A 72,089-nucleotide genomic window follows, 5' to 3' on the forward strand; every position below is an offset into this window, starting at 1 on the left:
ATCATCCTCCAATAGGATCTTGTGCATGCATCTGGCTGGGGTAATGCCCTTAAGATCACTGATGGACCACCCAAGAGCTGTCTTGTGTGTCCTTAGCACTTGAATTAGTGCTTCCTTTTCCTGTGGCTCTAAGGTAGAGCTAATGATTACAAGAAAAGTGTCACTTTCTCCCAGAAATGCGTATTTCAGGGATGATGGTAATGGTTTGAGCTCGGGTTTAGGGGGTTTCTCCTCTTCCTGAGGGATTTTCAGAGGTTCTATTATTCTCTCTGGTTCCTCCAGATCAGGCTGAGTATCTTTAAAGATATCCTCTAGCTCTGATTTGAGACTCTCAGTCATATTGACCTCTTTTACCAGAGAGTCAATAATATCAATGCTCATGCAGTCATTTTGGGTGTCTGGATGCTGGATAGCTTTGACAACATTTAACTTAAACTCGTCCTCATTCACTCTCAGTGTTACTTCCCCTTTTTGGACGTCAATGAGGGTTCGTCCAGTAGCTAGGAAAGGTCTTCCTAGAATGAGAGTTGCACTCTTGTTCTCCTCTATTTCCAGCACCACAAAGTCAGTGGAAAAGGAAAATGGCCCAACCTTGACAATCATGCCTTCAATCACGCCTAATGGGTGTTTAATGGAACCATCAGCAAGTTGGAGACATATCCGGGTTGGTTTAACTTCATCAGTCAATCCAAGCTTTTTGATAGTAGATGCAGGTATTAGGTTGATACTTGCCCCAAGATCACATAGAGCTTGCTTGGTACAAATACCTTCTAATGTGCATGGTATCATAAAGCTTCCAGGATCTTTAAGCTTCTCAGGTAAGCTTTTCAGAATGACTGCACTGCATTCTTCAGTGAGGTAAACATTTTCAGTTTCCTTCCAATCCTTCTTATGACTTAAGATCTCTTTCATGAACTTAGCATAAGAGGGTATTTGCTCAAGTGCTTCTGCAAACGGAATCTTTATTTCAAGAGTCAAGAGATAGTCTGCAAAGTGAGCAAATTGCTTATCCTATTCCACTTGACGGAGTTTTTGAGGATAAGATATTTTGGCTTTGTATTCATCAACCTTAGTTGCTGCAGGTTTATTGCCTACAGCCATGGGTTGAGAAGCCTTTTTAGAAGGGTTGTTATCAGCACTTGTATGTGTCTGATCTCCCACTGGCATTTGAATGCCAGGAGTGGAAGCTGGAGTGGCGTTAGATGCCAACTCCTTATCTGTTTCTGGCGTCTGAACGCCAAAACTGTGCTTCCTTTGGGCGTTCAACGCCAATTCTTTGCTTGTTTCTGCGTTGAACGCCAGGACTGAGCATGGTTTGGGCGTTCAACGCCAGCTTTCCACCCATTCTCTGGCGTTTGAGCGCCAGAATTATTCCTCTTTGGGCTCTTACTGTCCTCAGAGGAATTTTGGTTAGTTTGCTCATTTCTTGGCTTCCTGTTATCTTGAAGTGAGGTATTTAATGTTTTCCCACTTCTTAATTGAATTGCTTGGCACTCTTCTGTTATTTGTTTTGATAATTGTTGTTCTGTTTGCTTCAACTGTACTTCCATGTTCATATTAGCCATTCCTGTTTCTTGTAGTATCTCTTTGAATTCAGCTAGCTGTTTTGTTAGAAAATCCAGTTGCTGATTGAATTCAGTAACTTGTTCTGTAGGACTGAGTTCAGCAGTTACTGTTTTAGCCTCTTCGTTGATGGAAGGTTTACTGCTTAGGTACAGATGTTGATTTCTGGCAACTGTATCAATGAGCTCTTGAGCATCTTCAATTGTCTTTCTCATGTGTATAGATCCACCAGCTGAGTGGTCTAGAGAAATTTGAGATTTCTCTGTAAGCCCATAATAAAAGATGTCTAACTACACCCACTCTGAGAACATTTCAGAGGGGCATTTTCTTAGAATCTCTTTGTATCTCTCCCAAGCATCATAAAGGGATTCATTATCTCCTTGTTTGATGCCTTGGATGCTCAGTCTTAGCTGTGTCATCTATTTTGGAGGAAAATAGCGATTCAGGAATTTTTCTGATAGTTGTTTCCATGTCTTTATGCTGTCCTTAGGTTGGTTATTTAACCACCTCTTAGCTTGGTCCTTTACAGCAAATGGAAATAGTAATAATCTGTAGATATCTTGATCTACTTCCTTATCACGTAGTGTGTCAGCAATTTGTAAAAATTATGCCGAAAACTCTGTAGGCTCTTCCTGTGGAAGACCGGAATACTGGCAACTTTGCTGCACCATGATAATGAGCTGAGGATTCAACTCAAAACTACTAACTCCAATGGAGGGTATACATATACTACTCCCATATGAAGTAGTAGTGGGGTTAGCATATGACCCCAGAGTCCTTTTAGACTATTCATTTCCACTTAGGTCCATGATGGAGAAAGAGAGATGATGTGAATTTATTTTATTTATTTTATTATATAAAAATTTCGAAATAATAATAATAAAATAAGATAAGATAAAGACGACAATAAAAATAAAAATAAATAAAAATAAAAATAAAAATAAAAATAAAAAATTTAAAAATATTTTATGAAGATTTTCGAAAAAGTGAGGAGAGAGAAAGTGGTTAGGATATTTTCGAAAAAGATATAATTTTTTTAAAAAAAAATTTAAAAGGATGAGATTTGAAAAATTTTGAAATTGAAATCTGAATTTTTATAAAAAAAAAAATTCGAAAATATGGCTTAAAACTAGTTAGAAAAGATATTCTTTTGAATTTTGAATTTTATGATGAAAGAGAAAAACACATAAAAGACACAAGACTTAAAAAATTTTAGATCTAATACTCCTTGTTTTCAAAAATTTTGGAGAAAAAATACCAAGGAACACCAAACTTAAAAATTTTAAGATCAAGACACAAGAAAGACTCAAGAACACTTTGAAGAATCACAAGAACAACAAGAACAAAAGAAAGAACACCAAACTTAAAATTTTTAGAAAACCAAAATAAATCTTCGAAAATTAAAGAAAATTAACAAGAAAACACCAAACTTAAAGTTTGGCACAAGATTCAATCAAAGAAAAATTATTTTTGAAAAAGATTTTAAAAAGAAGATACCCAATTACCAAGAACATAAACCAACGCTCTAGCCAATTGAGCTATAAATGTAACGTGTTTTAAAGAGGTATTTTTAATAAATAAAAATAAATTTTTTTTAAAACTAATATTTTGATCTTGCAGAAGAAAAACACGAAAAATACACAAAATAGGAAAAACCAAAGATCAAACAAGAAAATTTGACACGAACGATTTGAAGATCAAGGAAAAATAAAGAACATGCAATTGACACCAAACTTAAAACATGACACTAAATTCACAGAAAAACTAAAAATTAATAAAGAAAGCTAATATTTTTGAAAAAAAAATTTAGACGAGATAATAAAAGATGCAATTCTAGTAAAAAGGATAAATTTTTCTTAATCTAAGCAACAAGATTCACCGTCAGTTGTTCAAACTCAAACAATCCCCGGCAACGGTGCCAAAAACTTGGTGCATGAAAATTGCAATCACAGTTTTACAATCTGCACAATTAACCAGCAAGTGCACTGGGTCGTCCAAGTAATACATTACGTGAGTAAGGGTCGAATCCCACGGAGATTGTTGGTTTGAAGCAAGCTATGGTTATCTTATTATTCTTAGTCAGGATACCAACAACAGTGTTTTTTTTAGTTCAATTGTAAAAAGTGAAAGGGCATAAAATAAATAATTGTTACTCAATAATGGAGAATATGTTGGAGTTTTGGAGATGCTTTGTCTTCTGAATTTCTGTAACATAATGCTTCCTCACTTTCATAAATGCAAGGCTCCTTCCATGGCAAGCTGTATGTAGGGTGTCACCGTTGTCAATGGCTACTTCCCATCCTCTCAGTGAAAATGGTCCAAATGCTCTGTCACAGCACATCTAATCATCTGTTAGTTCTCGATCATGTCGGAATAAGATCCATTGATCCTTTTGCCTCTGTCACTACACCCAACACTCGCGAGTTTGAAGTTCGTCACAGTCATCCAATCCCAGAATCCTACTCAGAATACCACAGACAAGGTTTAGACTTTCCGGATCCTGATGAATGCTGCCAACAATTCTAGCTTATACCACGAAGATTCTGATTAAGGAATCTAAGAGATACTCATTCAATCTAATGTAGAACGGAGGTGGTTGTCAGGCACACGTTCATGGATTGAGGAAGGTGATGAGTGTCACGGATCATCATCTTCTTCATAGTGAAGTGCGAATGAACATCTTAGATAGGAACAAGCATGTTTGAATGGAAAGCAGAAATAATTACATTAATTCATTGAGACGCTGCAGAGCTCCTCACCCCCAACAATGGAGTTTAGAGACTCATGCAGTCAAAGAGTATAAAATTCAGATTGAAAAATGTCATGAGATACAAAATAAGTCTCTAAAAGTTGTTTAAATACTAAACTAGTAACCTAGGTTTACAGAAAATGAGTAAACTAGGATTGATAGTGCAGAAATCCACTTCTGGGGCCTACTTGGTGTGTGCTGGGGCTGAGACTTAAGCTTCTCACGTGCCTGGGCTGTTTCTGGAGTTGAACGCCAGGTTGTAACCTGTTTCTGGCGTTGAACTCCAACTTGCAACCTATTTCTGGCGTTGAACGCCAAACTGCAACATGGAACTGGCGTTGAATGCCAGTTTACGTCATCTATCTTCGCGCAAAGTATGGACTATTAAATATTGTTGGAAAGCCCTGGATGTCTACTTTCCAACCCAATTGAGATTGCGCCAATTGAACTTCTGCAGCTTCAAAAAATCCTTTCCGAGTGCAGGAAGGTCAGAATCCAACAGTATCAGCAGTCCTTTTTCAGCCTAAATAAGATTTTTGCTCAGCTCCCTCAATTTCAGCCAGAAAATACCTGAAATTTCAGAAAAACACACAAACTCATAGTAAAGTCCAGAAATATGAATTTTGCCTAAAAACTAATAAAATTATACTAAAAACTAACTAAAACATACTAAAATCTACATGAAATTACTCCAAAAAGCGTATAAAATATCCGCTCATCACTAGGTCTTTAGTTCTCTTCGGATGGTCATTTGATTTTTTGAGAGGGAGTCGGTGTGTTGGCCCTAGTCTTGATGGTCGTGTCAAAGATTTTGTCTGGCCGTTTTGGTCATGACGTGTCTCTTCCGTGCCCAATGCGCCTGTTGCATTTTTCGAGGCGTGCTTTATTGGTTTCTTTTTTCCAAGGGGCATTTATTGTGAGGGGACGTTTTAGGTGTCTTTTCCCTTATTGCCCCTATACGCCTTTTTATTATTTAGGGCTATTTGTGTCTTTTCCTGCCCCTTTGAAACCGTTTTGGCTTTCCACCTCACTTCCCTCGTTCATTTCATTTTTCTTTCGTTCTCTCTTCTGAAAAAAATTCTCCTACTCTTTGAGCCAACGTTAGTGACACTTAACATTGTCACTAACGTTGGCCTAAGGTGCAAAGAGCCACGTTAACTACCACGTTAACTTGGTTAATGTGGGAGCTAACGTAAGAGATGGAGAGTTGTCGACAACGTTAGTGACACTCAACATTGTCACTAACGTTGGAGCAACCACACAACCCCCAAGAGCCACGTTAACCTCCACGTTAACTTGGTTAATGTGGAAGCTAACGATGAGGAATGAAGAATGAGCCAACGTTAGTGACACTCAACATTGTCACTAACGTTGGGATGGCTAAGAATGGCCACGTTAGAAGCCACGTTAACCTAGTTAACGTGGACTCTAACGTGAGACCTAGGGGCACACTTGAACGTTAGTGAAAATGTTGAGTGTCACTAACGTTCTCGAAGGTTGGAAAAAGCCACGTTAGAAGCCACGTTAACCTAGTTAACGTGAGCTTTAACGTGAAGCAAGAAGGGGCACACATGAACGTCAGTGACAATGTTGAGTGTCACTAACGTTCTCGAAGGCTAACAAGGCAACGTTAAAAGCCACGTTAACCCAGTTAACGTGGGCTTTAACGTGAGGCAAAGGGGTGCATGGCGACGTTAGTGACAATGTTAAGTGTCACTAACGTTCTCGAACTTGTATTTTCACTAAATGTTAAAAACCCCTAACGTCTTGAGCTAAAGTCTATGCCCACTTCACACTATCTCTCTGCAAGTAAGCCAAGCCCAATTGAAGAAAGGAACTGCTTCAAGCTCAAAGATCCAGAGGCCCAACACTTGAAGAGCTAACTAGAAGCTGAGAAGAGTAGTATATATAGGAGTAGTTTTGAAAGAGAGAGGAGCTTTTTTGGAAGGAGCTAGGACAGAGAACTACTCTTTGTATTTACTTTCTACTTCTAGCTTTATCATGTATTCTCCATCTTTGATTTTGATTTCTAGAGCTATGAACAACTAAACCCCTTTCATTGGGTTAGGGAGCTCTGTTGTAATTTGATGGATCAATACTAATTTTCTTATTCTTCTTCTATCTTTCCTTTTGATTTTACTTGAAAGCTTTCGATCTTCATCCAATTGGATAGTGATCTTGGAAAAGAAGCTATTCAAACATGGATCTCTTCGAATCCTTGAAAGAGGAATGAAGAGATTAGCTAGAAATGCTTTCTCATGCTGGACCAAATTGAGTGTGGATGGGTATGTGGCTATAACCCTCCAAGCATTTGATTTGGGAAGTGCATGTGGCATAATCAGTGACCACACTTCATCTCTTCTCATGAGCAATTGACCAAGGAATTGGCTATTGATCAAGATTTGAGAGATTGAATTGCAAGAAATTGTGATTCAATCACTTAAGATTGCCAAGGAGATCAATGAGTGCATTGATTGAGGAAGAGATGAAAATGAAATTGATCCGGAGAATGCAACATCTCCTAAGCCCAATGAACTCCCCATTTCTGATCTTACCCATTCTCTTTATTTTCTGCAATTTACTTTTATGAGCAATTCCCCCATTCCCATTTACAATGCTGCTATTTACTTTCAGTCATTTACTTTCTCGCCATTTTAATTTCTGTAATTATCAACTCTATTCATGGATTCGCTCAACTAGATCATTCCTCTAATTAAAGTTGCTTGATCAATCAATCCCTGTGGGATTCGACCTCACTCTATTGTGAGTTTTTACTTGACGATAAATTCGGTACACTTGCCGAATGGGAATTTGTTGAGAGACAAGTTTTACCCCGATCAAGTTTATGGCGCCGTTGCCGGGGATTGATTGTGCATCGACAATGATTACATTAGAGGATCACTAGATTGAGCACTTGTATTTTGTTTGATTTAATTTTCTATTTGGTTAATTTGCTTTCCGTCTTAGTTTAATTCTTCCCCTCCCCTGTTTCTGAGTTTTTCTTTGCTATTTACAATTCAGTTCACTAACCCACTAACTGTTTGATATATTGCATCACTGACACTAACAAGTAATTCTAACAAGATACTATCTGCATTGCTTTTCTTTGCTTGTACTCTGTTAGTTGTATGACAGGGAGAAGAAGCGGAGCCTCAACTTTCTTTGATTCTGAACCTGAGAGAACCTTCTTAAGATTAAGAAGGGAGGCAAAAGAAAAACGTGTAGTAGGTGCTGAAGAAGAAGAGGAACACTTTGAAGAATACTTTGAAACAACCATGGAGGACTGGTGCACGAAATTGCAATAACACTTTTGCAATCCCGCACAACTAACCAGCAAGTGCACTGGGTCGTCCAAGTAATACCTTGCGTGAGCAAGGGTCGATCCCACGGAGATTGTCGGCTTGAAGCAAGCTATGGTTATTTTGTAATTCTTAGTCAGGATATCAGAAATTATCAGGATTGATTGTAAAAAGCAAAAGAACATGTAATGGTTACTTGTACTGCAGTAATGGAGAATGGGTTGAGGTTTGGAGATGCTCCATCTTCCGAATCTCTGCTTTCCTACTGTCCTCTTCATCAAACACGCATGTCTCCTTCCATGGCAAGCTCGTGTAGGGTCTCACTGTTGTCAGCAGCTACCTCCCATCCGCGCAGTGAAAGCTAATGCAAAGCACTCTGTCACAGTGCCGCCAATCACCGGTTTGGTTCCCTCCCCTACCGGAATAGAATCACTCTTTTGCGTCTGTCACTAACGCCCAGTAGGTTACAGGTTTGAAGCACATCACAGTCATTCAATCATTGAATCCTACTCAGAATACCACAGACAAGGTTTAGACCTTCCGGATTCTCTTGAATGCTGCCATCAGGTCCTGCCTATACCACGAAGATTCCGATTAAAGAACCCAAGAGATAACTACTCAATCTAAGATAGAACAGAGGTGCTTGTCAGGCACGTGTTCATGGTTGAGAATGATGATGATTGTCACGGATCATCACATTCATCCGGATTAAGAACAAGTGTTATCTTAGAACGGAAGCAAGCATGATTGAATAAGAAACAGTAGTAATTGCATTAATCCATCAAGACACAGCAGAGCTCCTCACCCCCAACCATGGGGTTTAGAGGCTCATACTGTGGAAAGAACGTGTATGAAATGTTATGAGGTCATAAGGTTTTGATTACAATGTCAAAAGGTCCTATAAGTAGTAAACTAGTATCCTAAGGTTTACAGAAATGAGTAAATGACAGAAAAATCCACTTCCGGGCCCACTTGGTGTGTGCTTGGGCTGAGCATTGAAGCTTTTATGTGTAGAGACGTTTTCTGGAGTTAAACGCCAGTTCTCATGCCAGTTTGGGCGTTTAACTCCAACTTTTAATCCAGTTCCGGCGTTTAACGCTGGAATTTCTGAGGCCGGATTGCTACGCGGGTTTGGGCCATCAAATCTTGGACAAAGTATGGACTATTATATATTGCTGGAAAGCCCAGGATGTCTACTTTCCAATGCCGTTGAGAGCGCGCCAATTAGGCTTCTGTAGCTCCAGAAAATCCACTTCGAGTGCAGGGAGGTCAGAATCCAACAGCATCTGCAGTCCTTTTCAGTCTCTGGATCAGATTTTTGCTCAGGACCCTCATTTCAGTCAGAAAATACCTGAAATCACAGAAAAACACACAAACTCATAGTAAAGTCCAGAAAAGTGAATTTTAATTAAAAACTAATAAAAATATACTAAAAACTAACTAAAAGATACTAAAAACATACTAAAAACAATGCCAAAAAGCATACAAATTATCCGCTCATCACAACACCAAACTTAAATTGTTGCTTGTCCCCAAGCAACTGAGAATCAAAATAGGATAAAAAGAAGAGAATATACTATAGACTCCAAAATATCAAAGAAACATAGCTCCAATTAGATGAGCGGAACTAGTTGCTTTTTGCCTCCGAACAGTTTTGGCATCTCACTCTATCCTTTGAAGTTCAGAATGATTGGCATCTATAAGAACTCAGAACTCAGATAGTGTTATTGATTCTCCTAGTTAAGTATATTGATTCTTGAACATAGCTAATGTATGAGTCTTGGCTGTGGCCCAAAGCACTCTGTCTTCCAGTATTACCACCGGATACATACATGCCACAGACACATAATTGGGTGAACCTTCTTAGATTGTGACTCAGCTTTGCTAAAGTCCCCAATTAGAGGTGTCCAGGGTTCTTAAGCACACTCTTGTTGCCTTGGATCACAACTTTATTTCCTTCTTTTTTGTTTTTTTTTTTTTTTTTTTTTTTTTTTTCTTTCTCTTTTTTTTTCGAAATATATTTTTTTTTTTTTCACTGCTTTTCTTGCTTCAAGAATCAATTTGATGATTTTTCAGATCCTCAATAACAGTTCTCTTTCTCCTCATTCTTTCAAGAGCCAACAATTTTAACATTCTTAAAACAACAAATTCAAAAGACATATGCACTGTTCAAGCATTCATTCAGAAAACAAAAAGTATTGCCACCACATCAAACTAATTCAACTAGTTTCAGAGATAAATTTCGGAATCCTGTACTTCTTGTTCTTTTGTGATTAAAGCATTTTTCTTTTAAGAGAGGTGATGGATTCATAGGACATTCATAGCTTTAAGGCATAAACTTTATTAATTTTATTAATTAAGAACAAGACTCAATTATAGATATAAGATGAGACTAAAAATAAAGGAAAGAGATAAAAAAAACGAAAAACAGAGGCCTCTAATGATAGAGGTTTCACAGAGTTAGGACTCAACAACCTTGATTTTGAGAAGTGGATGCTCCCCCAGCTTGAGAGGAGAGCTTTTGGCGTTTCAGTTCCTTGATATCACGCCCCTGCTTCTCTTGTTCCTTCAGCAATTTGCAGATCATGCAGTTCTGATTCTGCTGTTCTTCCTTCAGTTGCTCCATAGTCTCTTGCAGCTTGTTGATGGATGCTTCTAGGCTGGCCCAGTAGCCAATTTCAGGGAATTCAGGGAGGAACTCACGCGCCCTCCTTTTGATGGAGTTGTCTTGCACTTGTCCTTCCATTGACTTCTTGGTGATTGGGTGTTCAATGGGTATGAACTCATCTACTCCCATCTTTACCCCAGCCTCTTTACAGAGCAAGGAGATTAAGCTTGGGTAGGCCAATTTGGCTTCAGTGGAATTCTTATTTGCAATTGTGTAGATCTCACAAGCAATCACATGATGCACCTCCACTGCTTTTCCAAGCATAATACAGTGAATCATTACTGCTCTCTTGATGGTGACCTCAGAACGGTTGCTAGTGGGCAATATGGAACGCCCAATAAAGTCTAGCCAACCTCTTGCAATTGGCTTGAGGTCTCCCCTCTTGAGTTGGTTTGGGACACCCTTAGAATTGGTCATCCACTTAGTTCCAGGGAGGCATATGTCCTCTAGAACTTGATCCAACCCCTTATCTACTCTCACCATCCTCCTATTGAAGGAATCAGGATCATCTTGTAGTTGAGGTAACTTGAAGATTTCTCTTATTTTGTCCAGATGGAAGTACATAACTTTCCCTCTGACCATGGTTCTGTGGGTAGGAAAAGCGGTTCCAGTCATTCTTTGCTTATCTGTGAGCCACAGATTTGAGTAGAATTCCTGAACCATGTTCCTTCCAACCTTTGTCTCAGGATTGGTCAGAACTTCCCAACCTCTGTTTCGAATTTGCTCTTGGATCTCCGGATATTCATCTTCTTTCAGATCAAATTTAACTTCCGGGATCACTGATCTCAGTCCCATTATTTTGTGATAATGGTCCTCATGTTCTTTGGTTAAGAACTTCTCTTCATTCCAAAGATTCTTTGGATTGGTCTCTTTCCTTCCTCTTGAGTTGGTTTGTTTTCCCTTGGGAGCCATGATATTGATGAATCTTGGCTTAGTGATCACGGAAAAGCACACCAAACTTAGAGGTTTTGCTTGTCCTCAAGCAAAAAGAAAAGAAATAAGAGAAGAGAGAGAGAGAGGGAGAGAAAATTCGAATGGTGTGAGGAAGGAGGGGTGAGGAACGTTCATTTATAGAGTGGGGGGAGGAGAATTTCGAAAACAAAGAGAGATTTGAAAGGAAATTTGAAAAGATATGAAAGATTTTTGAGAAAAGGGTGAGTTTTTGAAGAAGATTTGGGATTATTTTGAAATAGATTTGAAAAATTGTTTTGATTTTTGAAGATTTGAAAGTGAATAATGAATGATTGAAGTGTGATTTTGTAGAAAAGTATGGGTGAGAAAAGGAAAGTTTGAAAAAATCTGAGTTGAAAACAAAAATGTGGTCCCCCCACCAAGCTGGCGTTAAACGCCCAGAATGGCACCCATTCTGGCGTTTAACGCCCATTTGTTGCCCCTTTTGGGCGTTTAACGCCCAGCCAGGTACCCTGGCTGGCGTTAAACGCCAGAAAACCTTCCTCACTGGGCGTTTTTCTGAACGCCCAGTGATGCTGCACACCTGGCGTTAAACGCCCAGAATGGTGCCCATTCTGGCGTTTAACGCCCAAAATGCCCCTTACTGGCGTTTTTTCGCCAGTAAGCTCATTTTCTCTGCTTTTTGAGCTGAATCCTTCTGTAACTCTGTGAATTCCTTCATTTTTGATACTTGCCTCTGTAAGAACTAATCGTACAACTTCCTAATGACTGGGTTGCCTCCCAGCAAGCGCTTCTTTACTGTCTTTAGCTGGACTTTCACTGAGAATCACTCAAGTCTCAGTTTTGAGCATTCCTGCTCAAAATTTCCTTCAAGATAGTGTTTGATCCTCTGTCCATTAACAATGAACTTACTGTCAGAATCAATATCCTGAAGCTCAACATACCCATATGGTGACACTTTTGTAATCACATATGGACCCCTCCACCGGGATTTGAGTTTTCCTGGAAACAGTCTGAGCCTAGAGTTGAAGAGCAGAACTTTTTGTCCTGGTTCAAAGACTCTGGTTGACAATCTCTTGTCATGCCACTTCTTTGCCTTTTCCTTATAGATCTTAGCATTTTCAAAGGCATTGAGTCTGAACTCCTCTAGCTCATTTAGCTGGAGCAGTCTTTTCTCACCAGCTAACTGTGCATCCATGTTTAGGAATCTGGTTGCCCAGTAGGCTTTATGTTCCAGTTCCACAGGCAAATGACAGGCCTTTCCATACACCAATTGGTATGGGGAGGTCCCTATAGGAGTCTTGAATGCTGTTCTGTATGCCCACAGAGCATCATCCAAGCTCTTTGCCCAATCCTTTCTTCGGGACATCACAGTCCGTTCCAGGATTCTTTTTAGCTCTCTGTTAGAGACTTCAGCTTGCCCATTTGTCTGTGGATGATACGGAGTTGCCACTTTATGGCTGATTCCATATCTAACCATAGCAGAGTATAGCTGTTTATTGCAGAAATGAGTACCCCCATCACTGATTAGTACTCTAGGGACGCCAAACCTGCTGAAAATGTTTTTCTGGAGGAATTTCAGCACGGTTTTGGTATCATTAGTGGGTGTAGCAATTGCTTCTACCCACTTAGATACATAGTCCACTGCCACCAGAATGTAAGTGTTTGAGTATGATGGTGGGAATGGCCCCATGAAGTCAATTCCCCATACATCAAACAGCTCTATCTCTAATATCCCTTGTTGAGGCATGGCATATCCGTGAGGCAGGTTACCAGCTCTTTGGCAACTGTCACAGTTACGCACAAACTCTCGGGAATCTTTATAGAGAGTAGGCCAGTAGAAGCCGCACTGGAGAACTTTAGTGGCTGTTCGCTCACTTCCAAAGTGTCCTCCATACTGTGATCCATGGCAGTGCCATAGGATCCTTCGTGCTTCCTCTCTGGGTATACACCTGCGGATCACTCCGTCAGCACATCTCTTAAAGAGATATGGTTCATCCCAAAGGTAGTACTTGGCATCTGAAATTAGTTTCTTTCTTTGCACATGACTGTACTCCTTGGGTATGAACCTCACAGCTTTATAATTTGCAATGTCTGCAAACCATGGAGCTTCCTGGATGGCAAAGAGTTGCTCATCTGGGAAAGTCTCAGAGATCTCAGTAGAAGGGAGGGACGCCCCAGCTACTGGCTCTATTCTGGACAGATGATCTGCCACTTGGTTCTCTGTCCCTTTTCTGTCTCTTATTTCTATATCAAACTCTTGCAGAAGCAACACCCATCTGATAAGCCTGGGTTTTGAATCCTGCTTTGTGAGTAAGTATTTAAGAGCAGCATGGTCAGTGTACACAATCACCTTTGATCCCACTAAGTAGGATCTAAACTTGTCAATGGCATAGACCACTGCAAGTAATTCTTTTTCTGTGGTTGTGTAATTCTTCTGTGCATCATTTAGAACACGGCTGGCATAATAAATGACATGCAGAAGTTTGTTATGCCTCTGTCCCAACACTGCACCAATGGCATGATCACTGGCATCACACATTAATTCAAATGGTAATGCCCAATCTGGTGCAGAGATGACTGGTGCTGTGACCAGCTTAGCTTTCAGGGTCTCAAATGCCTGCAGACACTGTGTGTCAAACACAAATGGTGTGTCAGCAGCTAACAGGTTACTCAGGGGTTTAGCAATTTTCGAAAAATCCTTGATAAACCTTCTGTAGAATCCTGCATGCCCCAGAAAGCTTCTGATTGCCTTAACATTGGCAGGTGGTGGTAATTTTTCAATTACTTCCACCTTTGCCTTATCCACCTCTATTCCCCTGCTTGAAATTTTGTGCCCAAGGACAATTCCTTCAGTCACCATAAAGTGACATTTCTCCCAGTTTAAAACCAGGTTGGTCTCTTGGCATCTTTTCAGGACAAGTGATAGGTGGTTAAGACAGGAGCTAAATGAGTCTCCATATACTGAAAAGTCATCCATGAAGACTTCCAGAAATTTCTCTACCATATCTGAGAAGATAGAGAGCATGCACCTCTGAAAGGTTGCAGGTGCATTGCACAGACCAAAAGGCATTCTCCTATAGGCAAACACGCCTGAAGGGCAGGTGAATGCTGTCTTCTCTTGGTCCTGAGGGTCTACTGCAATTTGGTTGTAGCCTGAATAGCCATCCAAAAAGCAGTAATAATCATGGCCAGCTAGTCTTTCTAGCATTTGGTCTATGAATGGTAAAGGAAAATGATCCTTTCTGGTGGCTGTATTGAGCCTTCTGTAGTCAATACACATGCGCCACCCTGTGACTGTCCTTGTAGGAACCAGTTCATTTTTTTCATTATGAACCACTGTCATGCCTCCCTTTTTGGGAACAACTTGGACAGGGCTCACCCAGGGGCTATCAGAAATAGGATAAATAATCCCAGCCTCCAGTAATTTAGTGACCTCTTTCTGCACCACCTCCTTCATGGCAGGATTTAGCCTCCTCTGTGGTTGAACCACTGGTTTGGCATTATCCTCCAACAGGATCTTGTGCATGCATCTAGCTGGGCTAATGCCCTTAAGATCACTTATGGACCACCCAAGAGCTGTCTTGTGTGTCCTTAGCACTTTAATCAGTGCTTCCTCTTCCTGTGAATTTAAGGCAGAGCTTATAATCACTGGAAAAGTGTCACTCTCTCCCAGAAATGCATATTTCAGGGATGATGGTAGTGGTTTGAGTTCAGGCTTAGGAGGCTTATCTTCCTCCTGAGGAATTTTCGAAAATTCCTTTGCCTCTTCTGGCTCTTCCTGATCAGTTGGAGCATCTTTGAAGATGTCCTCAAGCTCTGATTCTAGGCTTTCAGCCATATTGATCTCTTCTACCAGAGAGTCAATAATGTCAGCGCCCATGCAGTCCTCTGGTGTGTCTGGATGCTGCATAGCTTTTACAGCATTCAACTTGAACTCATCCTCATTGACTCTCAAGGTTACTTCCCCCTTTTGTACATCAATGAGAGTTCGTCCAGTTGCTAGGAAAGGTCTTCCTAGAATGAGAGTTGCACTTTTGTGCTCCTCCATTTCCAGCACCACAAAGTCAGTTGGAAAGGCAAATGGCCCAACCTTGACAATCATGTCCTCTATTATGCCTGATGGGTGTTTAATGGAGCCATCAGCAAGTTGGAGGCATATCCTGGTTGGTTTGACTTCTCCAATCAACCCAAGCTTTCTGATAGTGGATGCAGGTATTAAGTTAATACTTGCTCCAAGATCACATAAGGCTACCTTGGTGTAAGTGCCTTCCAATGTGCATGGTATCAGAAAGCTTCCAGGATCTTGAAGCTTTTCTGGTAAGCTTTTTAGAATGACTGCACTGCATTCTTCAGTGAGAAATACTTTTTCAGTTTCTCTCCAATCCTTCTTATGACTTAAGATCTCTTTCATGAACTTAGCATAAGAGGGTATTTGCTCAAGTGCCTCTGCAAAAGGAATCTTTATTTCAAGAGTCCTTAAATAGTCTGCAAAGCGGGCAAATTGCTTATCCTGTTCCGCTTTGCGGAGTTTCTGAGGATAAGGCATCTTGGCTTGATATTCTTCAACCTTAGATGCTGCAGGTTTATTCCTTACAGAAGTGGTTGAAGAAGCCTTGTTAGAGGGATTACTGTCAGCACTCTCAGGTGTCTGATTCTCCTGGGGCGTTTGAATGCCAGGAGTGGATGAAGTTTGGGCGTTAAACGCCAACTTCTCCCCCTTTTCTGGCGTTTGAACGCCAGAACTGGGCAGGGAATGGGCGTTTAACGCCAGCTTTCCTCCCTGTTCTGGCGTTTGAACGCCAATATTGGGCAAGGAATGGGCGTTTAACGCCAATTTTCCTCCCCTTTCTGGCGTTTGAACGCCAATAATATTCCTCTCTGGGCTCTTACTGTCCTCAGAGGGATTTTGAACAGTGGCTTGGTTATCTTCTGTCAACTGTTCCTTAATTGACTTCTTGCTCTTTTGAGCAGTGGCATTCAGTGTTTTCCCACTCCTCAGTTGAACTGCTTGACATTCTTCTGTTATTTGTTTAGATATTTGCTGTTTTGCTTGATTCAACTGCAGTTCTATGCTCTTGTTAGCAACCTTAGTATCATGGAGCATTTCTTTAAATTCTGCTAACTGTTCAGTCATCAGGAGTAGTTGTTGATTAAGCTCATTCATCTGTTCTTGAGGATCAGGATCAGTGACTACTGCCATGACCTCTTCTTGTGGAACGAATTCCTTGCTAGAATATAAGTATTGGTTTCTAGCAACAATGTCTATAAGCTCTTGAGCTTCTTCAATTGTCTTCCTCATGTGTATAGATCCACCAGCTGAGTGGTCTAAAGACATCTGAGCTTTTTCTGTGAGCCCATAGTAGAAAATGTCTAACTGTACCCACTCTGAAAACATTTCAGAGGGACATTTTCTTAGCATACCTCTATACCTCTCCCAGGCATCATAAAGGGATTCATTATCCTCTTGTTTAAAGCCTTGGATGTCCAGCCTTAGCTGTGTCATCCTTTTTGGAGGGTAAAAATGATTCAGGAATTTTCTGATAACTGTTTCCATGTCTTTATGCTTGCTGTAGGTTGGTTATTTAACCACCTTTTTGCTTGATCTTTTACAGCAAATGGAAACAGTAACAGTCTGTAGACATCCTGATCTACCTCTTTATCATGTATTGTGTCAGCAATTTGTAAGAACTGTGCCAGAAACTCAGTAGGTTCTTCCTCTGGAAGACCGGAATACTGGCAATTTTGCTGCACTATGATAATGAGTTGAGGGTTTAGCTCAAAGCTGCTTGCTTTGATGGGAGGTACACTGATGCTACTCCCATATGCAGCTGTACTGGGGTTGGCATAGGACCCCAGAGTCCTTCTGGACTGATTAATTCCACTTAAGTCCATAATAGACAAAAGGGAAATGAGAATAATTGCAAAGAGATGAATTTTGTTTATTTTTTTATTATTTTTTTTTTTTGAAATAACCGAAAAATTAAAATAAAATAAAACAAAAGGAAAATAAAATAAAATTCGAAAATTAAGAATAGAATAAGATCAAAGCAAATTGGGAACTGAATCAATTAGTAAAGAAAAAGGTTTTGAAAACAGCAATTAAGAAGATATGATTGAAAAATTTTTTTGAAAAAGATTTGATTCTTAAAAAGAGGAAAGAGAAAAACACAAAAAGACACCAAACTTAAAATTTTAGAAAATCAAACACTAATTTTTTTCGAAAATTTTAAAGGAAAAACACAAAGAGGACACCAAACTTAGAACTTTTATGAATCAAAAAGGGCTAAGAACATGCAAGAACGAAAATTTTAAAAGAAAAACAAACGCATGCAATTGACACCAAACTTAGAATATGAAACTAGACTCAACTAAAAAGACTCTAAACCAACAAAAATAAAAAAAAATCCTAATCTAAGCAACAAAATAAACCGTCAGTTGTCCAAACTCGAACAATCCCCGGCAACGGCGCCAAAACTTGGTGCACGAAATTGCAATAACACTTTTGCAATCCCGCACAACTAACCAGCAAGTGCACTGGGTCGTCCAAGTAATACCTTGCGTGAGCAAGGGTCGATCCCACGGAGATTGTCGGCTTGAAGCAAGCTATGGTTATTTTGTAATTCTTAGTCAGGATATCAGAAATTATCAGGATTGATTGTAAAAAGCAAAAGAACATGTAATGGTTACTTGTACTGCAGTAATGGAGAATGGGTTGAGGTTTGGAGATGCTCCATCTTCCGAATCTCTGCTTTCCTACTGTCCTCTTCATCAAACACGCATGTCTCCTTCCATGGCAAGCTCGTGTAGGGTCTCACTGTTGTCAGCAGCTACCTCCCATCCGCGCAGTGAAAGCTAATGCAAAGCACTCTGTCACAGTGCCGCCAATCACCGGTTTGGTTCCCTCCCCTACCGGAATAGAATCACTCTTTTGCGTCTGTCACTAACGCCCAGTAGGTTACAGGTTTGAAGCACATCACAGTCATTCAATCATTGAATCCTACTCAGAATACCACAGACAAGGTTTAGACCTTCCGGATTCTCTTGAATGCTGCCATCAGGTCCTGCCTATACCACGAAGATTCCGATTAAAGAACCCAAGAGATAACTACTCAATCTAAGATAGAACAGAGGTGCTTGTCAGGCACGTGTTCATGGTTGAGAATGATGATGATTGTCACGGATCATCACATTCATCCGGATTAAGAACAAGTGTTATCTTAGAACGGAAGCAAGCATGATTGAATAAGAAACAGTAGTAATTGCATTAATCCATCAAGACACAGCAGAGCTCCTCACCCCCAACCATGGGGTTTAGAGGCTCATACTGTGGAAAGAACGTGTATGAAATGTTATGAGGTCATAAGGTTTTGATTACAATGTCAAAAGGTCCTATAAGTAGTAAACTAGTATCCTAAGGTTTACAGAAATGAGTAAATGACAGAAAAATCCACTTCCGGGCCCACTTGGTGTGTGCTTGGGCTGAGCATTGAAGCTTTTATGTGTAGAGACGTTTTCTGGAGTTAAACGCCAGTTCTCATGCCAGTTTGGGCGTTTAACTCCAACTTTTAATCCAGTTCCGGCGTTTAACGCTGGAATTTCTGAGGCCGGATTGCTACGCGGGTTTGGGCCATCAAATCTTGGACAAAGTATGGACTATTATATATTGCTGGAAAGCCCAGGATGTCTACTTTCCAATGCCGTTGAGAGCGCGCCAATTAGGCTTCTGTAGCTCCAGAAAATCCACTTCGAGTGCAGGGAGGTCAGAATCCAACAGCATCTGCAGTCCTTTTCAGTCTCTGGATCAGATTTTTGCTCAGGACCCTCAATTTCAGTCAGAAAATACCTGAAATCACAGAAAAACACACAAACTCATAGTAAAGTCCAGAAAAGTGAATTTTAATTAAAAACTAATAAAAATATACTAAAAACTAACTAAAAGATACTAAAAACATACTAAAAACAATGCCAAAAAGCATACAAATTATCCGCTCATCAAGGACCATCGTGAGGAAGAGGTGCACAACCATGGTGGAGAAGGTAGAGCAAATCCTGGTGGGGAAGATAGAAGAGTCTTGGGCTCTTACATCAACCCAAACCCAGGGAATTGCGGAAGTAGCATCCAAAAACCAACCATCCATGCCAACAACTTTGAACTAAAGCCACAGCTCATCACCCTCGTTCAGAACAATTGCTCGTTCGGAGGAGGTGTTCAAGAAGACCCCAACCAACACTTAAACACATTCCTGAGAATATGTGACACAGTGAAGTCCAATGGCGTTCAACCTGACGCCTATAGACTGTTGTTGTTCCCATTCTCTCTCAGAGACAAGGCAACCAAGTGGTTGGAGTCTTTTCCAAAGGAGAGCTTGACAACTTGGGATGATGTTATGAACAAATTCTTAGCAAGATTTTACCCCCCTCAACGAGTCAATCGGCTGAGAGCTGAGGTCCAAACTTTCAGGCAACAAGATGGTGAGACTCTATATGAAGCATAGGAGAGGTTTAAAGACCTAACAAGGAGATGTCCATCTGATATGTTCAATGAATGGGTGCAGCTACACATCTTCTATGAAGGACTGTCATATGAATCTAAGAAGGCCGTAGACCATTCATCCGGAGGTTCTTTAAACAAGAAGAAGACCATTGAGGAAGCCATAGATGTCATTGAAACTGTGGCTGAGAATGACTACTTCTATGCTTCCGAAAGAGGGAACACTAGAGGGATAATGGAGCTGAACAATGTAGATGCTCTGCTTGCTCAAAACAAGCTCATCACCAAGCAGCTAGCTGACCTTACCAAGAAGATGGAGAGAAGTCAAGTGGCAGCAATTACCACTTCAACTCAAGAGGAAGCAAATGAAGAGGAAGAAGGCACTCAGGAGCAAGCCAACTACATTGGGAATTCACCTAGATACAACCATGATCCATACTCCAAGACCTACAACCCTGGATGGAGGAATCACCCAAACTTTGGGTGGGGGAATCAACAAGACCAAGGCCAAGATCAGAGACGTCACAACCCCAACAACACAGCTCCCCAACAATTCACACAAAGGACATACCAACAAAACCACAGCAATACATCTCACTCTTCTACCTCTACCCCCAATATACCATCATTTGATGACAGAATCTCTAAGATTGAAACCTTACTTGAAAGCATATGCAAAGACATTCAAGACAATAAGGTGTTCAAAGAGGAGGTGAGAGCCAGTATGAAGAATCGGGGGGAAGCAATCAAGATGCTGGAATTTCAAGTGGGATATTTGTCTGAGAAGATACCCAGACCGACTGATAGCTTCCCAAGTGACACGGAGAAGAATCCGAGAGGTGAAGCTAAGAAAGTAAGACGGGAAGACTGCAATATGGTCACTACAAATGACAAGGAGACTGAAGACAAGCCAAGCAAGCTGTCAGAACAACCTGAAAATACCTTAGTAGAGAAGGAGAAGAAAGACCAACAAGAACCAAAAATCTTACAACAGGAGCTGCTGAGACTATATGCACCATTTCCTCAACTGCTAAAGGGTGCTGTGGGAAAGAGAATGTACTCAAGGTTCTTAGACTCGTTTGCATCTTTGAATGTGAACATACCATTCATCAAGGTCATTCAGCAAATGCCAGCATTCATCAAGTATATGAAGGAACTACTTCCCAGGAAGAGCTCACTCAAGGGGGGCCGACTATAGTGATGAACAAGGATTGCAGCACCCTCATTCAAACACAATTGTCTGCGAAAAGAAAAGACCCAGGGAGTTTTCATGTCCCTTGTGCTATAGGGGAAACAAATTTTGATAGAGCACTTTGCGATTTGGGAGCAAGCATCAACTTAATACCCCTATCCCTGGTAAAAAGGCTGCAGATCAATGAGATACTACCTACAGATGTAGTCATAAGGCTGGCTGACAAGACTCAAAAGCAAGCAGTAGGAGTGGTGGAAAATGTGTTGCTCAAAGTTGGAAAATACTTTCTCCCAACAGACTTTGTCATCCTGGACATGGAAGAGAGTCACCTGCACCCAATCATATTGGGGAGACCATTTCTAGCTACTGCTAGAGCACTCATAGATGTGGAGAAAGGGGAGCTAATATTAAGGATCCATGATGAACAACTGAGCTTCAGTGTTTTCGAACTCTCATTGGAAAAAGATGAAGAGGACAAAGAACCGAGCAAAGTGCATCATGAGATACTAAAGGAAGAAGCAAGCACTGAAGCACAACCAGCTCATCCTGAGATTCACTGGGTTGATGGACAAGGCCAGCAGCAAGTGCCACAGGTCAAGGAAAAATTGGAGGAACCTAAGCCACCAGAAGTTTGTGAGGACATTAACAAAAGCTCATCAAAGAAGGTGGCCACCAGGAGTAAGAAAACAGCACCAGGGGCAAAGAAGAAGGTACCAAGGGGGTGGCGGAACAAGAAGATTCCTACGGAAGATTTCTCTCCAGGGGATAAAGTAATCTCAGCCTACTTCACAGATATCCCCCCTAATCTCCCCACTGTACCATCTCAGCTACCTAAGGTCTTCACCATCAACAGAGTTCTCTCCTTGGAGCATGTAGAGATCATTGATACAACCAATGGATACAAGTCCACTGCCAGAGAAGAAGACTTCAAGCATTACCAACCACCATAATAAGGGGGTAACGTCAAGCTAGTGACGCTAAAGAAGCGCTTCATGGGAGGCAACCCATATTTTACATGCTTTCAGAAGTAGTGAATAAATTAATATTCATGAATTCCAACCAAAAATTGACAAACACGTGTGAAATTTTTATATGCAGAATATAGTAAAGAACAAGTTTGGTGTTCAAAGCATTATTCTTAAAGCTTTGAAAACAACTTTTCATCACAGTGCTCCAAACTAAGTTTGGTGTCACCCTATGGTGCCACCAATTTGCATATGAAGATACGCAGTTAGTCAGTTAGTGGAATTCAGGAATAAACAAATTCTTTTATTATTCAAGCTGTAGATGTTAAAGCATTTTTGTTTCTTTTATAAAAGTAGTTCTTACTCTTCTTATTTCATCTTTATAGGGAAAAGAAAGGAGCATTGATGAGGATTGATTAGACAATTTAATGGGGGAGGCTCGGCCACTTCGCGAAGAGAACTTTACACTTGTCCCAACAAGGAAGGCATGGGAAATGTTGCCATGCAACATTGAAAGAAGAAGAATCTTGAAGACCGAACCAACATTCCCCATCAAGTGATGATCCTTATCCTTTCTTCGTATACAACCCCATCCATCCATCAAGGAAACATTCGTGCAATCCACACCCTTCATGCACTCATGATTTCTCCTATATAAGTGAACCTTAGTGCACGCTCACTCCTTACATTCAAACCCCCACTCTCTACACTTCTGTTGGCACACTAAACCCTTCATCACGCATTGTTTTAACCAACCCACTCTTTATCTATCCGAAGCCTCAACCCACCTCAAAACAACAACTCAAGTCATGGCATCATCAAGCTCAAAGAGGCAAAAGAGAAAGGAACCCATGGAGAGTGTTCCCTTTGACGAGAAGAGATTCAAAACTGCCTTTCATGAACGAGAATTCGAGCGGATAAGGGCCAGAAAGATATTGCCAGAGTTAATCTTCCAAATCAATGCCAATGAATCACCACGGATTTTGAGGAAAATCGAACAGAGAGGATGGCAATTGCTCACCAGTCCAAAGGGTAAGATCAATGGCAACCTCATCAAAGAGTTTTATGCAAATGTAGTTAGAGAGGAGAAGACCAAAGCCCCAACTTACAAAAGCTATGTGAGAGGAAGGGAGGTCGACTTCAGCCCAAGTGCCATAATAAGAGCTCTTCAATTGAAATTCCCTCATTTTGACGAGGAGAGTTATCAGTCAAGGATAAGTAGAAGCCCTGATAAGGATGAGCTCTCAGAGATAGCGTCAGATATCTGTGTGATAGCAGCTGATTGGGAGAGGTACTCAGATGGGAGACCAAAATTTATAAAAAGGGGAGACCTTCATCCTGAGGCCAAGGGGTGGTTCGAGCTTGTAAGAAGGTCCATCCTACCGGCTGCTAATAATTCAGAAGTTAACATCAACTGAGCCACTATGGTGCAATGCTTAGTACTAGGTGGGGAAATCAATGTGCATGAGCTTATTGCCGAAGAGATTCAAGAATCGGCTGAGAAAGTTGATTCGAGTGCCAGGCTTTGGTACCCCAGCATAATTCTCCGCTTGTGCAACAAGGCTAAGGTAGTATTTGAGGACAGCAGTCCAGACTGGGTGAACCCAGGGAAGCCGGTCACACGTGAGCGCATGGTCCACACCTCACTTGCTCAACAACTAAGAAGGCCACATATAGGAAGGCACAGAGCCCAGGAAGAAATTCATCAAGAGGAGTATCATCAGGAAGATTACCAACAAGAAGAGCAACACAACCCAGCCAACCTCAATATGAGTCATATCTTACATGCCATTGAGGATTTGGAGATGAAACATATGGAGGGACAAGAGCAAATACTTGCCATGCAGTCCAAATGGATGAAGCAACAAGAAGAGTGGCAGAAACAACACATGGAGCAGCAACAGGAGCAATATTCACAACTCACTCAAGCCCTACACCAAGTAACAGAGAGGCAAGAGCGTCAAGACAAACGCCTTCAAGAGCTCAACCAGCGGCAATTAACTCAGATGAAATTATTTAATGAGTTTAGCATGCTGAATGAAGGAAGGCAGTTGCATAGAGAGGAATTTTGTGTAAACACTCAAGCCAGATTGAGCTATATGTCTGATAATATGCGCCACCTACATTATGCCATTCTCACATATGAGGAGGTCCAAAAAGAGTTTGTTGAACGAGAAGAAGGGAAGGTGAAACAGCAGAAGGAAACTCTGAAGAAAAAAATGGAAGATGCTGGCTTCTGGAAGAAACTACTTGGAAAAAGCAAAGGGAGTGGGAGCACAAGCACTCAAGAAAAGTACCAAGAGGACAAGCATGGAGGGGAGCATGAGCAACCACATGAGTAAAAGGTGGTGGAGCTCCTTTCTTGTTTTTTTTAGTTTATATTATCAATAAGGAGGATCTTGTATGAAATAGGACATGCCTCCATATTAGCTAGACAACTTTCAATTATGCATTCTGAATTTTATGATTAAGAAGTCAATGCTTGCTAGCCTTTATGTTACTGCATTCGTATCTTTACTTATTGTATGTTTGTCCTTAGAATCAAATGAAGAGAGAATGTTTATGTTTTGAAAGATAAGAGTAAAGTTCATAATGTGAATGCACATTCATGAATCTTTGGGGGTAGTCATAAGTTAGCTAAGTTGGTTCAACCACAAGGTTAGGATGACAACTATCTATCCTGAATGCTTTACTTTTGATATACCCATGAGACTAAGATAACAATAAGATCCTAATAAGAGAAAAGGGAAAGAACAATAGAAGTGAAAAACAAAAGAAAAAGAGTAAGCAATAAGGCTAGGCACCAATGGTTTACCTTAAGACATGTGTCTGTGGTGCTCCTGTGTGGGGGATCTACTTGGATGAATAAGCTCATTGGGGTGCTTTATCACCTGGTAACTTGGGTTAACTAACTCGGGATTATCAGCTGAAAATCCACTATCAAGAGTAACCCTCACCACAGAGCATTTAGTAACCCAAAGAGGTGCTGGACACCAAGGTCTGAAGGAAAGAAAATAAATAAACTATATGCCTGTGGTGTGTATGTATGGGGGAGAGACTTGAGCAAGTAAGTCCTTAGGGGTGCTTCAACACCTAGCACCTTGAACCAACTGGTTCGGGAGTGTTAGCTGAAAGCTTATCCTAAAGAGTTGCCCCCTTACAAAACACTTAGCCTAAATAACACAAACAGCCCTTGAAATAACAATAAAAGGATCAATAAATACAGGTCTCATGGGACATAACAAAGTGAGTATTTTAGGAGATGATAAAGGTCTGAAAGCCAGCAGTGGGATGAACCTAAGTTGCTATGCATGAAACCACCATAAAATCAGTAATATGACTTCCACAAGAATGACTCATTTCTCTGGAGATTCCATTTATCATTCTCTTGTTCCAGTACTTGCTTAGGGACAAGCAAGCTTTAAGTTTGGTGTTGTGATGCCAGGACATTTTGGCCAGTCTCACTGACCTTTTCTTTACTGTTTTTAGGTAATTTCATGCATTTTCTTAGGAAATAAGTTAGTTTTGGGCAGATATTCACTCAGACCTTGATTCAAGCATACATTGTGCATTTTACATTGTTTCATGAGGATTTTGCTTGATTTTAATGATAAAATTGTATATTGCATTACCCATGACTTGGACTAGAACTTTGATGCACTCTATTGCTTGATTTCAGGACCAAAGGAAGCAAGGAATGGGAGGTAACTTGCAAAGTTAAGGAGAAAAGTAATTGCCAAAAATACTCTCAAAAGCCATCAATGCCCACGTTAAAGAGTCACGTTAACTAAGTTAACGTAAACTCTAACGTGGAGAAGAGAAGTTGAGCCAACATTAGTGACACTTAACATTGTCACTAACGTTGGCCTAAGGTGCAAAGAGCCACGTTAACTCCCACGTTAACTTGGTTAACGTGGGAGCTAACTTAAGAGATGGAGAGTTGTCGACAACGTTAGTGACACTCAACATTGTCACTAACGTTGGAGCAACCACACAACCCCCAAGAGCCACGTTAACCTCCACATTAACTTGGTTAACGTGGAAGCTAACGATGAGGAATGAAGAATGAGCCAACGTTAGTGACACTCAACATTGTCACTAACGTTGGGATGGCTAAGAATGGCCACGTTAGAAGCCACGTTAACCTAGTTAACGTGGACTCTAACGTGAGACCTAGGGGCACACTTGAACGTTAGTGACAATGTTGAGTGTCACTAACGTTCTCGAAGGTTGGCAAAAGCCACGTTAGAAGCCACGTTAACCTAGTTAACGTGAGCTTTAACGTGAAGCAAGAAGGGGCACACTTGAACGTCAGTGACAATGTTGAGTGTCACTAACGTTCTCGAAGGCTAACAAGGCAATGTTAAAAGCCACGTTAACCCAGTTAACGTGGGCTTTAACGTGAGGCAAAGGGGTGCATGGCGACGTTAGTGACAATGTTAAGTGTCACTAACGTTCTCGAACTTGTATTTTCACTAAATGTTAAAAACCCCTAACGTCTTGAGCTAAAGTCTATGCCCACTTCACACTATCTCTCTGCAAGTAAGCCAAGCCCAATTGAAGAAAGGAACTGCTTCAAGCTCAAAGATCCAGAGGCCCAACACTTGAAGAGCTAACTAGAAGCTGAGAAGAGTAGTATATATAGGAGTAGTTTTGAAAGAGAGAGGAGCTTTTTTGGAAGGAGCTAGGACAGAGAACTTCTCTTTGTATTTACTTTCTACTTCTAGCTTTATCATGTATTCTCCATCTTTGATTTTGATTTCTAGAGCTATGAACAACTAAACCCCTTTCATTGGGTTAGGGAGCTCTGTTGTAATTTGATGGATCAATACTAATTTTCTTATTCTTCTTCTATCTTTCCTTTTGATTTTACTTGAAAGCTTTCGATCTTCATCCAATTGGATAGTGATCTTGGAAAAGAAGCTATTCAAACATGGATCTCTTCGAATCCTTGAAAGAGGAATGAAGAGATTAGCTAGAAATGCTTTCTCATGCTGGACCAAATTGAGTGTGGATGGGTATGTGGCTATAACCCTCCAAGCATTTGATTTGGGAAGTGCATGTGGCATAATCAGTGACCACACTTCATCTCTTCTCATGAGCAATTGACCAAGGAATTGGCTATTGATCAAGATTTGAGAGATTGAATTGCAAGAAATTGTGATTCAATCACTTAAGATTGCCAAGGAGATCAATGAGTGCATTGATTGAGGAAGAGATGAAAATGAAATTGATCCGGAGAATGCAACATCTCCTAAGCCCAATGAACTCCCCATTTCTGATCTTACCCATTCTCTTTATTTTCTGCAATTTACTTTTATGAGCAATTCCCCCATTCCCATTTACAATTCTGCTATTTACTTTCAGTCATTTACTTTCTAGCCATTTTAATTTCTGCAATTATCAACTCTATTCATGGATTCGCTCAACTAGATCATTCCTCTAATTAAAGTTGCTTGATCAATCAATCCCTGTGGGATTCGACCTCACTCTATTGTGAGTTTTTACTTGACGACAAATTCGGTACACTTGCCGAATGGGAATTTGTTGAGAGACAAGTTTTACCCCGATCAAGTTTATGGCGCCGTTGCCGGGAATTGATTGTGCATCGACAATGATTACATTAGAGGATCACTAGATTGAGCACTTGTATTTTGTTTGATTTAATTTTCTGTTTGGTTAATTTGCTTTCCGTCTTAGTTTAATTCTTCCCCTCCCCTGTTTCTGAGTTTTTCTTTGCTATTTACAATTCAGTTCACTAACCCACTAACTGTTTGATATATTGCATCACTGACACTAACAAGTAATTCTAACAAGATACTATCTGCATTGCTTTTCTTTGCTTGTACTCTGTTGGTTGTATGACAGGGAGAAGAAGCGGAGCCTCAACTTTCTTTGATTCTGAACCTGAGAGAACCTTCTTAAGATTAAGAAGGGAGGCAAAAGAAAAACGTGTAGTGGGTGCTGAAGAAGAAGAGGAACACTTTAAAGAATACTTTGAAAGAACCATGGAGGACCATCGTGAGGAAGAGGTGCACAACCATGGTGGAGAAGGTAGAGCAAATCCTGGTAGGGAAGATAGAAGAGTCTTGGGCTCTTACATCAACCCAAACCCAGGGAATTGTGGAAGTAGCATCCAAAAACCAACCATCCATGCCAACAACTTTGAACTAAAGCCACAGCTCATCACCCTCGTTCAGAACAATTGCTCGTTCGGAGGAGGTGTTCAAGAAGACCCCAACCAACACTTAAACACATTCCTGAGAATATGTGACACAGTGAAGTCCAATGGCGTTCAACCTGACGCCTATAGACTGTTGTTGTTCCCATTCTCTCTCAGAGACAAGGCAACCAAGTGGTTGGAGTCTTTTCCAAAGGAGAGCTTGACAACTTGGGATGATGTTATGAACAAATTCTTAGCAAGATTTTACCCCCCTCAACGAGTCAATCGGCTGAGAGCTGAGGTCCAAACTTTCAGGCAACAAGATGGTGAGACTCTATATGAAGCATGGGAGAGGTTTAAAGACCTAACAAGGAGATGTCCATCTGATATGTTCAATGAATGGGTGCAGCTGCACATCTTCTATGAAGGACAGTCATATGAATCTAAGAAGGCCGTAGACCATTCATCCGGAGGTTCTTTAAACAAGAAGAAGACCATTGAGGAAGCCATAGATGTCATTGAAACTGTGGCTGAGAATGACTACTTCTATGCTTCCGAAAGAGGGAACACTAGAGGGGTAATGGAGCTGAACAATGTAGATGCTCTGCTTGCTCAAAACAAGCTCATCACCAAGCAGCTAGCTGACCTCACCAAGAAGATGGAGAGAAGTCAAGTGGCAGCAATCACCACTTCAACTCAAGAGGAAGCAAGTGAAGAGGAAGAAGGCACTCAGGAGCAAGCCAACTACATTGGGAATTCACCTAGATACAACCATGATCCATACTCCAAGACCTACAACCCTGGATGGAGGAATCACCCAAACTTTGGGTGGGGGAATCAACAAGACCAAGGCCAAGATCAGAGACGTCACAACCCCAACAATACAACTCCCCAACAATTCACACAGAGGACATACCAACAAAACCACAGCAATACATCTCACTCTTCTACCTCTACCCCCAACATACCATCATTTGATGACAGAATCTCTAAGATTGAAACCTTACTTGAAAGCATATGCAAAGACATTCAAGACAATAAGGTGTTCAAAGAGGAGGTGAGAGCCAGTATGAAGAATCGGGGGGAAGCAATCAAGAAGCTGAAATTTCAAGTGGGATATTAGTCTGAGAAGACACCCAGACCCACTGATAGCTTCCCAAGTGACACGGAGAAGAATCCGAGAGGTGAAGGTAAGAAAGTAAGACGGGAAGACTGCAATATGGTCACTACAAATGACAAGGAGACTGAAGACAAGCCAAGCAAGCTGTCAGAACAACCTGAAAATACCTTAGTAGAGAAGGAGAAGAAAGACCAACAAGAACCAAAAATCTTACAACAGGAGCTGCTGAGACTATATGCACCATTTCCTCAACTGCTAAAGGGTGCTGTGGGAAAGAGAATGTACTCAAGGTTCTTAGACTCGTTTGCATCTTTGAATGTGAACATACCATTCATCAAGGTCATTCAGCAAATGCCAGCATTCATCAAGTATATGAAGGAACTACTTCCCAGGAAGAGCTCACTCAAGGGGGGCCGACTATAGTGATGAACAAGGATTGCAGCACCCTCATTCAAACACAATTTCCTGCGAAAAGAAAAGACCCAGGGAGTTTTCATGTCCCTTGTGCTATAGGGGAAACAAATTTTGATAGAGCACTTTGCGATTTGGGAGCAAGCATCAACTTAATACCCCTATCCCTGGTAAAAAGGCTGCAGATCAATGAGATACTACCTACAGATGTAGTCATAAGGCTGGCTGACACGATTCAAAAGCAAGCAGTAGGAGTGGTAGAAAATGTGTTGCTCAAAGTTGGAAAATACTTTCTCCCAACAGACTTTGTCATCCTGGACATGGAAGAGAGTCACCTGCACCCAATCATATTGGGGAGACCATTTCTAGCTACTGCTAGAGCACTCATAGATGTGGAGAAAGGGGAGCTAATATTAAGGATCCATGATGAACAACTGAGCTTCAGTGTTTTCGAACTCTCATTGGAAAAAGATGAAGAGGACAAAGAACCGAGCAAAGTGCATCATGAGATACTAAAGGAAGAAGCAAGCACTGAAGCACAACCAGCTCATCCTGAGATTCACTGGGTTGATGGACAAGGCCAGCAGCAAGTGCCACAGGTCAAGGAAAAATTGGAGGAACCTAAGCCACCAGAAGTTTGTGAGGACATTAACAAAAGCTCATCAAAGAAGGTGGCCACCAGGAGTAAGAAAACAGCACCAGGGGCAAAGAAGAAGGTACCAAGGGGGTGGCGGAACAAGAAGATTCCTACGGAAGATTTCTCTCCAGGGGATAAAGTAATCTCAGCCTACTTCACAGATACCCCCCCTAATCTCCCCACTGTACCATCTCAGCTACCTAAGGTCTTCACCATCAACAGAGTTCTCTCCATGGAGCTTGTAGAGATCATTGATACAACCAATGGATACAAGTCCACTGCCAGAGGAGAAGACTTCAAGCATTACCAACCACCATAATAAGGGGGTAACGTCAAGCTAGTGACGCTAAAGAAGCGCTTCATGGGAGGCAACCCATATTTTACATGCTTTCAGAAGTAGTGAATAAATCAATATTCATGAATTCCAACCAAAAATTGACAAACACGTGTGAAATTTTTATATGCAGAATATAGTAAAGAACAAGTTTGGTGTTCAAAGCATTATTCTTAAAGCTTTGAACACAACTTTTCATCACAGTGCTCCAAACTAAGTTTGGTGTCACCCTATGGTGCCACCAATTTGCATATGAAGATACACAGTTAGTCAGTTAGTGGAATTCAGGAATAAACAAATTCTCTTATTATTCAAGCTGTAGATGTTAAAGCATTTTTGTTTCTTTTATAAAAGTAGTTCTTACTCTTCTTATTTCATCTTTATAGGGAAAAGAAAGGAGCATTGATGAGGATTGATTAGACAATTTAATGGGGGAGGCTCGGCCACTTCGCGAAGAGAACTTTACACATGTCCCAACAAGGAAGGCATGGGAAATGTTGCCATGCAACATTGAAAGAAGAAGAATCTTGAAGACCGAACCAACATTCCCCATCAAGTGATGATCCTTGTCCTTTCTTCGTATACAACCCCATCCGTCCATCAAGGAAACATTCGTGCAATCCACACCCTTCATGCACTTATGATTTCTCCTATATAAGTGAACCTTAGTGCACACTCACTCCTTACATTCAAACCCCCACTCTCTACACTTCTGTTGGCACACTAAACCCTTCATCACGCATTGTTTTAACCAACCCACTCTTTATCTATCCGAAGCCTCAACCCACCTCAAAACAACAACTCAAGTCATGGCATCATCAAGCTCAAAGAGGCAAAAGAGAAAGGAACCCATTGAGTGTGTTCCCTTTGACGAGAAGAGATTCAAAACTGCCTTTCATGAACGAGAATTCGAGCGGATAAGGGCCAGAAAGATATTGCCAGAGTTAATCTTCCAAATCAATGCCAATGAATCACCACAGATTTTGAGGAAAATCGAACAGAGAGGGTGGCAATTGCTCACCAGTCCAAAGGGTAAGATCAATGGCAACCTCATCAAAGAGTTTTATGCAAATGTAGTTAGAGAGGAGAAGACCAAAGCCCCAACTTACAAAAGCTATGTGAGAGGAAGGGAGGTCGACTTTAGCCCAAGTGCCATAATAAGAGCTCTTCAATTGAAATTCCCTCATTTTGACGAGGACAGTTATTAGTCAAGGATAAGTAGAAGCCCTGATAAGGATGAGCTCTCAGAGATAGCGTCAGATATCTGTGTGATAGCAGCTGATTGGGAGAGGTACTCAGATGGGAGACCAAAATTCATAAAAAGGGGAGACCTTCATCCTGAGGCCAAGGGGTGGTTCGAGCTTGTAAAAAGGTCCATCCTACCGGCTGCTAATAATTCAGAAGTTAACATCAACCGAGCCACTATGGTGCAATGCTTAGTACTAGGTGGGGAAATCAATGTGCATGAGCTTATCGCCGAAGGGATTCAAGAATCGGCTGAGAAAGTTGATTTGGGTGCCAGGCTTTGGTACCCCAGCACAATTCTCCGCTTGTGCAACAAGGCTAAGGTAGTATTTGAGGACAGCAGTCCAGACTGGGTGAACCCAGGGAAGCCGGTCACACGTGAGCGCATGGTCCACACCTCACTTGCTCAACAACTAAGAAGGCCACATATAGGAAGACACAGAGCCCAGGAAGAAATTCATCAAGAGGAGTATCATCAGGAAGATTACCAACAAGAAGAGCAACACAACCCAGCCAACCTCAATATGAGTCATATCTTACATGCCATTGAGGATTTGGAGATGAAACATATGGAGGGACAAGAGCAAATACTTGCCATGCAGTCCAAATGGATGAAGCAACAAGAAAGTGACAGAAACAACACATGGAGCAGCAACAGGAGCAATATTCACAACTCACCCAAGCCCTACACCAAGTAACAGAGAGGCAAGAGCGTCAAGACAAACGCTTTCAAGAGCTCAACCAGTGGCAATTAGCTCAGATGAAATCATTTAATGAGTTTAGCATGCTGAATGAAGGAAGGCAGTTGCATAGAGAGGAATTTAGTGTAAACACTCAAGCCAGATTGAGCTATATGTCTGATAATATGCACCACCTACATTATGCCATTCCCACATATGAGGAGGTCCAAAAAGAGTTTGTTGAACGAGAAGAAGGGAAAGTGAAACAGCAGAAGGAAACTCTGAAGAAAAAAATGGAAGATGTTGGCTTCTGGAAGAAACTACTTGGAAAAAGCAAAGGGAGTGGGAGCACAAGCACTCAAGAAAAGCACCAAGAGGACAAGCATGGAGAGGAGCATGAGCAACCACATGAGTAAAAGGTGGTGGAGCTCCTTTCTTGCTTTTTTTAGTTTATATTATCAATAAGGAGGATCTTGTATGAAATAGGACATGCCTCCATATTAGCTAGACAACTTTCAATTATGCATTCTGAATTTTATGATTAAGAAGTCAATGCTTGCTAGCCTTTATGTTACTGCATTCGTATCTTTACTTATTGTATGTTTGTCCTTAGAATCAAATGAAGAGAGAATGTTTATGTTTTGAAAGACAAGAGTAGAGTTCATAATGTGAATGCACATTCATGAATCTTTGGGGGTAGTCATAAGTTAGCTAAGTTGGTTCAACCACAAGGTTAGGATGACAACTATCTATCCTGAATGCTTTACTTTTGATATACCCATGAGACTAAGATAACAACAAGATCCTAATAAGAGAAAAGGGAAAGAACAATGGAAGTCAAAAACAAAAGAAAAAGAGTAAGCAATAAGGCTAGGCACCAATGGTTTACCTTAAGACATGTGTCTGTGTTGCTCCTGTGTGGGGGATCTACTTGGATGAATAAGCTCATTGGGGTGCTTTATCACCTGGTAACTTGGGTTAACTAACTCGGGATTATCAGCTGAAAATCCACTATCAAGAGTAACCCTCACCACAGAGCATTTAGTAACCCAAAGAGGTGCTGAACACCAAGGTCTGAAGGAAAGAAAATAAATAAACTATATGCCTGTGGTGTGTATGTATGGGGGAGAGACTTGAGCAAGTAAGTCCTTAGGGGTGCTTCAACACCTAGCACCTTGAACCAACTGGTTCGGGAGTGTTAGCTGAAAGCTTATCCTAAAGAGTTGCCCCCTTACAAAACACTTAGCCTAAATAACACAAACAGCCCTTGAAATAACAATAAAAGGATCAATAAATACAGGTCTCATGGGACATAACAAAGTGAGTATTTTAGGAGATGATAAAGGTCTGAAAGCCAGCAGTGGGATGAACCTAAGTTGCTATGCATGAAACCACCATAAAATCAGTAATATGACTTCCACAAGAATGACTCATTTCTCTGGAGATTCCATTCATCATTCTCTTGTTCCAGTACTTGCTTAGGGACAAGCAAGCTTTAAGTTTGGTGTTGTGATGCCAGGACATTTTGGCCAGTTTCACTGACCTTTTCTTTACTGTTTTTAGGTAATTTCATGCATTTTCTTAGGAAATAAGTTAGTTTTGGGCAGATATTCACTCAGACCTTGATTCAAGCATACATTGTGCATTTTACATAGTTTCATGAGGATTTTGCATGATTTTAATGATAAAATTGTATATTGCATTACCCATGACTTGGACTAGAACTTTGATGCACTCTATTGCTTGATTTCAGGACCAAAGGAAGCAAGGAATGGGAGGTAACTTGCAAAGTTAAGGAGAAAAGTAATTGCCAAAAACACTCTCAAAAGCCATCAATGCCCATGTTAAAGAGTCACGTTAACTAAGTTAACGTAAACTCTAACGTGGAGAAGAGAAGTTGAGCCAACGTTAGTGACACTTAACATTGTCACTAACGTTGGCCTAAGGTGCAAAGAGCCACGTTAACTCCCACGTTAACTTGGTTAACGTGGGAGCTAACGTAAGAGATGGAGAGTTGTCGACAACGTTAGTGACACTCAACATTGTCACTAACGTTGGAGCAACCACACAACCCCCAAGAGCCACGTTAACTTCCACGTTAACTTGGTTAACGTGGAAGCTAACGATGAGGAATGAAGAATGAGCCAACGTTAGTGACACTCAACATTGTCACTAACGTTGGGATGGCTAAGAATGGCCACGTTAGAAGCCACGTTAACCTAGTTAACGTGGACTCTAACGTGAGACCTAGGGGCACACTTGAACGTTAGTGACAATGTTGAGTGTCACTAACGTTCTCAAAGGTTGGCAAAAGCCACGTTAGAAGCCACGTTAACCTAGTTAACGTGAGCTTTAACGTGAAGCAAGAAGGGGCACACTTGAACGTCAGTGACAATGTTGAGTGTCACTAACGTTCTCGAAGGCTAACAAGGCAACATTAAAAGCCACGTTAACCCAGTTAACTTGGACTTTAACGTGAGGCAAAGGGGTGCATGGCGATGTTAGTGACAATGTTAAGTGTCACTAACGTTCTCGAACTTGTATTTTCACTAAATGTTAAAAACCCCTAACGTCTTGAGCTAAAGTCTATGCCCACTTCACACTATATCTCTGCAAGTAAGCCAAGCCCAATTGAAGAAAGGAACTACTTCAAGCTCAAAGATCCAGAGGCCCAACACTTGAAGAGCTAACTAGAAGCTGAGAAGAGTAGTGATGGTGTTTTTGCGGAAAAACAAATTTCCAACACACAAATCTAACCGGCAAGTGTACCGGGTCGCATCAAGTAGTAATAACTCACTTAGAGTGAGGTCGATCCCACAGGGGTTGATGGATCAAGCAACTTTAATGGGTGATTAGTTTAGTCAAGCTAACATTGAAGGGATATTGGATGAAATGTAGCCAACAGAATTGTAAATGACAGGAAATTTAAAGTTGTAGAAAGTAAAATTGCAAGTAACTTAAATAACAAGAAAGTAAAATAACTGAAACTTAAATTGCAAGAAAAGTAAATTGCATGAAAAGTAAAAGGGGATTGGGGTGCTGGAAATTAAATGAAAGCAGTAAATCCAAGCTTAGAACAATTGCAAGGAAATTAAATTGCAGGAAAAGTAAATTCAAGGTCACAGTAGCTTAAATGTAAATTGCAGAAGAACACAAGTGCAGGAAATTAAATTGGGAGCAATGAGATGCAATAGAGAGACATAGATCATTTCTCAAGTCTCAAAGTGAAACTAACAATTTCAATGAAACAGTAAAAACAGAAGGAAAGCCAAGTGCTCAATTGCTCACTTGATCAAGACAGAAACAAAATTCAACCCAATTGTAAAATTCAGAAAAGAAACTCAAGATCTCAGGGAATCAATGAGACTAGAGAACAAGTCTAGATCTCAAACCCTTCCTTGATCAATTCAGAGAACAATTTGTAGAAGAAAAAGAAGATGAAAGAAATAAATGAAAACTCAGATTCAATTCTCAATTTTCTGAAATTATGCAGAAGAAGAACAAGAGATTTCAGATCAAGTGAAACAGAATTCCTTCAATTCTTGATCCAAAATTCAAACAGAAATGAAAACTAAGAGAGAGAACTCTCAATTCCTAATGCTCCCTAGTGGAGCTAGCCTTTTTTTTAATCGAGCTTCAATTGATGCCTTTATATAGGCTTTTCAAAGTGAAAATGAAAATGAAACTAAAACAAATTACAATTAAAATAAAAATCCTAATCTAATTTATCCATGTGCCTTTGAGTGATGATGTGGGCTTTGCTTGCTTTGGATTTAAGGAGAGATGGGTCTTGGATGGCCTTGGTTCAATTGGTGAAGATTTGAGTTCAAAGGGAATTTGAATTGAATTTTGGCCCATGGGTGCTCCCAGGAGGCTGCCCTGCTCTTGTGGAGGGCAGAGCAGGGAAACTTTGTGTGGGTATCCAATTTGCGTGCCAAGGCTTGGAAGCATCAGGATGCTACCCTGCCCTTGGGGAGGGCAGGGCAATGTTGCCTTGCATGTGTGTCTTGCGCGCTCACTTCCTTGGACCGTGTCATGATGCGCTCCTCACTCCCCTTAGGTGCTAGGTTCGAAACCCATGGGTGGCGCTTGGAGTTTGATTTTTTTCTTGGATTTTCTTCAAGAAGAGCACGACATTGCCCTGCTCTCCAAGAGGGCAGAGCAGAAAAATGAGCGCTACTTTGCTTTGGAGTGAGGCTCCAGCTTCGAACCTTGGTGGAAGCACTTTGGTTTATTTTCGCTTATTTTTGGCCCTTAAAGATGCCTTTCACTCATGCCTCAATTGTACGCCAAATATGGATTTCTATATATCGTTGGAAAGCTCTGAATGTCAGCTTTCCAACGCAACTAGAAGCACATCAATCGGACGTCCGTAGCTCAAGTTATAGCCCGTTGAAGTAGGCATGGTCATGCTGTAAACGCCCAGATTTTAACTTAGCGAAAATTTGCTTCCAACCTCACTTTGCAGCACGATATTGCCCTGCCCTTGGCAAGAGCAGGGCAGTGTGCGTGCTGGTTGCTTCCTCCTTCAATTTGGTCATGGGCCACGCTTTTAAAAGCGTGGCCTAAGGTTCCAAAGTGTGCTCCAACTTCAAAGTGTACCCCAAAGCTCTTTTTTTCTACTTTTTTGTGCTTCTTTGCTTCTTTTTCTTCTTATTTCCTACATGATTTATAAAATTAAAAGATTAAGAAAATATATCATTTAAGCACAAAAGCATTCAATATTTAAGCACAAATCATCAATTTCTTGTACGAAAAAGCATAGAAAAATAGGTATATGATGACATGTCATCACAACACCAAACTTAAACCTTGCTTGTCCCCAAGCAAGAAAAGAATCATGCAATAAAGATTGACAATCCAAGGTAAGAAGAATAGCAACTCAATGTTCATGGTAAGCTAGTTTTCTAAGCATGCTTCAATCACAAAAGAAATGTAAATGATTGATGCTTCTATCTAGCTCATTTTATGAAATCTTTTCCTTATAATTCTTCCTTGAAACAAGCTTTTGATTTTTTTTTTAGCTTCTCCTTTTGGGTGCTTTGCCCCATGAGTTAATAACAACGCTACGACTTCTAAATGCTTTGTTTTCAAGTATTACCACTTGATACATAAGCACCACAAGCATTTAATTAGAGGACTTCATTAAGCTCATCATTTTTTTTTCTTTTCTTGACTCTCTAATCATTGATGCTCAGAACCTTGAGCTTTGAGGGAGTGCTTTTGCACTTGAGCCTAGCCTTGACTTCTAAGTGTTTTGTTTTCAAGCATTTGGCTTGATACATAAACACCACAAGCACTTAACAAATAAATTGCCATTGGTACTCAGAGCCTTCAGCTTTCTCATTCTTTCCCTTTTTCTTTTCTTGCTTTAATTGTATTTGCTTCTTCAAGGTTTTCATGATTTCAAAAGATTTCACAAAAATGTACTAGATGAAAAACTTCAATTAAATAAAATCCAATGCAATTGAGCACAATCAATCATACTAGCTTTCCAATACTTGTATGCACATGCAAAATTCTTCTTTAATTCCTTGTTTGTTTATGATCATGATGCTTTACTGCTTTTGAACTCACAAAACTCAAGTTAGTAGTCATAATGGTACAGCACCATGTTGTAAATCAAATTCAACCTATGCTTAGTCATACCACACATGCATACAGAAAATATAAAGACAATCATGCAATTTAAAGTGCTGGAAATAAATGAGAGGAAAAGGAACTTTACAACCTTGCAATTCATCTTCTCTATTGTTGTCATTTTCCTCCCATTCTTCTCCTTCCCATACCAACTCAGAATGCTTGCTTATCCTCAAGCAACAATTAGAACAATGGCTATGGGGCTAAGATGGATCATGAATGTCTTACACAATGAAATGTTAGTAGCACATGTGTTTTAAGCAAGCAAAATTAAAGATAATAATCAAGGCACAAGAGACAGAGACATTGTGATTGCAAACTTAAGAAGGTGAGCACAATACATTGCATAAAAGATAAGTGGCACACCAAACTTAGTGTGACACTTTCACTTGGAATCAATGCAAGTATCTAGTAAAGATTTGAAGCAAATTGTGTTGCATAGCAACACCAAACTTTGAATGCAATCCTATGTCCACTTATTTGAATTAAAACCAAGCAAATGAAACTGTTATTTATTGAGTACAATCACCAAGCTAAGAATCTGCCATTAATAAAGCTCTCTTGGTAATGTATTAACAAACACAGTAAATAAGCAAACTAAAATGAAAGCATTAAAAACAAAGAATTAACTAAAGTAAACAGAATAACAAAATATCAAACAAAAAGAAAATTAACACTGCAAAGATATTATGGTTATGCAGACAAGTGGTGTTGCTGAATGATTTGCATAGAAAAATAGGTGGCACACCAAACTTAAAATCTTGGTGTGTCACTTTCATTTTTTTGATTTGATGCAATCATCCAAAAAGATTGAAAACAATGTGTTGCATGGCAACACCAAACTTAGAATGTAACCATATGCCAATTTATTGAATTTAAACAAAGCAAAGAAAGAAAACAAAGCAGAGAAAAGAAATTATACCTATGGTTGGGTTACCTCCCAACAAGTGCTCTTTTAGTGTCATTAGCTTGTCATGTTGTTCTTCACTTTCTTCCTCTTCTTCCAGTTTGTTAAGAGGAATGACCTCAAGGGGGGAGAAGATTCAGCTACTGTCCCTTGTCTTGGCCTTTCCTCAGCAAGCTTTCTTTTGCAAATGGCTTGATTGATCTTGCTTGCTGGATTAGGGACAGAATTGGTGTTCTTGCTAGTTGCCTTCACTTCTTTGGATTCAAGACTTGGTTGCTGTGTGATTATTGGAGTTTCATATTCATCCAGAGCTTTTTGAATTGGTGGTTCCATGAGCTTTTCTTCTATGTACTTCTCTGCTTCACTTGAGTGTAAATTTTCTGGACTGACTTCCTCACTTTCTTGCTCCTCCACTCCTTTCTTTGCACCCAACATTTGACTTAATAGTTCATTTATGGAGGAGGTTTGTTGTTCTTCCCAAGATTTCTTCATCTCCTCTTCATATTTTTCGATCACAGATTCAAGGGAAGTTTGTGAGGGTTGTGAATGTTCATGTTCCTTTGTCACCTCAAGTAGCGTTTGTGAATGTAAAATTCTTGGCTCATGTCCCTCATCCTTCATTGCAATTTCACTTGACACAGGGACCTTTTGTTTTTATTTTTCCATTTTCTCCTTCCATGCATTCGACAATTGGCCTAACTGCACTTCCATATTTTTGAGGGAGTTCTCTTGTTCTTTTTGGTACTTCTCTTTCTCCTCCGCAAATCTTTTGAGCATGGACTCAAGCTTTGAGATTCTTTGGCTATTGAAAGTTTGTGTGAGTGGTAAGTTTTGAAAGGGGCTTTTTGTTGAAGCATGGTCAAGTGATGATATCTTTGGATGAATATCATATGGAGCATTAGAATTCCTTTCCCAGCCACCATTGGAATTATGACTTGCATCATTTTGTGGTGGAGGGAAATATCCCATATGGTTTTCTTGCTCATCTTGTGTCTGTGAAGCAAATCTCAATGGATTGGAGTGCTTAGAATTTGTATTTTCTTGGTGATATTCCCAACCACCATTAGAGATTGGTGATGGTGGGTGACATCCCATAAAATTTTGTTTGACCATAAGATGAGTTGAACTCCATTTGTATTTTGTAAACATCAATGAAATTTGAAATTCATGTCACAGAGAAAGAATTTCTTAGTGAGGCAATAGCTCAAACACCTTGCTATCAATTTAAAACAGAGAACAAAAACAAAAAAATGCTTGATCTAGACTTCTCACCCACTTAATCATTGTTGATCTACTCAATCCCCGGCAACGGCGCCAAAAACTTGATGGTGTTTTTGCGGAAAAACGAATTTCCAACACACAAATCTAACCGGCAAGTGTACCGGGTCGCATCAAGTAGTAATAACTCACTTAGAGTGAGGTCGATCCCACAGGGATTGATGGATCAAGCAACTTTAGTGGGTGATTAGTTTAGTCAAGCTAACATTGAAGGGATATTGGATGAAATGTAGCCAACAGAATTATAAATGACAGGAAATTTAAAGTTGCAGAAAGTAAAATTGCAAGTAACTTAAATAACAAGAAAGTAAAATAACTGAAACTTAAATTGCAAGAAAAGTAAATTGCATGAAAAGTAAAAGGGGATTGGGGTGCTGGAAATTAAATGAAAGCAGTAAATCCAAGCTTAGAATAATTGCAAGGAAATTAAATTGCAGGAAAAGTAAATTCAAGGTCACAGTAGCTTAAATGTAAATTGCAGAAGAACACAAGTGCAGGAAATTAAATTGGGAGCAATGAGATGCAACAGAGAGACATAGATCATTTCTCAAGTCTCAAAGTGAAACTAACAATTTCAATGAAACAGTAAAAACAGAAGGAAAGCCAAGAGCTCAATTGCTCACTTGATCAAGACAGAAACAAAATTCAACCCAATTTTGAAATTCAGAAAAGAAACTCAAGATCTCAGGGAATCAATGAGACTAGAGAACAAGTCTAGATCTCAAGCCCTTCCTTGATCAATTCAGAGAACAATTTGCAGAAGAAAAAGGAGATGAAAGAAATAAATGAAAACTCAGATTCAATTCTCAATTTTCTGAAATTATGCAGAAGAAGAACAAGAGATTTCAGATCAAGTGAAACAGAATTCCTTCAATTCTTGATCCAAAATTCAAACAGAAATGAAAACTAAGAGAGAGAACTCTCAATTCCTAATGCTCCCTAGTGGAGCTAGCCTTTTTTTTAATCGAGCTTCAATTGATGCCTTTATATAGGCTTTTCAAAGTGAAAATGAAAATGAAACTAAAACAAATTACAATTAAAATAAAAATCCTAATCTAATTTATCCATGTGCCTTTGAGTGATGATGTGGGCTTTGCTTGCTTTGGATTTAAGGAGAGATGGGTCTTGGATGGCCTTGGTTCAATTGGTGAAGATTTGAGTTCAAAGGGAATTTGAATTGAATTTTGGCCCATGGGTGCTCCCAGGAGGCTGCCCTGCTCTTGTGGAGGGCAGAGCAGGGAAACTTTGTGTGGGTATCCAATTTGCGTGCCAAGGCTTGGAAGCATCAGGATGCTGCCCTGCCCTTGGGGAGGGCAGGGCAATGTTGCCTTGCATGTGTGTCTTGCGCGCTCACTTCCTTGGACCGTGTCATGATGCGCTCCTCACTCCCCTTAGGTGCCAGGTTCGAAACCCATGGGTGGCGCTTGGAGTTTGATTTTTTTCTTGGATTTTCTTCAAGAAGAGCACGACATTGCCCTGCTCTCCAAGAGGGTAGAGCAGAAAAATGAGCGCTACTTTTCTTTGGAGTGAGGCTACAGCTTCGAACCTTGGTGGAAGCACTTTGGTTTATTTTCGCTTATTTTTTGCCCTTAAAGATGCCTTTCACTCATGCCTCAATTGTACGCCAAATATGGATTGCTATATATTGTTGGAAAGCTCTGAATGTCAGCTTTCCAACGCAACTAGAAACACATTAATCGGACGTCTGTAGCTCAAGTTATAGCCCTTTGAAGTAGGCATGGTCATGTTGTAAACGCCCAGATTTTAACTTAGCGAAAATTTGCTTCCAACCTCACTTTGCATCACGATATTGCCCTGCCCTTGGCAAGAGCAGGGCAGTGTGCGTGCTGGTTGCTTCCTCCTTCAATTTGGTCATGGGCCACGCTTTTAAAAGCGTGGCCTAAGGTTCCAAAGTGTGCTCCAACTTCAAAGTGTACCCCAAAGCTCTTTTTTTCTACTTTTTTGTGCTTCTTTGCTTCTTTTTCTTCTTATTTCCTACAAGATTTATAAAATTAAAAGATCAAGAAAATATATCATTTAAGCACAAAAGCATTCAATATTTAAGCACAAATCATCAATTTCTTGTACGAAAAAGCATAGAAAAATAGGTATATGATGACATGTCATCAAGTAGTATATATAGGAGTAGTTTTGAAAGAGAGAGGAGCTTTTTTGGAACGAGCTAGGATAGAGAACTACTCTTTGTATTTACTTTCTACTTCTAGCTTTATCATGTATTCTCCATCTTTGATTTTGATTTCTAGAGCTATGAACAACTAAACCCCTTTCATTGGGTTAGGGAGCTCTGTTGTAATTTGATGGATCAATACTAATTTTCTTATTCTTCTTCTATCTTTCCTTTTGATTTTACTTGAAAGCTTTCGATCTTCATCCAATTGGATAGTGATCTTGGAAAAGAAGCTATTCAAACATGGATCTCTTCGGATCCTTGAAAGAGGAATGAAGAGATTAGCTAGAAATGCTTTCTCATGCTGGACCAAATTGAGTGTGGATGGGTATGTGGCTATAACCCTCCAAGAATTTGATTTGGGAAGTGTGATGAGCGGATAATTTGTACGCTTTTTGGCATTGTTTTTAGTATGTTTTTAGTATGATTTAGTTAGTTTTTAGTATATTTTTATTAGTTTTTAATTAAAATTCACTTTTCTGGACTTTACTATGAGTTTGTGTGTTTTTCTGTGATTTCAGATATTTTCTGGCTGAAATTGAGGGATCTGAGCAAAAATCTGATTCAGAGGCTAAAAGGACTGCAGATGCTGTTGGATTCTGACCTCCCTGCACTCGAAGTGCATTTTCTGGAGCTACAGAAGCCCAATTAGCGCGCTCTCAACGGCGTTGGAAAGTAGACATCCTGGGCTTTCCAGCAATGTATAATAGTCCATACTTTGCCCGAGATTTGATGGCCCAAACCGGCGTTGCAAATCAGCTTCAGAATTCCCAGCGTTTAACGCTGGAACTGGCATAAAAATTGGAGTTAAACGCCCAAACTGGCATAAAAGCTGGCGTTTAACTCCAGGAAGAGTCTCTACACGAAAATGCTTCAATGCTCAGCCCAAGCACACACCAAGTGCGCCCGGAAGTTGATTTTTCTGTCATTTACTCATTTCTGTAAACCCTAGGTTACTAGTTCACTATTAATAGGATCTTTTGACATTGTATCTGTACCTCATGACACTTTACACGTTTCTCATTGTATCTTCTACAGCATGAGTCTCTAAACCCCATGGTTGGGGGTGAGGAGCTCTGCTGTGTCTTGATGGATTAATGCAATTACTACTGTTTCTTATTCAATCATGCTTGCTTCCGTTCTAAGATATCACTTGTTCTTAACCCGGATGAATGTGATGATCTGTGACACTCATCATATTCTCAACTATGAACGCGTGCCTGACAACCACCTCCGTTCTACCTTAGATTGAGTAGATATCTCTTGGATTCCTTAATCAAAATCTTCGTGGTATAAGCTAGAACTGATGGCGGCATTCAAGAGAATCCGGAAAGTCTAAACCTTGTCTGTGGTATTCTGAGTAGGATTCAATGATTGAATGACTATGACGAGCTTCAAACTCGCGATTGTGGGGCGTTAGTGACAGACGCAAAAGAATCACTGGATTCTATTCCGACATGATCGAGAACTGATAGCTGGATAGCCGTGCCGTGACAGGGTGCGTTGAACATTTCCACTGAGAGGATGGGAGGTAGCCATTGACAACGGTGAAACCCTACATACAGCTTGCCATGGAAGGAGCCTAGCGTGTTTGAAGAAGAAGACAGTAGGAAAGCAGAGGTTCAGAAGACAGAGCATCTCCAAAACCTCAACCTATTCTCCATCAGTGCAATTCAAGTACCTGTTTCATGTTCTTTTGCTTTTTACAATTAATCCTTATAATTTTTGATATCCTGACTAAGAGTTACAAGATAACCATAGCTTGCTTCAAGCCGACAATCTCCGTGGGATCGACCCTTACTCACGTAAGGTATTACTTGGACGACCCAGTGCACTTGCTGGTTAGTTGTGCGGGATTGCAGAGTGTGATTGCAATTTCGTGCACCAAGTTTTTGGCGCCGTTGCCGGGGATTGTTCGAGTTTGGACAACTGACGGCTTATCTTGTTGCTTAGATTAGGACTGTTTTATTTTTGTTGGTTTAGAGTCTTTTATTTAAGTATAATTTCATATTTTAAGTTTGGTGTCAATTGCATGCTTTTGTTTTTCTTTTAATTTTCGAATTTGCATGTCCTTAGTCCCTTTTTGATCTTTAAAAAGTCTAAGTTTGGTGTCTTCTTTGTGTTTTTCTTTAAAATTTCGAAAATTCATGTTTGATTTTCTGAAAAATTTTAAGTTTGGTGTTTCTTTGTTGTTTTTATCTTTCCTCTTTTCAAAAAAATATATATACATATATATCTTGATTACTATTCACATCAATTCCCTTTTCTCCAATATGGACATAAATGGGAATGGACAGTCCAAAAGGACTCTGGGGTCATATGCCAACCCCATCACAGCTGCATATGGGAGTAGCATCTGTATACCTCCCATCAAAGCAAGCAGCTTTGAGCTAAACCCTCAACTCATTATCATGGTGCAGCAAAATTGCCAGTATTCCGGTCTTCCACAGGAAGAACCTACTGAGTTTCTGGCACAGTTCTTACAAATTGCTGACACAGTACATGATAAAGAGGTGGATCAGGATGTCTACAGATTATTACTGTTTCCATTTGCTGTAAGAGATCAAGCAAAAAAGTGGTTGAATAATCAACCTACAGCAAGCATAAAGACATGGAAACAATTATCAGACAAATTCCTGAATCACTTTTACCCTCCAAAAAGGATGACACAGCTAAGGCTGGACATCCAAAGCTTTAAACAAGAGGATAATGAATCCCTTTACAATGCCTGGGAAAGGTATAGAGGTATGCTGAGAAAATGCCCCTCTGAAATGTTTTCAGAGTGGGTGCAGTTGGACATCTTTTACTATGGGCTTACAGAAAAAGCTCAGATGTCTCTAGACCACTCAACTGGTAGATCTATACATATGAGGAAGACTATTGAAGAGGCTCAAGAGCTTATAGATACTGTTGCTAGAAATCAACATTTGTACTCTAGCCATGAGTCCTCTACAAAAGAAGAAGTTATGGCATTAGCCACTGATCCTAATCTTCAAGAACAGATGGTTGAGCTTACTCAGCAATTACACCTGATGACAAAACAGTTAGCAGAATTTAAAGAGATGCTCCAAGAGACTAAAACTGCTAACAAGAACATGGAATCACAGTTGAATCAGGCAAAACAGCAGCTATCTAAACAGATAACAGAAGAATGCCAAGCAGTTCAACTGAGGAGTGGGAAGACACTGAATAACACTGCTCAAAGTAGCAAAAAGTCAGTAAAGGAACAATTGAGAGAGGATAGCCAAACCACTATCCAAATTCCCTCTGAGGACAGTAAGAGCCCAGAGAGGAATACTTTTGGCGTTCAAATGCCAGAAAAGGAGGGAAAGCTGGCGTTAAACGCCCATTCCCTGCCCAGTTCTGGCGTTCAAACGCCAGAAAAGGGGGAAAAGTTGGCGTTAAACGCCCATTTTCCACCCAACCCTGGTGTTCAAACGCCAATAGGGAATCAGACACCTGGGAGTGCTGATAGTAACCCCTCTAAAAAGGCTTCTCCAACCACTTCTGTAAGGAATAAACCTGCAGCAACTAAGGTTGAAGAGTATAAAGACAAGATGCCTTATCCACAGAAACTCCGCCAAGCGGAACAGGATAAGCAATTTGCCTGCTTTGCAGATTATCTGATGACTCTTGAAATAAAGATTCCGTTTGCAGAGGCACTTGAGCAAATACCTTCTTATGCTAAGTTCATGAAAGAGATCTTAAGCCATAAGAAGGATTGGAGAGAAACTGAAAAAGTGTTTCTCACTGAAGAATGCAGTGCAGTCATTCTGAAAAGCTTACCAGAAAAGCTTCAAGATCCAGGAAGCTTTATGATACCATGCACATTAGAAGGTGCTTGCACCAAGATAGCCCTGTGTGATCTTGGAGCAAGTATCAATCTAATACCTCCATCCACTATCAGAAAGCTTGTGTTGACTGAAGAAGTCAAACCAACCCGGATATGCCTCCAACTTGCTGATGGCTCCATTAAATATCCATCAGGCATAATTGAGGACATGATTGTCAAGGTTGGGCCATTTGCCTTTCCAACTGACTTTGTAGTGCTGGAAATGGAGGAGCACAAGAGTGCAACTCTCATTCTAGGAAGACCTTTCCTAGCAACTGGACGAACTCTCATTGATGTACAAAAAGGGAAAGTAACCCTAAGAGTCAATGAGGATGAGTTCAAGTTGAATGCTGTAAAAGCCATGCAGCATCCAGACACACCAAATGACTGCATGGGCGCTGACATTATTGACTCTTTGGTGGAAGAGATCAATATGACTGAAAGTTTAGAATCAGAGCTTGAGGACATCTTCAGGGATGCTCAGCCTGATCAGGAAGAACCAGAGGAAACAAAAGAAATTTTGAAAATTCCTCAGGAGGAGGATAAGCCTCCAAAACCTGAACTCAAACCACTACCCCCATTCCTGAAGTATGCATTTCTGGGAGAAGGTGGCACTTTTCCAATGATTATAAGCTCTGCTTTAAATCCACATGAAGAGGAAGCACTGATTCAAGTGCTAAGGACACACAAGACAGCTCTTGGGTGGTCCATAAGTGATCTTAAGGGCATTAGCCCAGCAAGATGCATGCACAAGATCCTATTGGAGGATAATGCCAAACCAGTGGTCCAACCACAAAGGCGGCTAAATCCAGCCATGAAGGAGGTGGTGCAGAAATAGGTCACTAAATTACTAGAGGCTGGGATTATTTATCCTATTTCTGATAGCCCCTGGGTGAGCCCTGTCCAAGTTGTCCCCAAGAAGGGAGGCATGACAGTAGTTCATAATGAAAAAAATGAACTGGTTCCTACAAGAACAGTCACAGGGTGGCGCATGTGTATTGACTACAGAAGGCTCAATACCGCCACCAGAAAGGATCATTTTCCTTTGCCATTCATAGACCAAATGCTAGAAAGACTAGCTGGGCATGATTATTACTGCTTTTTGGATGGCTATTCAGGCTACAACCAAATTGCAGTAGATCCTCAGGACCAAGAGAAAACAGCATTCACTTGCCCTTCTGGCGTGTTTGCCTACAGGAGGATGCCTTTTGGTCTGTGTAATGCTCCTGCCACCTTTCAGAGATGCATGCTATCCATCTTCTCTGATATGGTGGAGAAAGTCCTAGAAGTCTTCATGGATGACTTCTCAGTATATGGAGATTCATTTAGCTCCTGTCTTAATGATGAGCGGATATTTTATACGCTTTTTGGGGGTAATTTCATGTAGATTTTAGCATGTTTTAATTAGTTATTAATAGAATTTTATTAGTTTTTAAGCAAAAATCATATTTCTGGACTTTACTATGAGTTTGTGTATTTTTCTGTGATTTCAGGTATTTTCTGGCTGAAATTGAGGAAGCTGAGCAAAAATCTGAGTTAGGCTGAAAAAGGACTGCTGATGCTGTTGGATCCTGACCTCCCTGCACTCAAAATGGATTTTCTGGAGCTACAGGAGTCCAATTGGCGCGCTCTCAATGGCGTTGGAAAGTAGATATCCAGGGCTTTCCAGCAAAATATAATAGTCCATACTTTGTGCGAAGATAGACGATGTAACTTGGCATTGAACGCCAAGTACATGCTGCTGTCTGGAGTTAAACGCCAGAAACACGTCATAATCCGGAGTTGAACGCCCAAAACACGTCATAACTTGGAGTTCAACTCCAAGAAAAGCTTCAGTTCGTGGATAGCTTTAGTCTCAGCCCCAACACACACCAAGTGGGCCCCAGAAGTGGATTTCTTCACCAATTATCTTAGTTTACTCATATTCTGTAAACCTAGGTTACTAGTTTACTATTTAAACAACTTTTAAAGACTTATTTTGTACCTCATGACATTTTCAGATCTGAATTACATACTTTTTAACGGCATCAGTCTCTAAACTCCATTGTTGGGGGTGAGGAGCTCTGCAGCGTCTCGATGAATTAATACAATTTCTTTATTTTCCATTCAAACACGCTTGTTCTTATCTAAGATGTTCATTCACGCTTAATTATGGAGAAGGTGATGATCCGTGACACTCATCACCTTCCTCAATCCATGAACGTGTGCCTGATAACCACCTCCGTTCAACATCAGATTGAATGAGTATCTCTTAGATTCCTTAATCAGAATCTTCGTGGTATAAGCCGGATTGATGGTGGCATTCATGAGAATCCGGAAAGTCTAAACCTTGTCGGTGGTATTCCGAGTAGGATTCTAGGATTGAATGACTGTGACGAGCTTCAAACTCCTGAAGGCTGGGCGTTAGTGACAGACGCAAAAGAATCAATGGATTCTATTCCAACCTGATTGAGAACTGACAGATGATTAGCCGTGCTGTGACAGAGCATAGGAACGTTTTCACTGAGAGGATGGGAAGTAGCCATTGGCAATGGTGACACCCTACATAGAGCTTGCCATGGAAGGGACCTTGCGTGTGGAAAAGGATTTTAAGGAAGAGTTGAAGTTCAGAGGACAAAGCATCTCCAAAACTCCAACATATTTCTCATTACTGCACAACAAGTAACGCTATTATTCTCTTTTATTTTTCCAATCTAATAATTCCAACTGATCACTTTAATTAATATCCTGACTAAGAATAATAAGATAAACATAGCTTGCTTCAAACCAATAATCTCCGTGGGATCGACCCTTACTCACGTAAGGTATTACTTGGACGACCCAGTGCACTTGCTGGTTAGTTGTGCGAATTGCCAAAGAGTTAGATTGCATTTCGTGCACCAAGTTTTTGGCGCCGTTGCCGGGGATTATTCGAGTTTGAACAACTAAAGGTTTATTTTATTTCTTAGATTAGGAATAATTTATTTTTATTGTTATAGAGTCATTAAATCTTGGTAGGATAGTTTCTTTTCAAAAAAAATTTTCTTCAAAAATATTATTTTTCTTTATTAATTGTTAATTTTTCGTGAGTCCAGTGTCTTGTTCTAAGTTTGGTGTCAATTGTATCTTCTATATTTTTCTTTAAATTTTTGAACTTGTGTTCTTTGTTCTTCATTGATCTTCAAGTTGTTCTTGTTTATTTTTCTTATTAGATCTTGAGTTTTTCTTGTTTTGTGTCTTTTCTTGTTTTTCTTGTGCTTTTTCAAAACCTTATCTTTTAAAAATTATACTTTTATCCATAAAAATAATACATCTTTAAAACACGTTACATTTTTAGCTCAGTTAATTATAGCGTGGGTTTATGTTCTTAGCAATTGGGCATCTTCTTTTTAAAATCCTTTTTCAAAAATAATTTTTCTTGATTTAATCTTGTGCCAAACTTTAAGTTTGGTGTTTTCTTGTTAATCTTTTCATAATTTTCGAAAATTTTATTAAAGTTTTCTAAAAATTTTAAGTTTGGTGTTCTTCCTTTTGTTCTTGGTGTTCTTGTGAATCTTCAAGGTGTTCTTGAGTTTTTCTTGTGTCTTGATCTTAAAATTTTTAAATTTGGTGTTCCTTGGTGTTTTCCCTCCAAAAATTTTTGAAAATAAGGAGCATTAGATTTAAAAATTTTAAGTCTTGTGTCTTTTGAATGTTTTTCTCTTTCATCATAAAATTCAAAATTCAAAAAAATTATATTTTCTAACTAATTTTGTACTTTTTTTCGAAAATTTTATATAAAAAAAAATTCAAATTTCAATTTCAAAATATTTCCAATTTCTTTTATTTATTTCGTTTTTTTATTTTATTTTATAAAAATTAATTAAAATAAATAAATAAATAAATAATAATAAAAAATAATATCAACATATATATTATCTCTTTTATTCCATCATGGAAGCAAGTAGGAATGAACAGTCCAGGAGGACTCTGGGGTCATATGCTAATCTCACTACTGCTTCATATGGGAGTAGTATCTGTATACCCTCCATTGGAGTTAGTAGCTTTGAGTTGAATCCTCAGCTCATTATCATGGTGCAGCAAAATTGCCAGTATTCCAGTCTTCCACAGGAAGAACCTACAGAGTTTCTGGCACAATTTTTACAAATTGCTGACACAGTACATGATAAGGAAGTAGATCAGGATGTCTACAGATTATTACTGTTTCCATTTGCTGTAAAAGATCAAGCTAAGAGATGGTTAAATAACCAGCCTAAGAACAGCATAAAAACATGGAAACAGCTGTCAGAAAAATTCTTGAATCGCTATTTCCCTCCAAAACGGATGACACAGCTAAGGCTAAGCATCCAAGGCTTCAAACAAGGAGATGATGAATCCCTTTATGATGCCTGGGAGAGATACAGAGAGATGCTAAAAAAATGCCCCTCTGAAATGTTTTCAGAGTGGGTGCAATTAGACATCTTCTACTATGGGCTTACAGAAAAAGCTCAGATTTCTCTAGACCACTCAGCTGGTGGATCTATACATATGAGAAAAACAATTGAAGAAGCTCAAGAGCTTATTGATACAGTTGCCAGAAATCAGCATCTATACCTAAGCAGTGAATCTTCCATGAAAGAAGAAGCTAAAACAGTAACTGCTGAACTCAGTCCTGTAGATCAGGCTAAAGAATTCAATCAGCAATTAGACTTTCTAACTCAGCAGCTAACCGAATTCAAGGAAATACTACAGGAAACAAGAATGGCTAACAGGAATATGGAAGTACAGTTAAAGCAAACAGAAAAGCAACTGTCAAAACAAATAGCAGAAGAATGCCAAGCAGTTCAATTAAGAAGTGGGAAAACATTGAATACACCACTTCAAAGCAGCAGGAAGCCAAGAAATGAACAAATGGCTACTCAGAATCCCTCTGAGGACAATCAGAGCCCAGAGAGGAATAAAGCTGGCGCTGAACGCCCAGCTCATGCTCATTCCTGGCGTTCAACGCCAGAAACAAGCATGAATTCGGCGTTGAACGCCCAAGGGGAACATGGTTCTGGCGTTCAAACGCCAGTAACAAATAAGGAGGTGGCGTCTAACGCCACTCCAGCTTCCACCCCTGACATTCAAATGCCAGTGGGGGATCAGTCACATACAAGTGCTGATAACAACCCTTCTAAAAAGGCTTCCCAACCCACTTCTGTAGGTAATAAACCTGCAGCAACTAAGGTTGAGGAATACAAAGCCAAAATGCCTTATCCTCAAAAACTCCGCCAAGCGGAACAGGATAAGCAATTTGTCCACTTTGCAGACTATCTCAGGACTCTTGAAATAAAGATTCCGTTTGCAGAAGCACTTGAGCAAATACCCTCTTATGCTAAGTTCATGAAAGAGATCTTAAGTCATAAGAAGGATTCGAGGGAAACTGAAAAAGTTTACCTCACTGAAGAATGCAGTGCAGTCATTCTGAAAAGCTTACCTGAGAAGCTTAAAGATCCTGGGAGCTTTATGATACCATGTACATTAGAGGGTACTTGTACCAAGCAAGCTTTATGTGATCTTGGAGCAAGTATCAACCTAATACATGCATCTACTATCAGAAAGCTTGGTTTAACTGAAGAAATAAAACCAACCAGGATATGTCTTCAACTTGCTGATGGTTCCATTAAATACCCATCAGGCGTGATTGAAGACATGATTGTCAAGGTTGGGCCATTCGCCTTTCCTACTGACTTTGTGGTGCTGGAAATGGAGGAGCACAAGAGTGCAACTCTCATTCTAGGAAGACCTTTCCTAGCAACTGGCCGAACCCTCATTGACGTCCAAAAAGGGGAAGTAACTCTGAGAGTCAATGAAGAGGAGTTCAAGTTGAATGTTGTCAAAGCCATGCAACATCCAGACACCCCAAATGACTGCATGAGTGTTGATATTATTGACTCTCTGGTAAGAGAGGTCAATATGGCTGAGAGTCTCGAATCAGAGCTAGAGGACATCTTTAAAGACGTTCAGCCTGATCTGGAGGAGTCAGAGAGAATAGTAGAACCTCTGAAAATCCCTCAGGAAGAGGAGAAACCTCCTAAACCCGAGCTCAAACCATTACCACCTTCCCTAAAATATGCATTCTTGGGAGAAGGTGATACCTTTCCTGGAATCATAAGCTCTACCTTAGAGCCACAGGAAGAGGAAGCACTAATTCAAGTGCTAAGGACACACAAGACAGCTCTTGGGTGGTCCATCAGTGATCTTAAGGGCATTAGCCCAGCTAGATGCATGCACAAGATCTTACTGGAGGGTGACGCCAAGCCAGTGGTTCAACCACAAAGGCGGCTGAACCCAGCCATGAAGGAAGTAGTGCAGAAAGAGGTCACTAAATTACTAGAGGCTGGGATTATTTATCCTATTTCTGACAGCCACTGGGTGAGCCCTGTCCAAGTCGTCCCTAAGAAAGGTGGCATGACAGTGGTTCATAATGAATAAAATGAACTGGTTCCTACAAGAACAGTTACTGGGTGGCGTATGTGTATTGATTACAGAAGGCTCAATACAGCTACCAGAAAGGATCATTTTCCTTTACCATTCATAGACCATATGCTAGAAAGACTAGCAGGTCATGAATACTACTGCTTCCTGGATGGATATTCAGGTTATAATCAAATTGCAGTAGATCCCCAGGATCAGGAGAAAATGGCATTCACATGCCCATCTGGAGTATTTGCATACAGAAGGATGCCATTTGGCCTGTGTAATGCACCTGCAACCTTTCAGAGGTGCATGCTCTCAATTTTCTCTGATAAGGTGGAAAAATTTCTGAAAGTCTTCATGGATGACTTTTCAGTGTTTGGAGACTCATTCAGCTCCTGCCTTAACCATTTAGCACTTGTTCTAAAGAGATGCCAAGAGACTAACCTGGTTTTAAACTGGGAGAAGTGTCACTTTATGGTGACTGAAGGAATTGTCCTTGGGCACAAAATCTCGAACAAGGGGATAGAGGTGGATCAAGCTAAGGTAGAGGTAATTGAAAAATTACCACCACCTGCCAATGTTAAGGCAATCAGAAGCTTTCTGGGGCATGCAGGATTCTACAGGAGGTTTATAAAGGACTTTTCAAAAATCGCCAAACCTCTGAGCAACCTGCTAGCTGCTGACATGCCATTTATCTTTGATAAAGAGTGTCTGCAAGCATTTGAGACTCTGAAAGCTAAATTGGTTACAGCACCGATCATCTTTGCACCAGACTGGACATTACCATTTAAATTAATGTGTGATGCCAGTGACCATGCCATTGGTGCAGTGTTGGGACAAAGGCATGACAAGCTTCTGCACGTCATTTACTATGCCAGCCGTGTTTTAAATGACGCACAGAAGAATTACACAACAACAGAAAAAGAGCTACTTGCAGTGGTTTACGCCATTGACAAATTCAGATCCTATTTAGTAGGATCAAAAGTGATTGTGTATACAGATCATGCTGCTCTTAAATATCTACTCACAAAGCAGGATTCAAAACCCAGACTTATAAGATGGGTGCTGCTTCTGCAAGAGTTTGATATAGAAATAAGAGATAGAAAAGGAACAGAGAATCAAGTAGCAGATCACCTGTCCCGAATAGAACCAGTAGAAGGGGTGTCCCTCCCTCTCACTGAGATCTCTGAAACCTTTCCGGATGAGCAACTCTTTGCCATCCAGGAAGTGCCATGGTTTGCAGACATTGCAAACTACAAGGCAGTGAGATTCATACCCAAAGAGTACAGTAGACAGCAAACAAAGAAGCTAATCACAGATGCAAAGTATTATCTTTGGGATGAACCATATCTCTTTAAGAGATGTGCAGACGGAGTAATCCGTAGATGTATGCCTAAGGAAGAAGCACAGAAGATCCTATGGCACTTCCATGGATCACAGTATGGAGGACATTTTGGAAGCGAGCGAACAGCCACAAGAGTGCTCCAATGTGGCTTCTACTGGCCTACTCTCTATAAAGACTCCCGAGTGTTTGTACTTAATTGTGACAGTTGCCAAAGATCTGGCAATCTACCTCACAGTTATGCCATGCCTCAACAAGGGATCTTGGAGATTGAGTTGTTTGATGTATGGGGCATTGACTTCATGGGACCTTTCCCACCATCATACTCAAACACTTATATTCTGGTGGCAGTGGATTATGTATCCAAATGGGTGGAGGCTATTGCAACACCCACCAATGACACTAAAACAGTGTTAAAATTCCTCCAGAAACACATCTTCAGCAGATTTGGTATCCCTAGAGTACTAATCAGTGATGGGGGCACTCATTTCTGCAATAAACAGCTTTACTCTGCTCTGGTTCGTTATGGAGTTAGCCACAGGGTAGCTACTCCATATCACCCACAAACTAATGGGCAAGCTGAAGTCTCAAATAGAGAACTCAAAAGAATCCTGGAACGGACTGTAATTAACCGTAGAAGGGATTGGGCAAGAAGCTTGGATCATGCTCTGTGGGCATACAGAACAGCATTCAAGTCCCCTATAGGGACCTCTCCATACCAGCTTGTGTATGGAAAGGCATGTCACTTGCCAGTGGAACTGGAACACAAGGCCTATTGGGCAACCAGATTCCTAAACCTTGATGCCAAGTTAGCTGGAGAAAAACGATTGCTCCAGTTAAATGAGCTAGAGGAATTTAGACTCAATGCTTTCGAGAATGCAAAGATTTACAAAGAGAAAGCGAAAAGATGGCATGATAAGAAATTGTCATCCAGAGTCTTTGAGCCAGGGCAGAAAGTTTTGTTATTTAATTCTAGGCTCAAATTATTCCCCAGGAAATTAAAATCCCGGTGGAGAGGTCCATATGTCATTACAAACGTATCACCATATGGATACATAGAGCTTCAGGATAATGACTCTAACAAAAAGTTCATTGTTAATGGACAAAGAGTTAAACATTATCTTGAAGGCAATTTTGAGCAAGAGTGCTCAAAACTGAGACTTAATTAAAACTCAGTAATAGTCCAGCTAATGACATTAAAGAAGCGCTTGCTGGGAGGCAACCCAACCAATCACAAAATTTAATTTTATTTGTTTCTGTTGATTTTTACAGGTATAGGTCAAAATATCTTCAAGGTAAAAAAGCAATTGATTGGATTCACAGAGTTACAGGGGAATTTGGAAGTTCACTGGCGAAAAAAGGCCAGTAAGAAACATTTTGGGCGTTGAACGCCCAAAAGAAGCACCCACTGGGCGTTCAACGCCAGTAAGGGTAGCCATCTGGGCGTTAAACGCCAGAAAGGAGCATTTTCTGGGCGTTGAACGCCAGAAAGAAGCACCTTCTGGGCGTTTAACGCCAGATTGTTAGCATCCTGGGCGTTCAGAAAAACGCCCAGTGACAAAGGACTTCCTGGCGTCCTGGCAACGCTAGAAAGAGCATCAGCCCAAAACATGCATTGTTTGGGCGTTTAACGCAGGATGGTGGGGAGGAGGTAAAATTCATTTTTCTTTACAAATTTTCTAAATTTTTATGTTTCAATTCATAATTTCTTGCATCAACATGTTTTCAAAATGTCATCCTTCAAATCAAATTAGTTTTCTAAGAACCCTAATTTCTGAAATCCCTTTTTCAAAAATTTCAATATATCTTACCCATAAAGACAAATTATTTTTCAATCCAATCCAACTCTTTTAAAGTTTGTTTTCAAAACTCAATTATCTTTTTAAAAATCTTTTTTCAAAATTAAAAATTCAAATCTATCTTTTTAATTATTATTCATATCTTTCTCTTTTTAAACTATATCTTTTTTCTTATCATATCTATCTTTTATAATCATATCTTCTATCTTATCTTTTCTTATTTTCGAAAATTTCCCACCCCCGTCCCTATATATTGAATTTGGCGCCCCTTTATCTTCACCATGCCACACTTGCTCTCCTCCTATCCCTCTTCTTTCTTCTCTTTTGCTTGAGGACAAGCAAACTCTAAGTTTGGTGTGTTTTCCGTGATCACAAAAACATACTCATTAGATCATGGCTCCTAAAGGAAACAACCCACCCCCAAGAAGCAAGAAAGAGAATACTCCAAAGCCACTTTGGAATCAAGGGAAGTTCTTAACTAAAGACATTCAGACCATTACTACAAATAATGAGTCACAGATCAGTGATCCCGGAATCAAATTTGATCTGAAAGAAGATGAATATCCGGAGATCCAAGAGCAAAATTCGAAACAGGAACTGGGAAATTCTGGCCAATCCTGAAACGAAAGTGGGAAGGAACATGGTTCAGGAGTTCTATGCTAATCTATGGCAGACAGACAGGCAAAGAATAATTGGAGCTGCTCTCTATGACCATCGGACTTTAGTTAGAGGAAAGATTGTTCATACCCATCCTGACAAGATCAGGGAGATATTTAAGCTTCCTCAAACGAAAGATGACCCAGACTCCTTTAATAGGAGAATGATGAGGGTAAATAAAGGTCTAGACAAGATCCTAGAGGATATATGCATCCCTGAAGTCAGGTGGACCACCAGCACGACTGGCACCCCAATTCAACTCAAAAGAGAAGATCTCAAACCAGTGGTCAGAGGCTGGCTGGATTTCATTGGGCGTTCCATACTGCCCACCAGCAACCGTTCTGAAGTTACCATTAAAAGAGCAGTAATGATTCACTGCATCATGTTGGGGAAAGAAGTAGAAGTCCATCAACTGATCTCATGTGAGCTATACAAAATAGCAAACAGGAATTCCAAGGATGCCAGATTGGCCTATCCAAGCTTAATTTTTATGCTCTGCAAAGATGCCGGAGTGAAGATGGGAATAACAGAGTATATCCCAGTTGAGAGGCCAATCACTGGAATATCAATGGTCAGACAACGCAACAGATGATTCAGCCAAGAGGAGAGCACAGGAAGCCCTCCCAGAACTACCTCAATTCGAATATTGGGGACATCTTGAGGCTTCATTTCCAAATTGCAAGAAGCTATGGACCATTAAAGGAAGAACAGAACAATCAAAGTAGCATGCTTTGCAAATTGCTTAAGGAACAGAAGAGCAAGGGCGTGATCTAAGGAGCTGAAGCGCCAAAAATTAATCCTTGAACACACCCCACAGATTAGAGGAACATCTACTCCTCAAAATAACAGGTTGTTGAGTTCCAATTTTTCTGCTTTAACTTAGTGATAGTGTTATTATAGAAATTTACCTTAGGAGATATATAGTATAGTAATTAGTATACCTATTTTGATTTTATTTCCAATTAAGCTATAATTTATTTTCTCATCATCATCAGGCATGAATAAAGTATAGATTTTTTAGAATAAAGAAGTAATCTATATTTTTCGAGTTCTTAATAAAAATTATAATTAATTACATGTGGTGGCATACTTTTTGTTTTCTGAATGAATGCTTGAACAGTGCATAATTTTTATCTTGAATTTTATGAATATTGGCTCCTGAAAGAATGAGGAACACGAAAAATATTATTGATGATATGAAAAATCATGAAATTGATTCTTGAAGCAAGAAAAAGCAGTTAAAAAAAAAGAAGGAGCAGTAGAAAAAGCCAATAGCCCTTAAAACCAAAAGGCAAGGGTAAAAAGGATCCAAGGCTTTGAGCATCAATGGATAGGAGGGCCTAAGGAAATAGTTCCAGGCCTAAGCGGCTAAACCAAGCTGTCCCTAACCATGTACTTGTGGCATGCAGGTTCAAGTTACAAACTTGAGACTGAGTGGCTAAAGTCGTGATCCAAGGCAAATAGAGTGTGCTCAAAGCTCTGGACCTCTGACTGGGACTCTAGCAAAGCTGAGTCACAATCTGAAAAGGTTCACCTAGTCAGTGTCTGTGGCATTTATGTATCTGGTGGTACTGGAAACAAAGTGCTTAGGGCCACGGCCAAGACTCATAAAATAACTGTGTTCAAGAATCAACATACTACACTAGGAGAATCAATAATACTATCTGAATTCTGAGTTCCTATGGATGCCAATCATTCTGAATTTCAAAGGATAAAGGGAGATGCCAAAACTGTTCAGAAAACAAAAAGCTACAAGCCCCGCTCATCTGAATAAGAATCTGAGCTCCATTTAAAACTCTTAGATATTATTACTTCTTAAATTCTTTCATCCTATTTTATTTATCTAGTTGCTTGGGGACAAGCAACAGTTTAAGTTTGGTGTTGTGATGACGGATATTTTATACGCTTTTTGGGGGTAATTTCATGTAGATTTTAGCATGTTTTAATTATTTTTAATAGAATTTTATTAGTTTTTAAGCAAAAATCATATTTCTGGACTTTACTATGTTTGTGTGTTTTTCTGTGATTTCAGGTATTTCTGGCTGAAATTGAGGAAGCTGAGCAAAAATCTGAGTTAGGCTGAAAAAGGACTGCTGATGTTGTTGGATTCCTGACCTCCCTGCACTCGAAATGGATTTTCTGGAGCTACAGGAGTCCAATTGGCGCGCTCTCAATGGCGTTGGAAAGTAGACATCCAGGGCTTTCCAGCAATATATCTCCATACTTTGTGCGAAGATAGACGATGTAACTTGGCATTGAACGCCAAGTACATGCTGCTGTCTGGAGTTTAAACGCCAGAAACACGTCATGATCCGGAGTTGAACGCCCAAAACACGTCATAACTTGGAGTTCACTCCAAGAAAAGCTTCAGTTCGTGGATAGCTTTAGTCTCAGCCCCAACACACACAAGTGGCCCCAGAAGGATTTCTGCACCAATTATCTTAGTTTACTCATATTCTGTAAACTAGGTTACTAGTTTACTATTTAAACAACTTTTAAAGACTTATTTGTACCTCATGACATTTTCAGATCTGAATTACATACTTTTTAACGGCATCAGTCCTCTAAACTCCATTGTTGGGGGTGAGGAGCTCTGCAGCGTCTCGATGAATTAATACAATTTCTTTATTTCCATTCAAACAGCTTGTTCTTATCTAAGATGTTCTTTCGCGCTTAATTATGGAGAAGGTGATGATCCGTGACACTCATCACCTTCCTCAATCCATGAACGTGTGCCTGATAACCACCTCCGTTCAACATCAGATTGAGAGTATCTCTTAGATTCCTTAATCAGAATCTTCGTGGTATAAGCCGGATTGATGGTGGCATTCATGAGAATCCGGAAAGTCTAAACCTTGTCGGTGATTCGAGTAGGATTCTAGGATTGAATGACTGTGACGAGCTTCAAACTCCTAAGGCTGGGCATTAGTGACAGACGCAAAAGAATCAATGGATTCTATTCCAACCTGATTGAGAACTGACAGATGATTAGCCGTGCTGTGACAGAGCATAGGAACGTTTTCACTGAGAGATGGGATAGCCATTGGCAACGGTGACACCCTACATAGAGCTTGCCATGGAAGGGACCTTGCTGTGGAAAAGGATTTTAAGGAAGAGTTGAAGTTCAGAGGACAAAGCATCTCCAAACCAACATATTTCTCATTACTTGCACAACAAGTAACGCTATTATTCTCTTTTATTTTTCCAATCTAATAATTCCAACTGATCACTTTAATTAATATCCTGACTAAGAATAATAAGATAAACATAGCTTGCTTCAAACCAATAATCTCCGGGGGATCGACCCTTACTCACGTAAGGTATTACTTGGACGACCCAGTGCACTTGCTGGTTAGTTGTGCGAATTGCCAAAGAGTTAGATTGCATTTCGTGCACCACTTAACCACCTAGCACTTGTCCTGAAAAGGTGCCAAGAGACTAACCTGGTTTTAAACTGGGAGAAATGTCACTTTATGGTGACTGAAGGAATTGTCCTTGGGCACAAAATTTCAAGCAGGGGAATAGAGGTGGATAAGGCAAAGGTAGAAGTAATTGAAAAATTACCACCACCTGCCAATGTTAAGGCAATCAGAAGCTTTATGGGGCATGCCGGATTCTACAGAAGGTTTATAAAGGATTTTTCGAAAATTGCAAAACCTCTGAGCAATCTGCTAGCTGCTGACACACCATTTGTGTTTGACACACAGTGTCTGCAGGCATTTGAGACCCTGAAAGCTAAGCTGGTCACAGCACCAGTCATCTCTGCACCAGACTGGACATTACCATTCTAATTAATGTGTGATGCCAGTGACTATGCCATTGGTGCAGTGTTGGGACAGAGGCATAACAAGCTTCTGCACGTCATTTATTATGCTAGCCGTGTTCTAAAGACGCAAAGAACTACACAACCACAGAAAAAGAGTTACTTGCAGTGGTCTATGCCATTGACAAATTTAGATCCTATTTAGTAGGATCAAAAGTGATTGTGTACACTGACCATGCTGCTTTTAAGTACTTACTCACAAAGCAGGATTCAAAACCCAGGCTCATAAGGTGGGTATTGCTTCTGCAAGAGTTTGATATAGAGATAAGAGACAGAAAAGGGACAGAAAACCAAGTAGCTGATCATCTGTCCCGACTAGAGCCAGTAGCTGGGGCGTCCCTCCCTTCTACTGAGATCTCTGAGACCTTCCCAGATGAGCAACTCTTTGCCATTCAGGAAGCTCCATGGTTTGCAGATATTGCAAATTATAAAGCTGTGAGGTTCATACCTCGGGAGTACAGCAGAGTGCAAAGAAAGAAATTGATTTCTGATGCCAAGTACTACCTATGGGATGAGCCTTATCTCTTTAAGAGATGTGCAGACGGAATAATCCGCAGATGTGTACCCAGAGAGGAAGCACAAAGAATCCTGTGGCATCGCCATGGATCACAATATGGAGGACACTTTGGAGGTGAGCGAACAGCAGCCAAGGTCCTCCAATGCGGATTCTACTGGCCTACTCTCTATAGAGATGCCTGAGAGTTTGTGCGTAACTGTGACAGTTACCAAAGAGCTGGTAACTTGCCTCATGGTTACGCCATGCCTCAGCAAGGGATCTTAGAGATTGAATTGTTTGATGTATGGGGAATTTACTTCATGGGTCCCTTCCCTCCATCATACTCAAACACTTATATTCTAGTGGCAATTGTTTGATGTATGGGGAATTTACTTCATGGGTCCCTTCCCTCCATCATACTCAAACACTTATATTCTAGTGGCAGTAGACTATGTATCTAAATGGGTGGAAGCAATTGCCACACCCAATAATGATACTAAGACCGTGCTGAAATTCCTCCAGAAACACATCTTCAGCAGGTTTGGTGTTCCCAGAGTACTGATCAGTGATGGGGGCACTCATTTCTGCAAAAACAACTATACTCTGCTATGGTTAGATATGGAATTAGCCACAAGTAGCAACTCCGTATCACCCACAGACAAATGGCAAGCTGAGGTCTCTAACAAAGAGCTCAAAAGAATCCTGGAACAGACTGTTATTGCCCGTAGAAAGATTGGCAAAGAGCTTGGATGATGCTCTGTGGGCATACAGAACAGCATACAAGACTCCTATAGGAACCTCCATACCAACTGGTGTATGGGAAGGCCTGTCATCTGCCCGTGGAACTGGAACATAAAGCCTACTGGGCAACCAGATTCCTAAACATGGATGCTAAGTTAGCTGGTGAAAAAAGATTGCTCCAGCTAAATGAGCTAGAGGAATTCAGACTCAATGCCTTTGAAAATGCAAAAATCTATAAAGAAAAGGCAAAGAAATGGCATGACAAGAAATTGTCATCCAGAGTCTTTGAGCCAGGACAAAAGGTCCTGCTCTTCAACTCTAGGCTCAGACTGTTTCCAGGAAAGCTTAAGTCCCGCTGGAGGGGTCCATATGTGATTACAGGAGTATCACTATATGGATATGTTGAGCTTCAGGATAATGATTCTGACAAGAAGTTCATTGTCAATGGACAGAGGATCAAGCACTATCTTGAAAGCAACTTTGAGCAAGAATGCTCAAAACTGAGACTTGAGTGATTTTCAGTGAAGGTCCAGCTAAAGACGGTAAAGAAGCGGGGAGGAGATTTTGTTTCCCACTTTAATTTTTTTCAAAATTTCTTGTTTTGATCCATATCTTTCTCCATAAACACATTACAAATTTTCATTATTCACCCCCCAATCTCAAAAATTAGAATCTTCTTCAAATCTATTTCAAATTCTTTCCTAGACTCTTTCAAAAAACTCAATTATCTCCTCAAATTCTTTCCATATCTTCTCAAATCTCCTTCAAATTTTCGAATATTTCTCCTCCTCTCCTATTTAAACACATTCGGCCACCCTCCTTCCCCTCACCATTCGAATTTGCTCTCCTTCTCTCTCCCCTCTTTGCCTTCTTTTGCTTGAGGACAAGCAAACCTCTAAGTTTGGTGTGCTTTCCGTGATCACTAGGCCAAGATTTATCAAGATCATGGCTCCTAGAGAAAAACAAACCAATTCAAGAGGCAAGAAAGAGAATAATCCAAAGGATGTTTGGAGTCAAGAGAAGTTCTTAATCAAAGAACATGCAGACCATTACCACAAAATAATGGGTCTGAGGTCAGTGATCCCGGAAGTCAAATTCAATTTGAAAGAAGATGAATATCCGGAGATCCAAGAGCAAATTCGAAATAGAGGATGGAAAGTTCTAACCAACCCTGAGACAAAGGTTGGAAGGAACATGGTTCAGGAATTCTACTCAAATATGTGGCTGACAGATAAGCAGAGAATGACTGGAACTGCTTTTCATACCTACAGAACCATGGTCAGAGGGAGAATTATTTACTTCCATCTGGACAAAATAAGAGAGGTCTTCAAATTACCTCAACTGCATGATGATCCTGAATCCTTTAATAGGAGGATGGTGAGAGCAGATAAAGGGTTGGATCAAGTTCTAGAGGACATATGCCTCCCTGGAACTAAATGAATAACCAATTCAAAAGGTGTCCCAAACCAACTCAAGAGGGGAGACCTCAAACCAATTGCAAGAGGTTGGCTAGACTTTATTGGGCGTTCCATATTACCCACTAGCAACCGTTCTGAGGTTACCATCAAGAGAGCAGTGATTATTCATTGCATTATGCTTGGAAAAGAAGTGGAGGTTCATCATCTGATTGCTTGTGAGATCTACACAATTGCAAACAAGAATTCCACTGAAGCCAAACTGGCGTACCCAAGCTTGATCTCTTTGCTCTGTAAAGAGGCTGGGGTCAAGATGGGAGTAGATGAATTCATACCCATTGAACATCCAATCACCAAGAAGTCAATAGAAGGACAAATGCAAGACAATTCTATCAAAAAGAGGGCGCAGGAGTTCCTCCCTGAATTTCCTGAGATTGACTACTGGACCAGCCTAGAAGCATCTATCACCAAGTTGCAAGAAACTATGGAGCAACTTAAGGAAGAACAGCAGAATCAGAACTGCATGCTCTGTAAATTGCTGAAGGAACAAGAGAAGCAGGGGCGTGAACTTCAAGAGATGAAACGCCAAAAGCTCTCCCCTCAAGTTGAGGGAGCATCCACTTCTCAAAATCAAGGTTGTTGAGTCCTAACTCTGTGATAACCTCTATCATTAGGAGCCTATTTAAATTTTTTGTTTTATATTACTATTAGTCTTATCTTATATCTATTTCTGAGTTTTGTTCTTAATTCATGATTAATAAAATTTAAAATTCATGTCTTAAAGCTATGAATGTCCTATGAATCCATCACCTCTCTTAAATGAAAAATGCTTTAATCACAAAAGAACAAGAAGTACAGGATTTCGAATTTATCTCTGAAACTAGTTGAATTAGTTTGATGTGGTGACAATACTTTTTGTTTTCTGAATGCATGCTTGAACAGTGCATATGTCTTTTGAATTTGTTGTTTTGAGAATGTTAAAATTGTTGGCTCTTGAAGGAATGATGGAAAAGGAAAACTGTTATTGAGGATCCGAAAAATCATAAAAAAATGATTCTTGAAGCAAGAAAAAGCAGTGAATACAAAAAAAAGAAAAAAAAACGAAAAAATAGAAGAGAAAAAGAAAAAGCAAGCAGAAAAAGCCAATAGCCCTTTAAACCAAAAGGCAAGGGTAGAAATAAAGTTGTGATCCAAGGCAAAAGAATGCACTTAAGAACCCTGGACACCTCTAATTGGGGACTCTAGCAAAGCTGAGTCACAATCTGAAAAGGTTCACCCAATCATGTGTCTGTGGCATGTATGTATCCGGTGGTAATACTGGAAGACAGAGTGCTTTGGCCACGGCCAAGACTCATAAAGTAGCTGTGTTCAAGAATCATCATACCTAACTAGGAGAATCAATAACACTATCTGAATTCTGAGTTCCTATAGATGCCAATCATTCTGAACCTCAAAGGATAAAGCGAGATGCCAAAACTGTTCGGAAGCAAAAAGCTACTAGTCCCGCTCATCTAATTGGAACTAAGTTTCTTTGATATTTTGGAGTCTATAGTATATTCTCTTCTTTTTATTCTATTTTGATTTTCAGTTACTTGGGGACAAGAAACAATTTAAGTTTGGTGTTGTGATGAGCGGATAATTTGTACGCTTTTTGGCATTGTTTTTAGTATGTTTTTAGTATGATTTAGTTAGTTTTTAATATATTTTTATTAGTTTTTAATTAAAATTCACTTTTCTGGACTTTACTATGAGTTTGTGTGTTTTTCTGTGATTTCAGGTATTTTCTGACTGAAATTGAGGGATCTGAGCAAAAATCTGATTCAGAGGCTAAAAGGACTGCAGATGCTGTTGGATTCTGACCTCCCTGCACTCGAAGTGGATTTTCTGAAGCTACAGAAGCCCAATTGGTGCGCTCTCAACGGCGTTGGAAAGTAGACATCCTGGGATTTCTAGCAATGTATAATAGTCCATACTTTGCCCGAGATTTGATGGCCCAAACCGGCGTTGCAAATCAGCTTCAGAATTCCCAGCGTTTAACGCTGGAACTGGCATAAAAATTGGAGTTAAACGCCCAAACTGGCATAAAAGCTGACGTTTAACTCGAGGAAGAGTCTCTACACGAAAATGCTTCAATGCTCAGCCCAAGCACACACCAAGTGGGCCCGGAAGTGGATTTTTCTGTCATTTACTCATTTCTGTAAACCCTAGGTTACTAGTTCACTATTAATAGGATCTTTTGACATTGTATCTGTACCTCATGACACTTTACACGTTTCTCATTGTATCTTTTACAGCATGAGTCTCTAAACCCCATGGTTGGGGGTGAGGAGCTCTGCTGTGTCTTGATGGATTAATGCAATTACTACTGTTTCTTATTCAATCATGCTTGCTTCCGTTCTAAGATATCACTTGTTCTTAACCCGGATGAATGTGATGATCCGTGACACTCATCATATTCTCAACTATGAACGCGTGCCTGACAACCACCTCCGTTCTACCTTAGATTGAGTAGATATCTCTTGGATTCCTTAATCAGAATCTTCGTGGTATAAGCTAGAACTGATGGCGGCATTCAAGAGAATCTGGAAGGTCTAAACCTTGTCTGTGGTATTCTGAGTAGGATTCAATGATTGAATGATTGTGACGAGCTTCAAACTCGCGATTGTGGGGCGTTAGTGACAGACGCAAAAGAATCACTGGATTCTATTCCGACATGATCGAGAACCGACAGCTGGATAGCCGTGCCGTGACAGGGTGCGTTGAACATTTCCACTGAGAGGATGGGAGGTAGCCATTGACAACGGTGAAACCCTACATACAGCTTGCCATGGAAGGAGCCTAGCATGTTTGAAGAAGAAGACAGTAGGAAAGCAGAGGTTCAGAAGACAGAGCATCTCCAAAACCTCAACCTATTCTCCATCACTGGAATTCAAGTACCTGTTTCATGTTCTTTTGCTTTTTACAATTAATCCTTATAATTTTTGATATCCTGACTAAGAGTTACAAGATAACCATAGCTTGCTTCAAGCCGACAATCTCCGTGGGATCGACCCTTACTCACGTAAGGTATTACTTGGACGACCCAGTGCACTTGCTGGTTAGTTGTGCGAGATTGCAGAGTGTGACTGCAATTTCGTGCACCAAAGTGCATGTGGTATAATCAGTGACCACACTTCATCTCTTCTCATGAGCAATTGACCAAGGAATTGGCTATTGATCAAGATTTGAGAGATTGAATTGCAAGAAATTGTGATTCAATCACTTAAGATTGCCAAGGAGATCAATGAGTGCATTGATTGAGGAAGAGATGAAAATGAAATTGATCCGGAGAATACAACATCTCCTAAGCCCAATGAACTCCCCATTTCTGATCTTACCCATTCTCTTTATTTTCTGCAATTTACTTTTATGAGCAATTCCCCCATTCCCATTTACAATTCTTCTATTTACTTTCAGTCATTTACTTTCTCGCCATTTTAATTTCTGCAATTATCAACTCTATTCATGGATTCGCTCATCTAGATCATTCCTCTAATTAAAGTTACTTGATCAATCAATCCCTGTGGGATTCGACCTCACTCTATTGTGAGTTTTTACTTGACAAAAAATTCGGTACACTTGCCGAATGGGAATTTGTTGAGAGACAAGTTTTACCCTGATCATGTTCTACCGAGCTGAAACAGTAGGATATACGTAGTCCTTCTAGGAATTCTCTGAACTTTTTGTCAGCAAATTGGGTTCCGTTGTTCGAGATAATGATCTCGGGGATCCCAAATCTGGTGATAATTTGTCGCCAGAGGAATTTTCGGCATTGGGTTGCCGTGATGGAGGCCAGGGGCTCGGCCTCGATCCACTTAGTGTAATAATCTATGGCGATGATGAGATATCGGAGTTGACCGGGTGCTGTAGGAAAGGGTCTGACAAGGTCGATTCCCCAGGTGCCAAATGGCCGCTCTGCCGATAAGGTGCTGAGCTGGTGCGGGGCGGCTCGATGGATGTTGGCGTAACTTTGGCATTTATCGCAGTTTTTTACTAACTGCATGGAGTCCTGGATAACCGTGGGCCAGAATTAGCCGGCTCGGATGACTTTCTGGGCGAGGGTTTTACCTCCGATGTGGTGGCCGCAACAACCTTCGTGGATTTCGCGAAGTATGTACTCCGTCTCCTCGGGTTCGACGCATTTGAGAAGGGGTTGCGAGAGTCCACGTTTGTATAGTTGTCCTGCGACAACCGTGTAGTTGGCGGCTTCTTTTTTTGTCCGTTTCTCCTCTTTGGTGTCTTCAGGTAGTATTCCGTCGAGGAGGTATTGTAGGATGGGGTAGGTCCATGATCCTTGGCTAGAGAGTGTTAGGCAAGCGTTAGCTGTTGCGGATATGGATGGTGATTTAACGACTTCCTGAATTAGCGATTTGTTGCCGTGTCCCAGTTTGGTGCTGGCTAGCTTGGAGAGGAGATCTGCTCTGGTATTTCATTCTCTGAGAACGTGCCGTATGGTAATGTGATTGAACCCTTCTTTCAGTTCGTTCACCTTGGCGAGGTATTGTTGGAGTAAAGGGTCTCGTGTTTGGTAGTCTCCGTTGATTTGGGAGCTGACTACCTGATAAACCACTATTTTATGGTTTATATTGTGTTTAATTGTGTGATTTTATCATGATCCTTACCCACTTATTCATTAAATTAGCATTATTTAGATTTCCTTCCTGAATTTATTACATGGTTGAAAACTGCTTCTTAGAGACTTTAATTATGTATTTTTAATTCTCCTTTATTCTATTCGATGCAGTGATCTGTGTGTTGAGTGTTTCAGGCTTTACAGGGCATGAATGAATAGGAGATTGGAAAAGAAGCTGGTAAAAATGGAAGGAACACAAGAATTTGAGGAGATAACCAGCGAGAAGTGACGCGGTCGCATGGCTCACACGACCGCGCGAAGGGGAGCAAATCGCAGTGACGCGGCCGCATGGCTCACGTGGCCGCGCGGATTGGAATAGCTCAAGCGACGCGGTAGCGTGGACAACGCGGACGCGTGGCATGGAAAAGCGCGAGTGACGCGTCCGCATGGGTGACGCGATCGCGTGACATGTGCGATCTGCATAATCTGCAGAATTCACTGTGGGCAATTTTGGACCTGATTTTGACCTAGTTTTCGGCCTGGAACAGCAGACTAGAGCCAGAGAACATGCAGAAACAGAACACAACATTAATTCTACACAGTTTTCAGTTTTAGATCTAGTTTTCACTCCTCATCTAGGTTTTTCTCTTTAGGTTTTAGAATTTAGTTTTCAATTGGTTTTAGCATTGGAACATTGAGAAGAGTTATTTCTTCATCAAGACTTCGTCATTCTAGTTCGTTCTCTTAACTTGGTTTATTTCTTCCATGTTCTTTGCTTTGTTCAATTTTGTCATTTAAATACTTTTATGATTATTTAATACAAGAATTATTTCTTTTATTTTAATCCATTTTACCTTCCAATAATCATGTCTTATTTTAATTCCCTTTCATATGTTATGGATTTATTATTTACAATGAGCAAGTAGTTCTCCTCACTTGATGGGGAGTTGATTGAAAGGAACTCTTGAGTTGGAAGGATTGAAAGAGAATTTGTAATTGGGTTAACTGTTGGATTGCTATCTTGTCAATAACACCAATCTCTTTGAACTAAGTGGGTTGCAACTCGTGAACAGATCTATCATTCTAACTTGTTTGACTTTCCTTTACCTAGTAAAGGATAACTAAACAGAACAACCATTAATTATAAATTAATCCTAAAATCACTCCATCAATAATAGAGATTCCAACTAATCAACTCCCAGTCAAGGCGTTTATTTATATTCTTCAAATTTCTTCAATTTAATTTTCCATCTACTTAAGTCAACTTTTTGGAAACATCTAATTAATAAAATAGCACACTTTCCTGCAACTCGTTGGGAGACGACTTGGGACTCAAACTCCCAGTAATTTTTAATTTAAATTCTCTGTGACATATTTCTAAATTGATAGGCAGATTTTTGGTGAGTTAAGAACTATATTGGCAACGTAATTAATTTAATAATTTTTAATTCACCACTTTCTGTGCTCCATCAATTTTTGGCGCCGTTGCCGGGGAGTTGCAATAGAGTGCTAAAGTTATTAATTAGAATTTATTTATTTGCATTTTATTTTATTGTTTTTACTATGAGCTGCGTATTTCTTTCATCAAATGACGCGTTCACTACCTGACCCCAACTTGCCAATATTCGATCCTGAAATTGAAAGAACTATTTCACGAATAAGGCGAGCTAAGCGTCGGTTAGTCCTCTCTGAGGACGAATCTAAACCGTCAGTTGAGGAAGAAACTAGCCCCCGTTCTACTGATTCGGTTGTTTTACGTGCAGAAGACATGGCAGCTAGGAGAGTTACCATCCAGGAGGAAGGAGCTCCTGATTTTACGATGCAATCGTTTCAAGCGCATCATCCAGCGGTAGCTACAGATTTCGAAATAAAGACCGCACTGCTAAATTTGATGCCCAAGTTTCATGACTTACCTGCTCAAGAGCCCATCAAGCACTTGAGAGATTTCCAGGCAGCCTGTTCTACTGTCAGGCGTGATGGTACTGATGAAACTTCAATTTTGCTGAAAGCTTTCCCATTTTCTCTTGAGGGAAAAGCAAAAGAGTGGTACTACACTCAACCTCTAGCAAATGTATCCAACTGGGATACACTCAGAAAGGAGTTTTTGGAGAAATTCTTTCCATCTGAAGTTACTGATAAACTGAGGAAGGATATCTCCACCATTGTTCAGGATGACAATGAGTCTCTCTTTGAATACTGGGAGCGCTTCAATAATCTTCTGGAAGCATGCCCCCACCATAGAATTGATAAGATGGTGTTACTCAGCTATATCACACAGGGTATGAGGCCCCAAGATAAGACCACATTGGAAAGTGCTAGCAATGGGTCTATGAAGAAGTACAAGACCACTGATGAGGCATGGCAATTGATCAGTGATTTAGCTGAATCTATAGAAAACACTACGCCTATTCCATTTCCACAACTTGCAAGGAAGCCCAGGAAGCAGCTGGAACCCGATCCTAAAATGGTAGAAATATTCAAAAAGGTCGAGGTAACTGTTCCTCTTTTTTATGTTATTCAGCAAGTACCTAAATATACAAAGTTTCTAAAAGATTTATGTATCCATAAAGACAAAATTAATGAATTAGAAACTATTCCTTTAGGTAGTTCTATATCTGCTTTAATGGGAGGATTACCTGAAAACTGTAGTGATCCAGGTCCTTGTATAGTTAGCTGTACTATTGGTGGTGTAGTGATTTATGATTGCATGTGTGATTTAGGAGCATGTGTTAGTATAATGCCTTTGTCTATATATGATATTTTGAGGCTCCCTCCCTTAAAAAGGTCGGCAGCTTGTTTTGTGTTAGCAGATAAAAGCATTATTACAGTGGCTGGAGTTGCTGAAGATGTTTTGGTGAATATTAAAGGGCTTACATTTCCCACTGTATCTTCCAGTGTGATGTCATAGATGAAAGTGTAGTTGAAGTTCACAAGGAAGAGTTAGAAGAGAGGCACACTGGACAAGGTCCAAGTGTGGAGACCCTCTTAACTGACAATAAGGGCACTTCGTCATTTTCACAAGCTCTAGATAATCCAGAGCCTGCCCATGATCAGAAGTTAGAATTGAAACCCCTCCCTCCACATCTCAAATACGCTTATCTTGAAGATGAGCAGAAGTTTCCAGTTATCATTGCAAGGGAACTTACTTCTCAACAAAAAGAGCAGTTACTTGATGTGCTGAGGAAGCATAAGAAGGTAATTGGGTGGAGTTTGGCAGACATAGTAGGCATCAACCCTCAAGTATGTGAGCACAGAATATTTTTAGAAGAGGGAGCAAGACCTGTCCGTCAACCCCAAAGAAGATTGAATCCCACCATCTTGGAAGTTGTCAAAAAGAAAGTGACCAGACTATTGGAAGCATGTATCATATATCCCATTTCAGACAGTGAATGGGTAAGCCCAGTACAAGTGGTGCCCAAGAAGTCTGGAGTCACTACAGTGAAGAATGAGCATGGAGAGCTCATAGCAACTAGAGTTCAGAATGCTTGGAGAGTTTGCATTGATTACAGGTGTCTCAACTAAGCTACCCGTAAGGATCACTACCCACTTCCATTCATTGATTAAATGTTGGATCGCCTGTCAGGTAAATCACATTATTGTTTTTTAGATGGTTACACAGGTTATTTCCAGATTCATATAGCTCCTGAGGATCAAGAAAATACCACTTTTACATGTCCTTTTGGGACTTATGCTTACAAGAGAATGCCCTTTGGCTTGTGCAATGCACCAGCTACTTTCCAAATGTGCATGATGAGTCTTTTCTCTGACCTTATTGAGGATTGTATGGAAGTTTTTATGGACGATTTTAGCGTTTATGGTGATTCTTTTAGCCTTTGCTTAGATGGATTATCTAGAGTATTAGATAGATGTGTTAATACAAACCTTGTATTAAATTTTGAAAAATGTCATTTTATGGCAAAACGAGGGATTGTATTAGGACATGTGTATCTAATAATGGCATTTCTGTAGACCCAGCAAAGGTGAATGTTATTTCTAGTTTACCTTACCCCTCTTCTGTGAGGGAAGTTCGTTCGTTCCTTGGCCATGCAGGTTTTTACAGGAGATTTATTAAGGAGTTTAGTAAGGTAGCACTTCCCTTATCCAGATTACTGCAGAAGGATATTGAGTTCGAGTTCGGTGACGATTGCAAACAAGCGTTTGATAAGCTGAAGACTGCTCTGACTCAAGCTCCAATTGTGAGAGGACCAGACTGGAGCCAGCCGTTTGAAATCATGTGCGATGCTTCCAACCATGCAGTAGGAGCAGCGCTGGCTCAGCGTGAAGGTAAGGATCCTTTTGTTATTGCTTATGCATCTAAGACTTTAGACAATGCCCAGTCCAATTATACTACTACTGAAAAAGAGCTTCTTGCTATTGTTTTTGCTCTGGATAAATTCCGGGCTTCTTTACTTGGTACTAGAGTAGTAGTGTATTCGGACCATGCAGTTTTAAAGTATCTATTAGCTAAAAAGGAGTCCAAACCAAGACTTATACGTTGGATACTGCT

At 40.3% G+C, this 72,089-nt stretch overlaps 2 protein-coding genes and 1 non-coding gene across 3 annotated transcripts; 2 read left to right on the forward strand and 1 right to left on the reverse strand.

Annotated features, from left to right (window-relative positions):
• Window positions 1–20,885: 20,885 nt before the first annotated feature.
• LOC130981030 (uncharacterized) lies at window positions 20,886–21,827 on the forward strand. Its single transcript, XM_057904669.1, has one exon. It carries the CDS (start codon window positions 20,886–20,888, stop codon window positions 21,825–21,827), a length of 942 nt encoding a protein of 313 aa, XP_057760652.1.
• A 7,723-nt stretch (window positions 21,828–29,550) lies between these two features.
• Window positions 29,551–30,492, forward strand: LOC130981031 (uncharacterized). The gene has a single exon (XM_057904670.1). It carries the CDS (start codon window positions 29,551–29,553, stop codon window positions 30,490–30,492), a length of 942 nt encoding a protein of 313 aa, XP_057760653.1.
• A 39,227-nt stretch (window positions 30,493–69,719) lies between these two features.
• LOC130984261 (small nucleolar RNA R71) lies at window positions 69,720–69,826 on the reverse strand. Its single transcript, XR_009088206.1, has one exon. It is a non-coding gene; the product is annotated as a small nucleolar RNA R71 (small nucleolar RNA).
• Between the last annotated feature and the right edge of the window lie 2,263 nt (window positions 69,827–72,089).

This window comes from Arachis stenosperma, chromosome 5 (genome assembly GCF_014773155.1).
Source record: "Arachis stenosperma cultivar V10309 chromosome 5, arast.V10309.gnm1.PFL2, whole genome shotgun sequence".
NCBI lineage: Eukaryota > Viridiplantae > Streptophyta > Magnoliopsida > Fabales > Fabaceae > Arachis > Arachis stenosperma.

Bases quoted from the DNA above. Each gene is read 5' to 3' on its own strand.
- LOC130981030 (XM_057904669.1), top strand. From the start codon at position 20,886: ATGAACAAGGATTGCAGCACCCTCATTCAAACACAATTGTCTGCGAAA.
- LOC130981031 (XM_057904670.1), top strand. From the start codon at position 29,551: ATGAACAAGGATTGCAGCACCCTCATTCAAACACAATTTCCTGCGAAA.